Source organism: Amborella trichopoda, chromosome 7 (genome assembly GCF_054954075.1).
Source record: "Amborella trichopoda isolate Santa Cruz 75 chromosome 7, AtrichopodaSantaCruz75HAP2 v2.0, whole genome shotgun sequence".
Taxonomy (NCBI): Eukaryota; Viridiplantae; Streptophyta; class Magnoliopsida; order Amborellales; family Amborellaceae; genus Amborella; species Amborella trichopoda.
This window is the reverse complement of record NC_142342.1, coordinates 33,801,011-33,873,099: the sequence shown is the minus strand read 5'-3', so window position 1 is coordinate 33,873,099 and position 72,089 is coordinate 33,801,011. Positions and strand designations below refer to the sequence as shown.

Below are 72,089 nucleotides of genomic sequence, written 5' to 3'. Positions count from 1 at the left end.
GAGCCAGTTAACTAATTTTTAAAACATTGTTTCAAATTCATAATTGGAAAAATAAAAATGATATTGGATTTTTTTAACAAGTGTGGCACTATTCCATCCAATTCTAGCGCCGCCATGTCTAACCTAGTGCAAGAAAAACCGACCTGGAACGCCTAACTGGATATGGATCCGGAAGCAGATCAATCGGACTAATCGATAAATCGAACGGTTCAACTGTTCTAACCATACATCGCGGGCAGTCAAAAAAGTGTTAAAAAAAAAATATACAAATTTTTTAATAGAATATGAAAAATATATTTAAATCAAGGTGCGGTTTTTATAAGGTTGCAACCTTAAACAATCCAATTAAAGCGCACCTCCAAATTTTATCATAACATTAAATTTTGTTGTAAAAAATTATTAGGATTATCTTAAAACTTATTTTCATATCTAATTAGAAAATTTTAAATTCCAAAAATGGTTAAAATCAAGCAGATCTATAAGTATAGGAAAATCTTGAAAATAGAGGGTCTAGATAATATGTTGCAAGATGCAATATTTCTGATACTCAAAAACTTTTTATTTTTCATAGTCATACATCTTGTTGTTGAGATGATCAATTAGAGGGTTTTTTAACATTAAAATAACATTTCTAATAAATTGCATCTATGATTCGACATTTTAATGTTGCGACCTTATATAAATTTTTCTCTTTAAATAATGATTAAACAAAAACACATCCTAATAAAGTTGAAAATTAATGAAACAAATGGATTTTAAAGAATCCATTTGTGTCCGAAATTTTTCAAAAAAGATAGGAAAATGTAAAAATAAGTAATTAATAGCCAAAACAATTTCCCATTCCTATAATAATCATGAAAAACATTAAAAATGCATTACAGACAAAATCTCCTATTTTTTTAGATTTTATATTTTTTTTTCTTAAATTACCCGGCCGGTCACCAAGACCGACTGAAACCGGTGAGATCTAACTAGGTGGTTACTAATTAGACTGCCTTATTTTTAACTTCAATGGTTACCTTATGTTGTTCACACTTAAATCCATTTAAAAAAGTGTAAAGCATCCATCTTTAAGATGGAGCCCGCATGACTATATATGCAGTCCAAAAAGTGTAAAGCATCCATCTTTAAGATAGATTGATGTAGGAGTTCCATCTAAAAAACAATGGAAACTAACAGTCCAAATATTTTATTACTAGAATTATTATTTCTAATTTTAAAATTTTACTTATTTTTTCAAAATTCATGATCTCCATGTTAGAAATTACGTGTTCTTAAAAATTAAGTCCAAAAATCCATCTCAAATAGATTTATTAATAGACCCGCATTTCTAATATGCCGCGTAGAAACTGGATCCTTGCCATTAAATAAGCTATCGATGCCCCATGAATTAGATTTAGTCACTCTGCCACTGTTAATTAAATAATTACGAGGTTACATAAGGGAAGAGAGAGAAAGAGATTTGAAAGGCGACCACTTACGATTTATCATAATAATTAAGGAAGAACTTTCCGCGCACCCACATGAACAAAGAACAATCATAAATTCCTTGTCCTCAAATATTTGCCAAGTAGTAGGGTTTCAATTTTTAGTGAAATACCTCAAGCCATACTTAGGTTCTCACACGGTTTCTATAAATGTGGGCTCGGCAATAAATATAGTTTGATCTTAATTTTTTTTAAAAAAAAATCTTTAACATGAAAATCATAAATACAAAAATAAAATAAAAAATAAAAATAATAATTATATTAAAAACACATTTGAACCGTTAGTTACAATTATTGTTTTTAGATGGGCGACCTATTTGCATCGTTATGCCTTTGGACTGCATATTGTAGAAATGCATTTCTAGCCCCACGAAACAATTTCTCTAATTGAAAACATACACTACTATTCAAAAGACCCACCACAAATGAGAATGCAATTCGAAGAACTACAAGAAAGTCCATGAGATCCAACAAGAATTTTTTTTTTAAAAAAGGCTACCTATCACCTGCAATATAAGCATCTGGTTGGATTGCTTTTCCATGGTTACTGATAAAATCAGTGTTTTAAAAAACGCGAGTCGAACCGGACTCGGAAATAGTGAAAAGGGGACCGGATCGCCTAAAAAATCGAAAATCGTCCGGTTCTAGAGAGAACCGGATGATTCTGTACAGTGAATCGCCGATTTACTGTACGGAATCGGTGAGTCCGAACAATGAATCGGCGAGTCCCGTACGGATTTTTTTTTTTTTTTTTTTTTGTGTTTGTGTGTGTAATCCATGATAGATTTTTTTGTAATACTTGATCGATTTTTTTGTAATCCATAATTGAATTGTTTTTGTTTTTTTGTAATCCATGATCGAAATGTTTGTTTTCTTTTCTTGTAATCCATGATTGATTTTTTTGTTTTTTTTGTTTTTTTTTGTAACCCATGATAGAATTTTTTGTAATCCATGATCGAATGTTTTGTAATACATGATCGAAATGTTTGTTTTTTTTTTGTAATCCATGATCGAAATGTTTGTTTTTTTTTTTGTAATCCATGATTGAATTTTTTGTTTTTTGCTTTTTTTGTAACCCATGATAGAGTTTTTTGTAATCCATGATTGTATTTTTTGTAATCCATGATCGAACTGTTTTTTTCTTTTTTTGTAATCCACGATTGAATTTTTTGTTTTTTTTGTTTGGCTTTTTTTGTAATCCATGATCGAATTTTATGTAATCCATGATCGAATTTTATGTAATCCATAATTGAATTTTTTGAAAATTTGTGATTTTTTTTTTTTAATCCATGATCGAATTTTTTTTTGTAATCCATGATAGAATTTTTTGAAAATTTGTGATTTTTTTTTTAATCCATGATCGATTTTTTTGAAAATTTGTTTTTTTTTTTTTTTAATCCATATTATTCAAAGAGAAAATGAGAGAAATGATGATTTTGAGGCCACCATATCCCAACCATATTATTCACATATCGAGTCCCAACAGCAACAGTGTAGGGATGAGCACGAAATACTGTAAATTAAATGCTGAATGGCAATTCATGCAGGGAAAGAACATATCAATATTCGCATATTCATTCAAAAACATGAAAATTCTTAATGGAGTACCCTCATTTTTTATTAAATTCCTAAAAAACAATATTTATAATGAATTTTAATAATTTTTTCGAATTTTTTTTAAGCTTTATTCTGACCGATTCACCCGATTCTCGATCAGGATCGGTTTTTTGGAAGCCCGATCCGGGTCACCGATCCGTTTTTTAAACCATTGGATAAAACAAAGCATGAATATTATGAATCCTGAAGAAATCTTAACATTAAAAAAAAAAATTTGTTTTTGAAGGAAAAAAAAAATTGCGAGAATTTTCCCAAACTTATCTGCTTTTTATGAGAAATTTGATAAGCATTTCATTTTCCAAACCTTTGCCAAACTTCTCGAGTTATTTGCCAGTAATTTGGTGACCAAGTTAGATTCATAGAAAAATAAACAAACAATACCAATCAAGCAGAAATTAAAAAGAATTTGGCGAGTGACATTGAATCAAATTAAAAAGAAGAGCATATATATTTTAACACAGAAGCACACACCTTGATATATGCACATCATAAGGAAAATATGCAACACAAGATCCAGCAGCTATGAACCAATACAACCTCACTAGAAAGCTATATTTTGTGTATTCAGAAGAATACCGACTGCCTATCATCAATCAAACTGAGAGAAACAAAAGTAAGACCCCAAGGATTAGGGCCCATATAGACATGAGTGAAAGACCACGGCTAGTGATCATTTAGCCAATTGCTAGGCCTGCTGTGCCTGAGAAGGATTGTGCTGCTGATAGTTAAGAGGCCTCCTGAAGAGCATGATGTGGGGCTCTGGCCTATGGATTGCATAGTGTACCCATCCTCGTGATTGTTCCACCCCGATAGCCCTCCATTCATTCTGCAAGCAAAAGACACGTGAGCTTAAAAGGGAGACACTTCGAAGCTCTAAACAGGAAAATATGGACCATAAGGCCTGCAAAATTTCATAGAAAACATGTAAATTTTGAGTTCTAAACAGGAAATCTCAAACCTGAAAAATGTGGGGGCACTCTACACACTACCTAATTTTTAAAAGTTCTCAAACTAAAACCTAACGATCATTTAAGAACATGGTTCACTGTAGGTCTAATGGCATTGTCTTTTGGATGATGAGCTTTTAAACATTGAAAGATTTCATTGATTGTCAAAACCAAACCATGCAAACCTACCCCCTTTTTTTTATATATTTTGGTGATTTGTTTCAGATGGGTTTAGAAAATGTACCGAAATGCAAATGAAACAAGGCAGAGGTTACTGATATTTCCATTCCTAACAAATTTAATATGAATGAAAGTTAACTCGAATAGTTGAAGTCAAATGAATAGCTACACAGATATAACTCAACCATAACAAAATATCAAAACACAGAATGGACAAAAAAATAGTGGTGAACTATTCATCCATGCACACAAAATAACTCCAAAAACAGAATAATTCTGCCAATATGCATGATTTCAGAGATTTGTCGAATAGACTAGAGCACACTAATTAAAATGGAAAAAGCAAGTTTATTAAAAAACCTCTGAATTCAGATATCAAAACAACTAAAACATCAAGTTTATACAATATCAATTCACGAACACATGAACATCAAGACGAAATGAGAGGTTAAAAAAGGAAGTGATTTGACAAACGAAAAAGCATTGGCAGGAATGAAGAGAACACCGAGAAATTACAAAACAAAAAAAGTGCAACTGGAATTGTAAGCACCATCCCATTAGGGCTAAAATTTTGATTCTGCCAAAATGAGGTGCAACATGTAGCAAAATTTTTCAAATAAAAAACATATTATCTAATTCCAATTTATAAGTAAAAGGTCAAGTATGAATAACCAAAAGGGTGATTTAAATGAACATTTTGGATTCCAAGAAACAAACAGAAAAATGACCAAAGAGAAATGAAGCATTTCAATGGACTCCATAAAAGATTAAAAGCGACCCAATAATGAAAACTTGGTCATCTTTCATGAATTAATAAGATTGACGGAAAGCAAAAAGAAACAAAATAAATATTGACAAAGAGCACACCAAAATAATGCTGAAACTCCACACTAAGAAATTAAAATACCTAAGCACCACTATGGCTGGTACTTTCAGATAACTGTCATAGAATTCTGGATATTGTCTTTAAAACATCTTGAATCACTTCCCACTTTCTTCCAGTGTTTCAGCAGAGTGACTTACTCACCCAAAACTGTAATATCCCCTCCTTTTCCACATAGAAGTAAACGAAAAAACATATGAAAGGTTGTCACCTTTTAATTTTGGCATAATCATCACAAGCTCCTTGAATTATGAGTGATGACCCAAAGTCCAAGAGGAAAATAAATAGAACTTCAACATTATAGTCCGAGTCATTTGAATCTATTGATTTGCTTTGTAATAACTAATTATCAGTGCCTCTAGCTTCCCTTTCCAATTTTCGTTTCTAAAATACTGCTACACATCAATTGGTTTAAATATCACGAGCAAACATCAACTGAGAATAACAAATTGGGTATTGCAAATCCAGTTATCTAAAATCAAATTCTAGAAGTAAAAGGAAAAATATCACTTCCACAATTAATACGGATAAATCATATCATAAATCCCAACAATAAAACTGAGCAACTATGAAAGCTACAATCAACCATAGATAAAGAAAACATTCCAAAAACATTTCCAAATTATTTTGATAGTGACAGCCCAACCGTAAATTTATCTAGAAAAGAGGAGTTAGACTTAAGAAATAGAACAATTCCCAAATAAATATATGATAACAATTAATAATTGTTGGATACCCAACAATAGAAAGTATCAGCCAAAAAGATTAAAAAAAGACTCAAGGCAAATTGACCATTTTAAGAAGAATAAACGCACCCTGAAATTTAAAGGAATAATTCCAGAGATATCTCCCAAAGAAAAATGTAAATTATCAACAACGTACAGAGACATATGGAGAGCGAGGAAATAACGAAAAACATAGATGGAAACAAAGAGCATAAACCTGAAGGCCCTCTTCTGTTACAGATGGCCAGAGAACACTAAGAAAAGCTGGAGCATACCACACAATATTGAAGACCTCATAGAATTTTAAACTTCAATCGCTAAAGAAAATGCCTGAAGATGTGAGGCTCTGGTGTTCGCAAATGCATTGCCACAAGAAACCCTAAATCTTTCATATTTAAACATCAAAGCACCAAGAAACCCTAATTTTTCTTTGAGTGGAACAATCTCATGAAACTATAACCGAATTCTTGAATTTCCGTGATTAGTTTACCTCATTCAGAAGCCGATTCTTTGGAAGCAATTTCGCAACATCAGGTGGGAGGACAACGTGCCTGCAAAAACGAAGCCTCTTGAACATAACTCATAGAAGAAAATACATAATGAACAATGTCGATCAAGAGCGAGAGTGGGCGATGGAGATGGAGATGGAGATGGAGATGGAGAGTTAATAGAGAGAGAGAGAGAACCTGTATTCGTAGTTATCATCAAAATATTTCTCTGAATATTGGATCTGACCCATTTTCTTCTCAGTTTGACTCTAAGATCTGTAAAAGCAAAAAGAAAAATGAAGATTGGAGAACGAATTAAACAGAGAACTTTTGCTACAATATCTCAAATGATGAACAAGACAAAAAAAAAAAAAAAAAACAGCAGAAAAATAGACAAAGATCAAAACAAATTGGGGGCAGATAGAGAGAGACGAAGACTGAGTGAAAAACTACAAAAATGAGACACAAGGGGTAAAGAGAGAGACCTGAAAATCAAAGAGGGCCACAGTACCAGCACCAAAAAAGTGAAAGCAATTGAGATTTTGAAGGTAGAGAGAGAGAGAGAGCAAATGAGGTTTGTAGAGAGAGAGCACCAAAAAGTAATAGCAATGGAGATTTTATAGAGAGAGACAGAGTATTTGAGAAAGGGAAATAAAGGCAAGAGGGGAGGGGTAACGCCACTTCTTTCCGCGAGGCAATTTCAATTTTCAAATTCTATGCTTTGTTTATCTCTCTTCTCTTGCTCCTCTTTTGCATCCTACTCAGGGAAGGTTTAAAGTACCCTTCAATTAAAAAAAAAAAGACAAGGTGTGGTTGGTATAGAGCTTTGGCTCTAAACAATCAAATTAGAGGCAATCCTCAAATAGTGTTGAAAATTGTGGTTTCAATATTGAAAATTTTTATGATAGCTTTAAAATATGTTTTTATTTTTATTTATAAAATTTAATACTTAAAAAGTATTATAAATCGATATATCTATGAAAATCTAAAAAATTGACCGTCCAAAAATACATTATAAAATACACAATTTCCAAAATTTGAAATCCATTTTTTTCTCATGTGCATGATGTTGAGCTTATCAATTTGAAAATATTAGGTAGGATCTAATTTGATGGTTTAGAGCCTCGGCTCTATATAAACTTTTCTCGAAGATAAAAAAAGTTGTAAAGTTCCCTCGCCATAAAACCTGAGCCATATCAACAGCCATTTTAACTACCATATGTATATACATTAGATACCCATCAATATATATATATATATATATATATATATATATATATATATATATATATATATATATATATATATATATATATATGAGGTTATTGGTGTTCATATCTCTTGATTATGATAACATTTGGTATTTATTTGATGTATTTATCCACAAGTAACATATAAGGATAAATACGGATAGATACCACCTAAATATGCCATCTATCTTTAAAGATATATATTGATAAGGTTATTCGTGTTCATATTTTTTTATTATGAAAAGATTTGGTGTTTATGTGATGTATTTATCAACAAGTAACCGTTAAGGATAAATGCTATCAGGATAAATACCACCAAAATATGTTAAGTTTATTGTATTTAAAGTACCGTAATTTAAAATCCCATATAATATGGCTTAGGCTTAGGTTTTATATTATTTAAAATACCGTAATATTAATTCAAGTTATTACCCAACCTGTGATAAATTTCCCGTATATTTTAAGGGTGTGGTTTCCATAAGTTTACAATCTTAAACAATCCAATTAAGGGGCACCTCCAAATTTTATCATAACATGTAATTTTGGTGAAAAACAACTCTTAGGATTATCTCAAAATCTATTTTCATATCTAATTATAAAATTTTAAACTAAAAAAATGGTTAAAATCAAGCAGATCTATAAACATATGAAAATCTTGAAAATGGATGATCTAGAAATGTATTGCAAGATGTACTATTTTTGAGACTCTAAATCTTTTTTTCTTCATAGTCATACATCTCGATGTCGAGATGATCAATTATAGGGTTTTTTCAACATTAAAACCATATTTTCTGGTGGATTTTTTATGTGCATATGTAATTCTACATTTTAAAGTTGCAACCTTATATAAATTTTTTCCATACTTAAAATAGTCCAATATATTTCATGAGTTACAATTAAGTCTTATTTTTTTTAGAACGTAAAGTGTATTTAAATTTTATCTCTTATACATTGGATGAAGCTTGAATTTGGTATATTCATACTTCTTACTATTATATATCTATAATAAATATAAAAATTTATTTTAAGATAAAAAAAATTTATAAACTACCCCTATACTAAATTTCGGAGCTCCCTGCAAAAATGTCTTGGATTAGTTTTGCCGGGGATTGAAATTCTTAGTAGGGCTGGCAATGGGTTGATTTGCCCAACCTCACCTAGTCAGCCCGGCCCTAAGAAATTAAGGGCTAGGGCCAAAAAGTTTGGCCCAAGGAAAAGGTCGGGCTACCATGGCCCAAGGAAAGGGACGGGCTAGGCCTAGGCTCGATGTAAAATAGGGTAGGGCATTTCGGCTTGGCCCCACCAAACCAGGTGCAACAATCCTAAACTAAAAAAAAAAAGGAAACTTTTAATAAGTGATGGTCCATATGAGCATGATGATCCTTAGGGACCATCACTACTTTAAAAAGATTTTGGTTTAAGTTTTTGGCTACCTTGCGACGTCCTTTAGTGGACGTGGGCTTTAAACGTTCAGGTGTAATATATTGTTACACCTCATGTATGAGGTGTAACTTAACAAGATAAAATAATAAGGTGTCTTAAGAATTTAAATAGGAGAGGTGAGGACTCCCACCTTAGAAAATTTTTGAGATCTTTCTCTCTCTAGTCGAAACGCAGTGAGCTCTCTCTAGCCGAATTTTTATCGGAAGCTCCCTCTCAAATATTTTAGGTAAGTGATTTCATTATCTAGAAAAATAATCTGTTTTTTTTTAAAATGAAATGAAATACTTATTTCTACGTATTATCATGAATTTTAGGCGCGATAAATTTTATGTGCAAGCGACCTCATTATTTTGAAAAATAATATTTTTAATAAAATTATGATATTAGAAATTTTAAATGCTGTAAATTCTTAGAAATAAATTTATTTATTTATTTTTCTTGTCTATTGTTAGAAAATTTTAGAAATAATATTATTAGAAATAAATGTGATAGTTATGCTTTTACTAAAATTGTGAGATTTCTTTCTACTGTTTTTGAATATTTAGACATTGTAAAATTCATGTGCAAATGACTGCCTTATTATCTGAAAACTGATATTTTTGCATTTGATTATAGCATTGTCTGTGAAATGTTTATATACGAATATACATCCCATAAATTGTGATAATTCCGTATTCTTGAATTTTTATAAGAGTTTTTCTATACATATTAGATAGGAAATTATGCTAGAATGTCTTTATGAACTGCTACCTTTCTAAATTTGAGCCCAAAATATTTGACTGGTTATTTTTGAAATGTTATTGAAAGTGACTGTTATTAATGGTTTTAGTGAAATTCATATTAATAACTTCAGTAATATGTTGAGTACATGATATTGCTGCTTTCGAATGTTTAAGGAGATTTAGAAATACTTTAAGTATGCAAGTGGACTCATCCGGTTCGACGGTGAGGTATAAGTGGACCTATCCGGTACGGCGGTAGGGACTAAGTGGACTTATCCTGTACGCCGGTGAGGTATAAGTGGACCTGTAGGGATTAAGTAGACCTATCTGAGACCCCGATAGGGATTAAGTGGACCCATCAGAACGCTAATGGGGTATATAGGTGACTACTTGGGACGTCAGTAGGGTATTTTGTGAAATCCTTTGAACTATACACTGCTGTTAAAATGTTATATACATTTCAAATATTCGGATTATACTTAATTATGCATTTTTAAAAGTGAAACTGTTAATGCATTTCTGTTAATAGATATCTTTTTTGAAAATATTGATATCTTTCAACCATGATTATTTTTAGGATTATGATGATCAGTTACTGAGTAGCCAAACTCATCAAATTATGGTAAATATTTTTTTTCATGATAACTGCGGTTTCATTTTGAGTGCTCATTAGGATTAACTCAGGAAGATATTGTAGTTGTGCTTAAACTTTATTTTGTTACTTTGTAAGAATTCGCCACTGGAAATTTGTCCTATCAAGAGATGTATATATGTTTTGACTGTCACATCTCCGGAATATCAGTATTGTAAATTCTTGGGGCGTGACACCAGGACCTCATAGGGCCAGGGCTAGGCTTGCCCCAGGGCCTCTTTCCCCCTGTCAAAGCCACACCGGCCCTAGGCCAAGGCCTCTTTACCCTTGTTAGGGCCGGTCCTGTAGGGACTAGGGCTGGGCTTGGGCTTAGGGAAGGGCTGGACAAATACCACCTCTAAAATTCATTTCTAGGTTGCTACAAAATTTCATTGACTTTAAAATAAACTCAGGGTACGTTAGAACATAAAAACCATTTATTTTTAACACAAGGATGTCACAATCAAACTTGACCTTTAGATTTCAATCGACTGGTTATAAGCATATCATTAACTAGATTTAATAGTCCAAAAAAAATTCGAACTTTATGACACACCCCGAACCATCCAATTTAACACCTAGTGGCTAAGAGCACTTGTTTGTAAGAAAGATAAAATATCTCATCTTCTTATAACCAAAGTAAATGGTTTCATGGTATAAAGGGATTGTTACAAGGAGGTTACAAATACCTCAAGTCAACCAATTTCAATTTGGATATAGCTTGAGTGTTATCACAAAGTTCAAGAAATTTTTTTAAAAAATTTGAAGTTAGTCAATGACACACTCACAACCACCCAATTTGAACGCCAATAGATAAAAATGATTACGACCTCCTTATCCCAAAACGTAAATGATCTTTTTTTTATATTTACCCTTATATAACTATGCCATTAATGACATGAGTTTATAAACGGGTGGGAATCGGTAGTTGTTGGATCACCATCTTCCTATTTGACATCAAATCCCATGTCCCCACTCGCTCTCTTTCTCTAATGTAGGGAGGCTCTCCCTCTCCCGCTGTACATGAAGGGTTTTGATGCGTCCGCAACTCAAGTTCCGGTTTCTACGAGTCCTTGTAGAAATGAGGCGCCTCTTAAAATCTATTTTTGAGATGGATTTTTTGACTTAATTTTTAAAGATAAGTAATCACTAATATAGAGATCATGAATATGAATAAATAAATAAATAAATTTTTAAAAATTACAAATAATAATTCTATTAGGAAAACATGTGGATTATTAGTTTCAATTGTTTTTAGGTGGATTACCTATTTGCATCCATCTTTAAGATGGATGCTTAATACCTTTGGACCGCATATGAAGAAATGCGGTTCAATCTGCATGAAACAATTTTTCGTGTCTTGGTAGACTGCTTCCAAAATGTATGGTTATAGATTGATTTTGCATGGTTGATATTTCACAAGGTCATATCTAACGGCCATCAAGTAATTTTATATTTTATTTGTTATTTTTATTTAAATAAAATATTTATCTTAATTTTGGGAGTATAGGTTTATTTTTATAAAGTGAACTAAATAAAAATAATTAAATAATATTTTAATTAAAATAATCAAAATACCTCTAAATTTATTTTAATCAAAATATTTATTTTATTTAGTTATACTTATAAAAATAAAACGAAAACCAAATTTCAGATTAATATAATTTTAAATATTTAAAATAAAAAATAAAATTTATTTTTGGCCGCCCTTGAATGAGGCTGGTTCAATCTAGACAATTGAAAGGTGCTTGCGCACCTTTTAAGCATCCACAACTTGTGAACACAATACCACCTAGTGCCAATCTATTAACAACATAAGAAGATATTAATTTTTTCCCCCTTTTGTTATAATGACAAAAGATTTTAAATTTCTACCGGCGCATTTCAGATATTCACCGTATTGAGTACAAATCCATTTAGGAACTTTCTTATAACCCAAAATTTGAGGATATAACCTCCCCCTGCCAAGACACCAACTTCAAAATGTGTTTTTGAAATTTGACGGTGCTAAAAAATAATTTCATCATATTGAATAGAGCCCATCGGAAAAGAGCTCGGACTTAATTGGTTAGCACATAATGATTTGCAACGCTACATTCTAAACTCAATTCCTACCAAGGGTAGAAAAACACTCATTAGGTGATTTTAATATGAATTCGTAATTTCAAGAATCCTCTCAAGTAAATGTTTTGTCAAACCTAGTGAATACATAATGGAAAAAGTTTATATAGAGCCTAGGCTCTAAACAATCAAATTAGAGCCCACATTAAAAAAAAAAATCACTAGAAGGGGCTGTTTTGATGCTCAAATATCCTTAAAATGATTATTTCGACATCAATATGTGTGGACATGAGAAAAAAAATGAAATTTAAGTTTTGAAAATAGTGCATTGTAACATATTTTTGAACCGTCAATTTTCAAGTTTTCATAGATTTGATCGATTTACACTATTTTTTAAGCTTTATATTTTATAATTAAAGATTAACAAACATTTTAAAACTATCACAAAGATTTTTAGTATTGAAACTACGTTTCTCGACACTATTTGAAAGTGCGCTTTACTTTGATTGTTTAGAGCCTTGGCTCTAAAGAAAACGCACCCATTCACAATGCAGAAGAAAACGCACCCATTCACAATGCAGATCAGTAGGAGCATAGTACACTAGCTCTTTTGTGACGGTGGAGGGAAGAATATCAAGCTGGCTTTGGTTGCCAGAGTAACCAAATAATTTTGGATGGGGTTTTTATGGGTCAGCCAACTCATATGTACATTGTGCCCCCTCTCTAAAATTTACCTTAAAGATAGATTTTTGGCACAAAATTTCAGGGATTCATCCTCTAAGCCAAGCTGATTATAGATATGGAAAAAAGAAAATTTGAAACTTTAAAATGTGCTCCTTTTGGGTCTTATGTTAACGTGAAGAAATATATTTGTCAATGTAGAGTTAAAATGATGACTCCGGAGGATCGTTAAAAGCCCGGAGGAGTGTTCGATCAGATAGACTCGGTTGACTCGGCCCTGTCGGGATTTGAGGGTGACAGTCCTCCGAGGAAAATTTCGGATATCCGTACATGGGATTTGATATATCTAAGATTCAATATATATATATATATATATATATATATATATATATGTGGGGTATTTCGGTAATTTATACAATTTATCTGGAAGATATATATTGTTGTGATAGGTTTTTTTAGAGTTAAGGGAAAAACGGTGATTTCTTAGTAATAAGAGATAAGAAAGAGACCTGAGGAAAAGAGAGCTATTGTAAGCTTATTCTCCATTGCCAGTAAATAAGCTCTCATCTCCCGTGAACGTAAGCACGTTGCTGAACCACATATATCTTTGCGTTGTGGTTGACTTTTCGTTTCTACAACTTCCATCTTAAATATTGACGTTGAAGAATTCGCGGGGCTCTTGCACCCACTTACTCATAGAACACTTTTCCAATAGTTTTTCTTGCATGTGTCTAGAAGTAATTGATAAGGAACACTTTTCTTACCGATTTGCACTTAATGTAGAAGAGAGAGAGAGAACCCGTATTCGTGGGTACCATCAAAAAATTTCTATGAATATTGGATCTGATCCATTTTTTTCTTAGTTTGATTCTAAGATCTATAAAAGCAAAAAAGAAAAAGGAAGATAGGAGAATGAATTAAACATACGACTTTCACTATAATGTCTAGATTCTAGAATGATGAAGAAGATAAAAATGTAGAAAAATGAATAAAGATCAAAATAAATAGGAGCTAAACCGAGAGGAAGCCAAAAATAATTTAAGAACACAGACAACTGTGAGAGACAGTGAAAAACGATAACAAAGACACACAAGGGGTGGAGAGAGAGACCTAAAAATCAAAGAGGGAACCAAAAAGTGAGAGCAATGGAGGCTTCAAAGGGAGAGAGAGCACCAAAACCTTTGTCTCCAACAGTGAGAATGTCTATAATGCCCTTCCCCGCGGTTCGAAATTAATTTGAAACTTTCGGTCTCGGAACAGTTTCGGCCTTGAGACAAAAGCCTTCTTAATCAATGTTATCATATCGGACCCGTCACTAGACCAATGAGGATCTCAAAATTGGTCCGAACCTTGAATATATCTCCATTTTCCACACGGTGAAGGCATTTTCCAAGTTGAAGTGACAAGCCCCTTGATAATTTAGATGGTCCTAATTATTGACCGACTCTGGGATGTCTTAGTCTCTCCAAGTTTCGATGGGATTTCTAAATTGTCTGTGGATGAATGAGAAAGCATAGTCTCCACTTTCATTTGTTGAATACAATCTCTTTTACAAGAGATTCAAGCATCCATTTTCATTTATTTAATGCAATCGATATGTAACTCACAAGAGTTTCAAGCATCTTCTTTGAACTCACAGGAGATTCAAGCATCGTGCCTATATTGAATTGAAGAAAACTTTGAGGTGGCGATCCTATCTCTTTATCCATCACCAAATTTTGCTGTTGTTGCCCTGGTTGTTGCGTGCCTTTCGATGAAAGCGATCAGTCTAGAGGCACAGCTCACTGCCTTGATTTTTTTGACAGATGAATTATCTCTCTACCACTTTAAGAGAGAAATAGGTCGTGCTTCTTATGGAGCCTTTGAGCTTGTGGAATGCGAGTGTTCCCTTATGTGATTGGCAAGGACTCGCATGTAGCCGGCAAAAGAAGAGAGTTGTTGGATTGGAAGTGGTTGGGCTTCACTTTAACGGCACTGTCAGTCCTCACATTGGTAATCTCTCCTACCTCACCAATCTCAAGCTTAGTGGCAATTTTTTCTAGGGCAAAATCCCAAAGGAGATTGGTCGCTTGAGTCACTTAAAGACTCTTGATTTGAGTTTTAATGATATCAGTGGAGCCATCCCACCTGGAATTGAAGACCTTGTTAGCTTGAGATTGTTAAATTTTAAGTCCAACAGCTTTCCAGTAGGAATTGGACAACTTCAACAGTTAAGTTCATTGCAATTGTCGATAAACAAGTATTCTGGTGAACTGCCTACACGTTTAGGAAACTGTTCACAACTCCTTATGTTGGACCTGCATAGCAACTTATTGAAAGGAACGATTCCGATGTCGTTTAAGAATCTCAAGAGAGTCGAACTGCTAGATCTTTAAAGGAATCACCTAAGGGGGAAGATTCCAAACTATCTACAAGATCTTCCACATCTGATCGGCTTATATTTGGAATACGACAACTTAGAAGGAGAGGTTACACAGCATGGGATACTCAAGGATCCTAAATCAGTTTTACTTGGAGGCAACAACAAGCTCTATGGGGGTGCAAATTTTATGAAACTTCATGCTTGCCCCAACCAATTTTCTCAGAAAAGACATTCTGATAAAAGAATGGAAACAGTGATCCTTGCCATTGTGGTGCCTATCCTGGCTTTGCTATCATGTGCACGTTTAGTGTTGATCAGAAGAATGGAACTAAGAAGCCACCTCCCTCTCAGTGTGCCACCCATAAGGCAATACAAAAAAGTGTCATACGAAGAGCTCTATGTTGCAACCGATGGTTTTGACATAGATAATTTGATTGGCTTTGGCAGTTTTGGCTCGGTTTACATGGGACGCCTTAGTGATGGAACTATTGTTGCGATTAAGGTTCTCCATCTAAATCACCGTAGAGATTTCAAGAGTTTTGATGCAGAATGTAGAGCCCTTCGTAGTATCCGGCATCGGAATCTTGTTAAGTTAATCACTTGTTGCACAAGCCGTGATCTCAAAGGTGGTGACTTCAAAGCCTTGGTGTTTGAGTTTATGCCAAATGGTAGCTTGGATCAGTGGCTCCACCCAACAACTCATTTAGTTATGCTTAGTGAAATTCTAAACCGCAGTTTGAACCTAAGCCTCTTACAGAGGCTGAACATTGCGATCAATGTAGCCTCTGCAATGGATTATCTACACCATGATTGCCCGACGCCCGTTGTGCATTGTGATTTGAAACCTAGCAATATTCTTTTGGACAAAGACATGACCGCGCATGTTGGGGACTTCGGCTTAGCTCGAATCCTTTCTCCTCTAACTCCATTAGAGAATCAGAGTAGCACACTGGGACTCAAAGGGTCCATAGGATATATACCTCCAGGTAACAACTTTCCCACTCTTGATGTTAACCAGCTTCATCCATCCAATTTTATTTTGAAACAATTTTCTTGCTTTGAAATTGATTTATTTCATAACAATAGCGAATTTCAAGGTATTTACAACTGGTGCAGAGTATGGATTCGGTGTTAAAGCGTCTACAAGTGGAGACGTTTATAGTTTTGGAATTCTATTGTTGGAGATGTTCACCGGAAAGGGGCCCACCAGTGACATGTTCCCAAATGGATTGAGCCTTTATGAATTTGTGAGTAAAGCATATCCTGATCAATTGATGGAAATTGTTGACACAGGGTTGCTTGAGGACGGCAGGGGATTGGAATGGCAAAATCAGATGATGCCATATCTTGTGTCCATTATAGCTGTTGGGCTGTTATGTTCCGTGGGTTCACCAAAAGATCGGATGAACATGAGAGATGCCTTAAAACATTTGCAAGACATCAAGCACTCACTTGGAAAGTTATCTTTACAAAGAACAAGAGGGGCATTGTGTGACTTGCCATGTAACTTAAGCACTGTTCCTCTTGTCAGTCACTAGTCTTGTATGCTTGGGGGTTCTTCTTATCAATATTTTGGAAGAGTGGATTAGTTTAAGCAAATGATGAGTCCTTTCTTTTCTTTTCTTCTTCTTCTTCAATTATTATTATTATTTTTGTGGAACTTAAATATATTTCTATGTAACTCCACTCTTTGTGAAGTCATTCCTCATATGTAAAATTCAAGGGAATATTATTCTTAACTTCTTTATGGACATGACTGTGGACACATTGAAAGTAGTCAAAGTTCACACCTATGGATGTAATCAAACAAATTGGTCAACCTCGTGGATCTTGTATCTTGTGTAGGCGAATTGATTTCTTTTGTGGATTTTTGGTGGTTTATAGATTTTCCTTTGTTCTTTGTGCCTGCAATGTTCTTACGCACCACTTTTACATTGCCAAAAGATTTACCTCCTCCCATAGGAGACTACTATCCATTTTCTCCCTAGAGATTGGAATGTAATTTTTACAACCCATAGATAATCTCCATAAAGAACATAATTCCAAAAGAAACTCTCTAAGTGCTAGAAAAAAAACTTATGCCTCAAGATTAAATAGAAGACGTCCAATTTTTTAAGGGCCATATCTAAGTGTCACAAAACTTAAAGTTCAACAATTTTTCTTTTAAAAATAATTATCTAGCAGTTGTTATGTATTTCCCAAAAATTGGGACTAAGAAAATTCTCTGAAGTAAGTGTTCTGAACGAGGGAGGAGATGCACACTTTGTTCCTACAGGAACATAGTATATGTCATCTATATATTTATTACACTCCACAAATTGATGAGAAAGGTAGTTGTCGGTTTTTTTTATAAGGGTGAGGTTTGTATAAGGTGTCAATTGTATACTATTGAAGTAAGGTGTACCTCAAAACTATGTTGAAAATGCAGTTTCAGTGCTGCAAAACCTTGTAATGATATGAAAAATTATTATTTTTCCCAATTATGAAATTTAAATTTTCAGAAATAGTGATAGCATATCTATAAACACTTGAAAACGCGTGAAAAGCACGAGTCAAATAATGTGTTAGAAGTTGAATTATTTTTAGGACTAGAAATCCCCATTATTTCATGTCTATGAATATGAAGGTTGAGATAACCTAGTTGAGGGTTTCCCAACATAGGAACAACCTTCTCTAGTGGGTTTTCTAGATGTACCTTACTTGTACAGTGTAAGGTTGACACCTTATATAAACTTTTTATAATAGTTGAAAATCGACACAGAGAATAAAAAATAGGGTATAGTGTGCAAATAGTAGATTGCCCCCTTTCATATATGTCCACAAAGTCCACATATGGAACGCTAGACAAAATTTGGTGAAGTTATTTTTCACTTGCTCATCAAATCAAGTGGAAAACGCGGGTCGAATGGAAAATGAGGCCTTCTTGGAAAGAGTTGGAAGAGAATATGATCAAAAGAGTGTCTGATAAACTCACTTGTGAAAAGGGTTGCCAATGGTCCGGGCCAGGTTAGGAATTTGGGCCATCTCGGGCTGATTTTGGGCTTTGGGCAACAAAAAAGACCCTCCCCCCTCTCTCTAACATTAGGGGTGAGAACGGGTTGGATCGCGGCTGGATCCGAATCCTGGTGCAAATCGAATACTGGATATTTGGATTTAGATCCTTACATCGATCCAGATTATATATATACGATTAAAAAAGGGCAAGCTTTCTATGCTTCCCATGCAGCAAAAAAACTTATATACTTTCCCTTATCCAACCATCCATTCTGAATGGAAGGCTAAGATTGCCCCAATCACAATGTCATGTCTCTACACTATTTTATTTTTAATTTTTTTTTATAAAGTATTTTGACTCCAAATTTGGACGTCCAATCCTCTATTAAACTCCCACTAGCAAAAAATATTAAAAAATATTTTCAATAAAATAAAATAAACAAAATACCCTTGAAAGTTTCAAGGGGTATTTTGGTCATTATATTTTATAAAAAAATTAGTTAAATATTTTTCATAGGTGAACCCCAATGAAAAGATGGCACGTACCAAATGCCATATTCATACAATCTGTATAAAAAAAAACTAAAAATACAATACTTTGAGACATTGGATCTAAAATCAAACAATGAGTGGCTCTCTTGATCTAAATTGGAAGCGTAGATGGTAGGAGAAGCATAGATCTTCTATGCTATAAGGGAAGTATAGAAACTTTTTACATTAATATATATATATATATATATATATATATATATATATATATATATATATATAAAATAAAAATTTACTATTTAAAAAAGAGTAATGATTCTACAGGACACCCCCTCATCCATATGTGTAGGACCTTAAAGGATCATCATTAAATTTGATACGGATCTTTAAAAAAGTTATCACATGAGTGTGAAACTTGATTTTTTTAGAGATCCGCGCCAAATTTAATGGCGATCCTTTGGGGTCCTTCACATATGGGTGGAGGAGGCTCCCATAGGATCATTTCTCATTAAAAAAAAGAGTAATGATCTTATGAGACCCTCCCACACCTAAGTGTGTAGGACTCCAAAGGATCGCCATTAAATTTGACACGTATATCTAGAATATCAACTTGACTTTTTTAGAGATATGTGCCAAATTTAATAGTGATCTTTTGAAATCATATACACATGGGTGTGAGAGGATCCCATAATGTCATTTCCCTTAAAAAATTGGATTGGATTTGGATCTGGATGCGAATCGGAACCACCTATACCCAGATCAAATTCAAAATTTAATTCAGATCTAATTTTTAGATATGGATCAAAATTTCATATCCAAATTTTGGGTCCAAACCAAAATCTGAATAAGGTCCGAAATCCGAGTTTAGGATGGGTAAATTCTCACCCCTATCTAACATTTCCCCCTTAAATCTCCTCTTCTCTCTCTTCCTCATCCCTTGACCCACCTCCATTTGTATAACAATCTTCGCTACACAACTCCTGAACGTTTTCTCTCTCTTCACACACTCCATTTACGTACCCTCCAATTCATCATCAACTGCTAATCTCTGAAACTCCACTGATCATCTCGATGTTGAGATGATCAATTAGAGGGTTTTCCAATATCCAAACAACCTTTTATGATGGATTTTTGAAGTACATCTTTAATTCTACATTTTAATGTTGCAATCTTACATAAATTTTTGGGATTGTCGGTATACAATGAGATTATTTACCTTTAATACAAGGTGGTCACAATTCTTTATAACCATTTGATATGAAATTTGATAGCTTGGATGTGTCCCAACGTTCGAGAAAATTTCTTTTAAAGTTTGAGCTTGGTCAATAGAATAATTGCAGTCACCCAATTTCACATCTAATGGTCAAGATTAATGTGATTACTTTGTATCAAAGGCAAATGGTTTCATTCTATATTTTCCCTAAGCTTTTTTATTTGGAAAAAGAAATAGATTAAAGTTTTTGAATATGAGTTTTTAGAGAGAGAAAGAAAATGGGGTTTTAGAGAGAAAAAAAGAGAAAGGGTGGTGGGTTGAGAAAACATATTTAAGAGAGAGAAAGAATGGGGTTTTAGAGAGAGGGGGGCCGTTGGGGTGATGAAATGAGGTGGATTAGTGGCCACTTATGCTCACCCTTCTTCCTAATATTTTTTATTTTCCAATGTCTTTTAAGGGTTTTAAAGTTTTTAAAATATTATAGCATAATGTTTTTGGGCTTACTACAAACAAAAAAAGTTTGAGAATAAAGATCTTAAAACAAAACAAAAAGAGCTTCTAATTGGGCTGGGCTGGGGCTTTCATTTGGGCCGAGCCCAAACGTCTTTCCTGGCTAGGCCAAAATAGTTTCAAGCTTTTTTTTGGCTTGTAGACGTGTTGGTTATGGCCAGCTAGAAAAAGCATGAAACAAGACTATTTATATTTAATACAAAGACGTCACAATTAATCTTAATGTTCGATGTAAAATGAGACGGCTAGTACACTTGGAACCGACAAATCCTTATTGTCAGATTGGATTTGTACCTATTGGTTAGAGGTGCTTGTGACCTCTATATACTACAAGGAAAATAGTTTTTTCCTCTATATGTATACTACATTTGTTAGAGATTTAGTCAATCACCAACGTATAGATATAATAAAAAAAGAACTTTTAAGAGACCGTCGATTTTTAAGATTTTTAAATGTTTACAGATTCACTCAATTTAGAATTTTAAATTTTAAATTTCATAATTAAAACTAATGTTCGTGGGGTTTTTAATACGGAAACTACATCTCCTGTCAAAATCTACAAGTACGCCCAACTTGTATAAGAGAAGGAGGGTACCATTTGCCTATCTCACCCACTTTCTTCTTAGGTTCTTAGGTTGAGTAGGTTACATTTTAGAATTACTCCTAGCTCAGTGTTTTATACAACGTACTTTTGTGGGACCATCAAATCTCTTAATTTTAATTTTCTAAGTTGTAAATAGCTGAAATTTTATAAGGAAATGATGATTTTGAAAGAGGACCACTTGAAAATAAATCTGGCACACTCTCCTTGAATCCATACTTTTACAAATATAATAGAGAAAGCAATATACTTGTGGTCACAGGATCATAGTGTAGTCCTTAGAAATTTACTAGGCTAGAATTAGCCCATGCAAAACTAACGAACTTTGTGTGGGGAGAGAAATACAGGGCTTTCCCAGCCTCAACCCCACGCATGCCGGCCTTCCATCAACTCTCTCTCTCTCTTTCTCTCTCTCTTAAAGGCCCAAATTCTTCCTTTTCTCTCCCGTCCTCTCTTTTTCTCTCTACTCTCTTTCTTTCTTCTCTCTCCCTTCACCTGTTCCTACTGAGGAGAAAGCAACAATGGTGAGTTCTTGGGATTCCAACATCCTTCTTTCCATTTATTTTCTTATTGTTTCTTTATTTGATTAATTGGGAGATAATATTTTTTAGTTTATTGACAAAGGTTTCAAGTCTTTTCAATTGAGAGAGAAAAATCCTATAAATTCATTGCAGCCATAAAAGAATATGGATATCATCAAAGCTATATCCCATTCTAATGGTGATTCTGTGAGATCTAAAGAGTGAAACAAGTTATAGAACACCTCACAACATCAAATTAAGAACAAGAAAACAACATAGATTCATTGTCATGATGAGGTGATCTTAATTATACATGATTTCTAATTTTGTTTTCTTGATAGGCGAATTCTGCGTCGGGCATGGCGGTAAATGACGATTGTCAGCAGAGGTTTTTGGAATTGAAGGCAAAGAGGAGCTATAGGTTCATAGTGTTCAAGATCGAGGAGAAGATACAACAGGTGACAGTGGAGAAGATCGGTATGCCAAACGATACCTATGATGACTTCGCTGCGTCCCTCCCTCCAAATGAATGTCGATATGCGGTTTTCGATTTCGACTTTGTCACAGATGAGAATTGCCAAAAGAGCAAGATCTTCTTCATTGCTTGGTATGCAACTGTTAGATCTCTCATAAAAAAAAAAAAAAAAGATTTCCTCTCTCACGAATGGATATCTTAACAAAAAAAAAAAAAAGGGAATGGAAAATTATAAAAACCCCCCTTGACTCAACTTTCTCTACAACTTCTCCCCAACCAACTTTTTTATTGCAACTTTTACTCTAAAACAAACTTTTATAAATATCACCCAAGTAAAAAAGTCATAGTTCTTTGGACCAAAATTCCCTCCCCTTCGTCGTTGAATGTCGTCGGTTTGACACTTGTAAATGCGGTCCGGCAGATTGTTGTTGTGATCTGGTAGTTTTGTTGATCCAACCCTATGAGGCCTCGGTCTGGCATAAGTTGCATGCGGTTTGGCAGATTGTTGTTGCGGTCTGGCAATTAATGTGGTATGGGTTCCGGTCCTCCAAACTATGACTTTTTTTTACTTGAAGGGAGGGGGGGGGGGGGGGGGGGGGGGGGGCTTTGCCATAAAAGCTTTTTTTGGGGGTAAAAGTTGTGATAAAAATGTTGTTTGGGGGGGAGGTTCTAAAGAAAGCTGAGTCAAAGGGGGATTTTTGTAATTTTATAAGAAAATCCTCTCTCATGCATATATAGGAGAGATTTATGGTGCTCTCTCTTAGGGAGGCTTTTGTGACCATCATTTTGAGAGATGATCTACTACCATTCATTGTTTTTTGATCAAGGGTGTTCATGATTCCAACATCACAGGAATGGAGCTTGGGTTTTAGTCGTTAGTAGCCTATAGTTAACAATGCTATATCTCAAGTTCGATTCCTGTTACAAAATTACCCAAAAAATGATTGCAACTCTACATTCCAAATTCAAAGTGAGTGCAAACCTTACCAAAAGAGTAAGTTGAGAATGTAAAGTTGTCTTGAATCGAGACCCTATTTGGATCAGGATAGTCGAGTGAACCCAAATTTGACAAAAAGCGTTAGGTATCCTAAAAGTTGTGAAAGTGAGAGACTCGTATAGGTAAATTTTTGGGTTTTTTCTTTTCTCTATATTAGGTTGTCTTGAAAAGAGAGAAAAAAACAAAAAAAAAAGAGAGAGAAAAAAAAAGAAAAAAAAATAAAAGAAGCGAGGAAAGCCTTGGGTGTAGAGAGATAGAATTGTAGATAGAGGGGCTTTATGTGATATTGAGTTTATCACTATTTGTCTCAGATAAAAGTCATCTTATAATTTTTTTTTTCTATTGATTAGTTAAAAAGTGTAGATCGGCTTTGCCTGTGGATGTAGTCACACAATAGTAACGAACCACATAAAATCATGTTGTTGTTTTCTTTTTTCTTTACTGCTTTGTTTTTCTTGATTATTGTTTGTTTATGGCTAGTTGAGTTTTATCATTCTTTACTTTGTCAAAAATCAACCCATTAGGTCTTTGAGCTTCCACCCACGACAAGGGGTATCAAAGCCCAGTTTGGGGTTGTCATGATGACAATAAAGATTTTGCATGCAAAGTTCAAGAAGGAAAAATTAATAGCAAAATCATCTTTGGAACTTTATAAATCAATGTTCAAGATTTAGCATTGCATCAAGGACGACACAAAGCTTTGTAAGGAAAGACAAAATAACCAGAGACCCTATGGGATGAGGAACTAAGAAAACTTAGATATGAGAGCTATGAGCACTATTTGATTGCCTTTATAAAGTGATGTGATGTAAAACATTGTCGATGAGGATATGGCAACAAGCCTTTGGTTATAGCTTGAGAGCCTGTACATCACGAAGTCCCTCACAAATTTATTGTATTCAGAGCAAGAGCTGTACACCCTATGGAAAAATGAAGGTAAGGATGTCCAAGAGCACTTGAATCAATTTAATAAATTTTTTAATCAATTATTGAATATTAGTATTGAGATGGATGATGAGAATAAGCATAATTTGTTGTCCTCAATCTCTCATTCATATGAGCATCATATCACGACACTACTTTATGGAAAAACTCTAATAAAGATGGAGGGTGAGACTTCAACTCTTATCTCGAATAATTTGCGGAAGAGATTAGGTAACGTTCAACCATATGTATAAGGTTTTCTGGCTAGTGTGGTTGATAGAAAGCGAGAGGACATGAAATTGAGAGTAGGTCCAAATCGAAATCCAAATTCAGAAAATGATACTGTATCATGTTATTAACGTAAGAAAAAGAGGCATATCAAGATGGATGGTCAAAAGCTCATAAAGAAGGAAAATAGAGCCTTTATGTGGCTAATATTGCTGATAAAAGTTCGAAAAGTGGAACAAATAATATATTATCAATCTTGATAAATTATGATTATTCTAAAGACTTGTGGGTTCTTGATTTGAGATGTTTTTATCATATGTGCCTTCATTAGGATTGGTTTATCACATAAAAGAGACTTGATGTTGCATCTGCTTTGATATAGAATGATGCAGCTTATAAAAGTGTCACTTTTTATACAATTATTATTAAGATGTATGGTGGAGTCGTGAGAATGCTGATTAATGTAAGATACTTTCCCAATCTGAAAAATAATCTTATCTCATTGGATGCCTTGGACTCCCATAGCTACAAATTTGTTGGAGAAGGTAGACTCTTAAAATTTCTAAGCCATACTCAGGTTGTGAGGAAAGGCAAAAATATTATATTGAATTTATTTGACTTGCTTGAGAGTGTTATTATAGATAGGGCAGCAGTTTCCATATTTGATGGTGGTGATCCCAAGTTGACTCAATTGTGACATATACGGTAGGGCCACATAAGTGAGAGAGCTATGGAAGAATTAAGCAAATACCAATTGACCAATGGCTTAAAGAAGTGTAAGTTGGGCTTCTATGAACAATGTGTCTATAGCAAGTAGTGTAGAGTACTAGCTCACATATAGGTGGCCCTCATTAGTGGTCTCAAGAGAAGGATCACTTTACTTTATTTTCTTCATAGATGATTTATCAGAGAATATGAGGATTTACACATTAAAGGAGAAAGTATATGTAGCTAACACATTCAAACTTTGGAAAGCTAAGGTCAAGAGATAGACTGGAAAGAATGTCAAGTGCTTGAGGACTAACAATAGTGAAAGGTATTATTCAATGGAATTTGTGAATTTTTTTAACATTAAAAGATTTAGTTATCACTATACCACTTAAAGACACCGTAGTAGTAGAATAGAGTTGCTAAGCGCATGAACTGGAGACTTCTAGAGAAGGCCCAAAAAATGCTATGTAATGCTAGAGGCAGTCAATATGGCATGCTACTTCATTAACAAGTCACCTTCTACCACAATAGAGTGCAAGACACCTTAAGAAGTATGGTTTAGTAAACCTATTGACTATTATTATTTAAGAATTTTTTGTTGTCTTGCTTATGTTCGTGTGAAAGATGATAAGTGGAGTCTAAAATCAAAGAAATGTGTTTTCTTTGGTTATGTGGATGGAATTAAGGCTTTAGTTGTAGTGCCCAGATTCTAAGTCTCCTAAGTTTATTATTAGTTATGATGTTAAATTTGACGAGTCTTCCATGTTGAAGTCTATTAAGAAGAGTTTGGAAAAAGAAAATTGCAGTAATAGTGATAAATTTAAGGTGACGTACCCAGCTCTAGAAAATAATCCAAAAAGTGTTCAGAAAATCTTAATGAAATAATAAAAGAGAATGTTGATCATGAGAAGGTTACACCAAATAAGGAAGAACCTTATGATGGAATTGGTAAAACATCTAAGAAGCTAGTGGTGCAGCATGATTTTGAGGGCATTGGTGATATATGCTTGGCTACCATAAGCTAAAAGTGATCCAGTTTTAAGAAGCTAAACAAGATGTTGAGAGTAGCAGGTGGAGTGATGCTATAAATGGAAAATGAACTATCTTTAGTAGAATCGTAATTGGAATCTTGTGAACCTAAAGATAATAGAGTCAGTGGATATAAATGAGTTTATAAAAAATGAGTCTAGTGGGGATCGATTTAATGCTTGATTGGTTGTAAAAGGCTATATCAGATGGAAGACGTTGAATATAATAAGATCTTGTCTCTGGTGAAACATACTTCTATTCAGGTACTATTAGCCATGTTTTCATTATTTGATATGGAGTTAGAGCATCTTGATGTTAAAAATATATTATTGTATGGAGAGCTAGAAGATAGATTTATGTGATTCAACATGAAGGTTTGTTGCTTTATGTAGACGTATGCTTATTGATGCGAATATTATTTTAGAAATTAGTAAATTGAAGACTCAACTTGCTAGAGAATTTTAGATGAAAGATTTAGGTTTGCTTAAGAAAATTTTGGGTACGGACATATGTAGAGATAGAAAGTTTGGCAAATTGTGGTTATCACAAAAGGATTACATTGAGAAGTTCCTCACCAATTTCAGGATGGAGAATTCAAAGCTTGTGGGTACTCCTCTTGCTGTACAATCTAGATTGTTGGCAACATTATCTCCAAGTATAGATGCCAAAAAGGTAAACATGTCTCATGTTTCCTATTCCAATGCAGTTGGAAGCTTCATGTATATAGTAGTTTGTAACTGTTTAGATATTTTTTTATGCTACTGGTGTTGTTAGCAAGTATATAACCAATACAAGAGAGGAGTATTAACATGTGGTGGGTATATTATATGTGGGTATGGTTTTTTGCAACAACAGTAAGTTCTGTGACAAGGTTATTGATTATGTTGATGCTGATTATGTTCGTGATTTGGACTCTAGAAGATCTATTACAGGTTATATGTTTATACTTGTAGGAACTCTCGTTAGAGGTCGATGTAACAAACCAGGATTGCTTTGTGTACAACTGAAGAAAAATACGTAAATGTTACCAAGTGCAGTGAAATAAAACATTTAGCTTAGACAGCTTGTAAGTGATTTGAGCTTACAACAAGTATGACTATTATCTATTGTGATAATCAGAGCGCAATAAATTTGGCAAAGAACCAAGTATATCATACAAAGACAAAGCATGTTGATGTCAAGTATCATTTTACCCATAAGAAAATAGACAAGGTTGATATTTTGTTGTAAAAGATCAACACTAAGAATAATGTTGTGGATATGTTGACAAAGTCAGTTCCGTAATAGAAGTTCAAGAGGTGGTTAAACTTGATTATTATATTGGTCAGCGAGTGACCATCAGGGCAAATGTGGAGAAGGTGGCTGATGAAAATTATTTTGGAATTCAAGCCAAGGTGAAGATTTATTAAGTTGTCTTGAATCCCAAGTAGTTATGGGATTGTTTTCCTTTCACAAGTCTTCTAATTATAAGGGCATTTCCTATTAACCATGAATTACTATTAACCGACTTACAAATGTGTAGGAGTTTATGCTGGTGAGGTCCTATGTGAATCCAAATTCAATAGATAATGCTTAGAATCCTAAATATTAAGAAAGTGAGAGACCGATCTAGGTATTTTTTTCTCTATATTGGGTTGGTGTTTAGTGAGAGAAAGGCAGAAATGGGATGGAAATATTGGGTATAGAGAGAGACTTAATAAGAGATTGAGTTTTCCTAAAGTTCTCCCTAATTAGAGTTATAATTTTCTTTCTATCAATTAGTGAAAAACCATTAATCATCTTTACCTCTGGATGTTATCAAATCTATGATGAACGACATAAAAATCCTATTGTTTTTTTTTTTTTGCATTATTTCATTCCCTCTTTTCTTTTTTTGCTAATCCTTTGTTGGATTTGGTGATAGCCAAATCACTATACCCATATTTTCTATTAAAAAGAAAAGGAAAATTTTTGAGAAGCAAGAAAATGATATCTATATAAAATAGTAAACAAAGGCATAATGCTCATCACAGTGAGTGTCAACCCTTTGGAAGGGATCTCCAAGATAGAGATGGGTCTTGAAAAGAGAGAGATATAGCTTCAAGAGAGAGGCGGTATTCCCATGAGATTTTGGGATAGTTAAATTTTCGCTTCTAAAGAGAGAAAATCTCTTGGTTGTTCTCAAGGAACTCTTTCTAATAGCGGTATATCTATGGGAAAGATGTTGAATGGCGGTGTTGCCTAGTCTGGAGAGAGGGTTTAGAAAGGTAGATCGGTGATGGTCTTTTACCGATGTTTAGAGAGATGTATTATATCTTGTTAACTGATATTATAGTCTTCATTGTAATGATAGATTTCTACTTGCCGAGGACGTGAAATGTAACCCTATAAGGTGAACTATGTAAATCATGTGTTGTTGTAGTGTACTTTTCATGTTTGCTTTATTTCTTGCACTAGATTTATAGTTGTATTCATCTACTTCACAATTAGCCAATTGTGTACACGATCTTGGGTGGGATCCCGATATTTGGGATTCCTGGTTCTATAAGCAAGGGGTTTTCGAGAACCCTACAATTGGTATTAGAGCATAAGTGTGTACAGGGTTAAGCTTTATATGAAGAAAAATATGAGGAAAGATAGATGGGTACATGGTTTGAGGTCGAAAAATATGGAGGCAAGTGAGAAGAAATAAAAAAATCTAGGGAAAATTGTTGAAAACCCCTTAAAATATACTTTCTAGACACTCTACCCCCACCCTAACCTTTCCTCACTTATTTTTCTCAAAAACTATCTTTTCTAACTAATACCTCCCAACCTAAAAAAATTAGAAATAAAGACAAAATTATCCCCTCGTTTTAACTTATACGTTAAAAAGGGCGTTTGCGTAGGCAGTCTGGTGATTGCATAGGCAGTCTGGCATTTGCGTAGGCAGTCCAAGATTTTGTGATCGTCGATCCGGCGTTTGCGTAAGTAGGTCAACATTTTTTGGGTGCAGTCCGGCGTTTTGCGCACCGTAATAAAATCAATCCGGCATTTTGATGCAGTTGTCCGGCAGTGTTTGTGCGTAGTCCGATGATATGTTTACTGTAATGTGGGTAATCCGGCGATTTGAAGTAGTGCTCTGGCAATTTACTTGCTGAAATGGGGTCAGTCCGACGTTTGCAATGTGCGGTCCGACATGTGTTTCTTGAATGATGTTAAGTCTGGTATTTCATAGCTTCGTTCTCGCATTATGGTCGATCTATCCGGCACTGGGAGGATGTAGTTTGACATTATCTTACTCGTGGTCGGGCATTACAGTACTTCGCTCCTAAGATTTTACTACTGAAGATGTAAGTTCGGCATTTCATGGTCTCGGTCCGGCATTTTAGATACATGAGTAGGGTGGTCTGGCATTAGTAGTTTACGGTCCGGTGTATCACTGTCTAAATAAGCAATCTGGTATTGTAGAAATGCAGTCAGGCAAATAACAACCGTGGTCTGACGAAAGTATTATTGGGGTCTGTCCAAATGATTTTTTCGTATGGTGAAGGTACGCGAAGGTCTATTATATCACTTTTTGAGTTGGGGGGGGGGGGGTATTAGTTAGAAAAGATAGATCGTGTGGAATAATTTAATAAAAATAAATTAGAAATGGAAACATAATCATGAGAGAAAAATAGAGAGACAAATCTTAACACAAATTTAACATGGTTCACGATGTCGGGCTATGTCCACGAGCAAGCCGGCAAGTAATTCCACTATCAAAAAATAAATTTACAAAGGGTAATACAATGTTATCTCAATGGAGAAAACTGGTGAAATTCATCGCAATGGTACCTTGAAATCACCCAAAGATCATGATTTACTTCGTGTTTCACTTCAAATGATCCAAGGATATGAGCAATACCATCTCATATAATTTTTCTACTAAAAAATTGAACAAGAAATCATTCTTCACCTACTTTCATTTTTTCACATAGCCAAAAAGTGCTTTAATCCCTTTTTAGAGAGAGAGAAAGTAAAATCAAGAAGAATTAATTGAGTGCTAAAAAAATGCCTTTTTTTTAGTTTATACATAAGTCACTTTTTGTAGTGACAACAAACAACCCAATAAAATGGAAAAGACAAATTCCATCCAAGGTGATTTTCTATCGCCATTTAACATCTTTATTTGCGGTTGATTGTGTTTTTTCGCTCTTTATCTTACAGAAAATCAATCTGTCGGGTTCTAGAGCTTTCGCACATTAGAGAAACTAGTAATCTTAAATATAGTGTCTTAATATAAAGGAATAAAGAGATATCAAAATTTGAAAAGACACACCATTTGTCGGGCTAAAACTCATCCCATCGGGAGTACATTTGGTTTGCCCAAAGGAGCGTTGAAATAATACACACCCTCCCTGGAAAACAATTTTGAAAAAGAATCCAAACTTTTCTTGACTTGAGATAAAATGACATAAAAACATGGCCGTTCCTTTTAAACAAGAAGAAAAGGGGTTGTATGGGTTTGTAACAACCTTAAATTTTATAGATTACCTCGTCATAAAAAGATGAATAATTTAAATGAATAAATTAAAGAGCAAGATATATGCGCACATGAAACGGATGGCCTACACTAATCCAGTTCAAAAAACTTTTCTGGATAGTTTATGGTTGATTTGATATCTAGTGTTTAGCCCAATGGACACATGGGTGGTATGAAAGAGAACATAGGTCAGAGGTATAAGCCCTAATTTTTTGGCACTCAAATTAAACCAAGTTTGGTATGCAGTGGTGCATTTGATATTAGAAGTTCAGATGGTAATGCTTGGCCTTCAAATATAAACCAAAATGAGTGACCCTTTTCACGTGAGCATTCACTGTGGTCCGGATGATGAAATTGATGGAGAAAGAGTGGGACCTATGACTTGAAACATGTCATGATGTACTTCCTATCTTTCTTTATCACCATATGTCCTGCTGATTAGACGGTGATGATGCTTATAACTATTACTTTTCAATCATAGATCATTGTATACTTCACTTTAGTGAGGATCTCGACTACTACTACTATCCCACTTTATAGGAAAAAGTTTTTATAAGGTTGACACCTTAAAATGTAACCAAGATGCATTTTGATGTTGGAAAATCAATCTAAGTTGATCATCTCGACATCGAAATGTATAAATATGGAGAAAAAAAGAGATTTTAAGTCCTAAAAATAGTACATCGTGCAACACATTATCTTAACCGTATATTTTCGAGAGTTTTATGCATTTATAGTTATGTTCGACTTAAACCATTTTTTGAATTTAAAATTCTATAATTAGAGATAAAAATAGATCCTTGCACCAACCTAAGAATTTTAAATATCCAAATTATATATCATGCCAAAGTTTGGATGTGCATGTTAATTTAATTGTTTAAAATTGCAACCTTATGCAAACTACACCCTTGTTTCTATCAATACATCTCTCTCACACACAGTAGAACAATTTCTATGAAAAATATGTATTTTGCAGGTCTCCAGACACTTCAAAGGTGAGGAGTAAGATGCTATATGCGAGCTCTAAGGATAGATTCAAGAGAGAGCTGGATGGCTTTCAAGTGGAATTGCAAGCAACAGATCCAAGTGAGCTAAGCATGGACATTATTAAAGGCCGTGCTCTTTAAATTCACCACCATTTCCTTCTCTCTCTTTATTTATATTCATTTTTGGGCCTTTCAATGTTGATATTTTACTATTTTGAGCAATGGATGGACACCTAAAAATATTCTTCTTCTCGTATTTTGTGTCGTTAACTCTAATGGGAGTCTTATCTTAATTTTGTACAGTGTGAAAGGATGTGTCCTTAGGCCTGTTTGGTTCTTTGGATTCAGATTTCAAAGGGTCACTTTTCTTGGAAAAGGCCGGCCAATCGTATAACATTTAAGTTGGAATTGAGATTTCGTAGGATTCTTGAATGCTCATTTTAAGCCTAAAGTTTGGAAATCTCAATTCCACCAAATTAGGTAGAATTGACAATTCATGGAAACGACCCATTTTAGAGAGATAAACTACTTCAAAATTTTTGACATCTCAAAACTTTTAGAGAGAGAAACTATATCAAATTTTAAGTTTGAGAGAGAGAGAGAGAGTATATCAAAATTTTAGAGATTAAGAACCATATCAAAATTTAGATAGAGAAACTACCTGGAAATTTTTAGAAAGAGAAACTATCTCAAAATTTTAGAGAGAGCAACTATTTCAAATTTTAAGTTTTTGAAAGAGAATATATTAAAATTGTTGAAAAAAAAATCATATCAAATTTTAGAGAAACTATCCCAAAAATTTGAGAGAGAGAGAAAGGATTTGCATTTCCAGGAAAAAGATATTCCAAACAATCCAAATAGTGAATTTGCATTTCTTGGTTTCCACCAAATGCAATCCAAACAACATACATCATATTCCAAGAAATACCAATTCCAAAAAATACCAATTTCAAGATACACTTTTCCACAGGATTGAAAAATCTAGGGAACCAAACAAACCATTAGTAGCAAAATAGACGTGCTAAGAATATGTTGTTTCAATCATTTCAAAGTTATCAATCCAATATAGAATTTCATGCTAATAAAATCTTACTTAACTCCATTGAAGAATTTAGCTTTTAAGTTTGTCTTGCATGGTTGAGTTTGAAGAATTTCGCAAACACTTTGACCCAATGATTTAAAAATCGGCGAGTCGAATCGGACCCCGGTTCGACTCGGGATTCGGCACAGTTCGTGCCGACTGTGCCGATTCCAGCACAAAATCGAGAACCGCTGGTTCCCACCCGGTTCTGTTCATTTTCCTCCCGGATCTAGTGGTTTCCACCCGGTTCTATCCGGTTCCCTCCCTGTTCTAGCGGTTCCCACTCGATTCTAGCTTCGTACACACGTGTGATACGCACCACTCCCACACGTGTGTACGTGTGATACGAGCGGTACACACTCCCACACGTGCGACACATACTCCCACACGTGCCATACGCACATACATGTATGCACCGGTTCTAACTGGTTCAGGCTTCAAAAACACTTTTACATGTGTGTACGTGTCACACGTGCGACACACACCACTCCCACATGTGCTACACGTGTGGCACACACATGCACAAGTGCACGGATGGCCAAGTGTTTTTACACTTGTGTTTATTTTTCAATTACATAGTTATTTATATAGCATATTTGAATACTCATCCTTCGATGTGAAATAATTTCCAAACATCATTAAATGAAAACATAATGTAAATATATTCTATTAATAAGCAATCTTAAAAACATATGCTAAGGAGGCATGATGGTTATCACTAACGTTATTTGCTTTGACTCCTCAAGTTTGAATCCCCCCTTGGGTCATATAATAGTTTATCCCCTCTTGAGCTAATTTTTGTTCCCCATTGGGCATATAATAAATTAAAGTGTTATTTCCAAAATTTGTACGTATTTTATTAATTTTTACATTGATATCCAAATCTTTTATTTTATTTATTAATTTTTACATTATAAATTATGCAATGTACTATTTTTCTTACAGTTGTCAATAATATATTTTAAATTAGATAATACTATAAAATATTTTTAATTTGTTATTATTTATCTAATAAAATAATTATAAAATATAAACTAATAATTATAATTTCAGTATATAATATTATACTTAGTATTATAGTTAGTTAGGTTGTAATAATTTGAGTTTTTTTAACGGATTAGGGTTTTTCGCCCCGAACGACATTTTAATGGCCATTCTTTCATTGATTTAGTCTACTCTTTATTATAGTCCATGTATAATTATATATTTTATCCATGATAATTCTACAATATTTCTTTTATGTGATGCAAATTTAATACTTAAGTTTATAATGGGAAAGAGCATCTCAATATTCACAAATTGATCAAAAAAATGAAAGTTAATAATGTAGTACCTTCATTTCTTATTGGATTCCTAAAAAACAACATTTATAATGAATTTTAATAATTTTTTCGGATTTTTTTGAAGCTTTAATCCGATCGATTCAGCCAATTCTCGATCCAGATCGCCGATTCGTCGATCGGGATCGGTTATTGAGGTGCCCGATCAGGGTCACCTATCCGCTTTTTAAACCATTGCTTTGACCTAATTTGGGCTTTGTTGAGTTACCTTCTTTCATGGAACATTCTTTTAATATACTTAACATTCATTGATCACCATTATTCTTGATTTTTAATATAAGATTTTTTTTAGCAAGGACATTTTCTACTCATAAATGAGGGGTAGCATATATATTTCTATAAAAATAATAATATTTATTAGTTGTTAGAAAACCATTAATATTTCATATAAGTGTTGTCAATAATGTTATATCCCATATCAGTGGTGTCCTTTCCCACTATAGTTAAAAAATACTATTATTGGTATCCCAGATCAATGATGTCCTTTCCCACTAGCGTTAATTTTATTGATCAATTACCTAAAATACCCCTGAACAAAAAGTTGTTATAGTAAAAAGTAAGGTATAGAGTGTAAAAACAATGTTGAGGATATTAAGCTTTTTATATAAGGTTGCAACCTTAAAATGTAAAATTACGTATGCATCTTAAAAATCCATCAAAAAATATTGTTTTAATGTTGAAAAACCCTCTAATTGATCATCTCGACATCGAGATGCAAGGATATAACCAAAAAAAAATTTTGAGTCCAAGAAATAGTGTATCTTGAAAAACATTATCTAGATTATTCATATTCAAGATTTTTATATATTTATGGATCTACTTGATTTTATCCATTTTTGAAGTTTCAAATTTTATAATTAGAGATAAAAATATATTTTAAGATAATCCTTAGAATTTTTTACACCAAAATTATATATTATGATCAAATTTGGAGGTGCACCTTAATTGGATTGTTTACGGTTGCAACCTTGTAGAAACCACACCCTTAAGCTAATACTCAATGAGAAAAAGTACCCTAATAAAACCTTTTGGCCTAAACTCATGTTGTATGCATGGTGAAGCAAGAAAAAGAAAAAGTATATCCAATTCTCCAATGTACTTTTCTTGCAACTCATTTTGGCAAGAGGAGGTATCCAGTTCTTTTTAGCCGTGTTACTAAGCTATGTAATTTGATCCATCTCAACCGTTTATTCAAATCTAATGAGAATTATATAACTATTATTCGTTGAGGAAGTATAGAAAGCTTGCCTTTTACAATGTCTTTGCTATGAATATGCTCAGATGATCCGAATCAAAATCGGTGACTCCAGCAAATTTCTTACCCAGTCAAACCCAATTCAACTTTCGATCATTCCTCCCGGCCCCCCCTCCCCTCCCCTCCCCTCTCTCTCTCTCTCCTTTTGTTTGTGGTACAAACCACCATAATCTATTTTGGGTTGTTGAGCACTAAAAGTGCCCATATCCTCTTCATTGCGTGTAAAGCAAATCTTGTACCAAGGAGCACTGTGATAGCCTTTGAATCATTTTATTGCTTTTGTCCCAAGTCTCATAAAAGCATCTGTATTTACTAATTCTAATAATCATAAAACCACTTTTTGTGGATGACATTTAACTTCTAGAAGCAAACATTTTTTCCCACATCAAATTGAAAATCATGAAAACATGAACTTTTTAAGGACTATTGTTGTATATAATCAACCAATCAATAGTGTGTTTTTCTATTTGAGGGCTTCACATGCTTGAATAAGAGATCCCTACTTTTGTACCTACAAAAAGAAAAGATTATTTAGGGTTTGTCACTGTCCCGACCCCATAGTCTATGGAAAATTTAATGCTCCCAAAATGTAATAAATGGGACTAATTTATAAGTTATATTGAGGTTTTTTTCTCTTGTGCCCTAAGATGTGTTAAAAATCACTGTCTCATGCTAGTATGTTTGTATGAGCCCATTATGCCCTTTGTGTCTATGATGATTATGATGCTTTGGTCTAGATGAACTGCCCCCTTGCTGTGGGGGAACAAGCCACTCTTTCCCATCAATGTAAGATATGTCCATGAATGGAGCTGCTTCAGTTGGGGACAGCTCTCTTGAGTAAGAGGCTCTCAGTGTTCGATTCGATCCTGGACCCATGCATTCGAATTCCCCATAAAACACAGTCCTGCAAAATAATCAGGGCCATGTTTTGGTCAATAATGAGGATCAAGATTAGTTTGGTTCACTGCTATGAGATGTTTCCAAACTGGTGATTTCACCTCTATGTAAGGGTGGCGACAGGCCGGGCCAGCCCAGACCAAACACAAATGAAAGACAAATTCTAAGAAAAAAAAAGAAAAAGGGGGAAGGGGAGCGGGCCAGGCCAAACTTGGTTGGCCCTGGCCCTAGCTCCGCCCTCAGGCCACAGTTTCTGGCCCAGGCCAGGCCACAGTTTCTGGCCCAGGCCTTACTTTTTTAGGGCCAGGCCACCTGGCCTACCCCTATGTATCATCTGATCATGAAATTCTGCATCAATACTAGTCAACGGCGTGGGTGATAAATCTTTTCTAAGAAATTTTTTTTAAGCTTAGCGAGAAAAAAATGGTTTAATAATTTCGAAAAGACATAGGATACCCGCTGTGGTTTCATTTCCAAATTGATTGAATCAGTTGCTAGTTGATCATGCATGTTTAGGTAGTTTAGCTCAGGTTATATGAGATTGGAGCCTCCAAGTTTCCAACCCTTGACCTCCCTCATGTGTTTTGCAATAGTCGCAGTATTAGCACTTCAAATTATACAAGATTCCATCCATGTGCAGTTTGTCAATACTGTCGTTAGATGTGGTGATGTCTTCTTTATCTGCTCTCTCTTTCATGCTTTAATGTAATTCAATTAACTTTGTCACTAAGATACCATTGAATCTGTGTTGGTGACTAACTTTTCTTTCAATGTTTTGTGCAAGCTATCAGCCCATATTAATCACTTGATGGTCAGATTATGTGCTTTCATATATTCGGATCGCCTATCCCAATAAACTTATTCCCAATGCCCATATGAAACACAGGTAATTCACCTAGTCAGACCAATGAATTCGACTATTTCTTGTGGGAGGTCCTAAGTAATCAAAATTATTTACGACGAACGAAGGTAGTGCAAGTGCATTCCATCATAGTAATTTTACGCACTAGGTTGTGAGTTTCAGTACTGTGATCATATCAGAAAGGGACATTTATGAACATCTTAAATTACACAACTCTGATCTTTTTTGGACTAAATGTTCTCTTAGGTGTACGGCCTTTATATGGTTAAGGTCAGGTTAATGATCTTTCTTAGTAATTGTTTATTTTCACTTGGTCACTAGTTTACCAATAGAGATGTAACTAAACTTATCACAGTTATATTGAAGGAGTTTGTAAAAGAGAGTTGCACACTTACTGATCTCTCGCAGGGTCGTTCCAGTTGTTCCATCCGTCAGATGAGATGCTTGCAGACATATATGTCCTAGAGAAGACCACTGAAGAGTAAGGGCCCCATGCTCTCCCTAGCCACACCCTCCCTGATCCTTTTATGCTACAATTTACAAAAGAGAAGCCAGAATTTTCATTTACCGACTGCCTTCCATGAGCTGTGATCGCCCCTGTGATCATCTGCAGACCGCTTGGTACCTCTTTGGCTATTGAGTTTAATGTGCATTCCTATAAAATAGCAACCATCTCTTTAGACCATCTATAGGACATCCTTATAAATGTTTTCATTTTGTTTTATTGAATGAGTCAAACCATAATATTCTTTCGCTGATCTGTTTAAGCTTGATTTATGGGATCAAGTGCACTAGTGGATGTTCTATTAAACCCTACCTAAGAATTTATTGTACATATAAATGGCACTGATCACAAATGTTGAGATAGTTGTGAGATATTTTAAAGGAGAAAGGATTACTGTTATACCTCCTTTGCCAACTATGGTTTGAGATACTCAAGGTTAAGTTTCCTTAGTTTTATGTAAAGATTTAGTATATGCATAAGTCCTACAAGTGTTTCCAAGAATATAGAATATAGAAAAAAAAATTGCAGAAAATCTAGCAGATAAAATTAAATCTCCATAATTGGTATGAATGACAGAGGAGAGAAGTGATAGCCAAAACACTTAAGAGACCATTTTTTTTTTTGCTATATTGAATGATTACAATCATAAACTAGGCATGACAAAAAATCCAAAAATCTGATGGTGCAGTCTTATCAGCAATAATGCATCCTATTCGATCAAAACTATAAAAGGAAGTTTTAAGTCCAAAGTAACAATAATATTTGGCTAAAGCAGCAGAAAATGCCTTGGTTAGCATGATCCTTTGCCATTAAATATTGCAAGTTCAAATCCGCAATGAATAATATTACTTTCTTTATTTTAAACATACAATGGCAAAGTTTAGCTTTTAGATTTCCTTCTTGGAATATATTTGCCCTCAGGACATTTCCATTTTTTCTAACATAACATATACACTTATTGAAGGCTATGAAACAGGGATAAATGTGTCTGTGCTGACCACACGTTGACAATTGGTGAACACAGATATCCGTGTTGACCCTTCTAGAAATGCATACATCAGTTCTATGGAGTGTCTAGTGGTGTTTCCTTTTTTGGGCACATTTGTTTTTTAGAATTTGGCACTTGTTTGTCTAGAAATACCATTCTTAAATGAATAATATTTTATTTTACAAATATTAAAATAATTTAGAATATAAAAGTAACTTAGAATAAAAATAAAATTTTTTATTTTCTATTGAAGGTGCAAGTGGTGTTATCACATGAGTTTGGATGAATACATTAGGATCCTATTCAATAGCTACACAATAAGGATGGTGCATTTTGAATTACTAATTTCTATGACACAATCTTGCGGACAATAAGAAATTTTGATTAATAAAATCTAATTCACATTCTTTGGACTATTAATTAATTTAATTTTTTTGGTGATGCTTTACTATTATTACGACATATGAATTATTGTAAATGTAAATGTAGATGTGAACTACACCCAAATTTCAATATATCTATGTATAAGCACATGTATATACGTAGATACTCATATATTGTACGGACGTTTCGTGTCTATATGTCATTTTTTTGGAGTTCATATTTTTGATACCTGTATCCATGTCATAGATACACAAGCGTGTGCAATTCTATGTAACATAGGTACAATGTTTAATTAAAGTTGATTTTCAAAGTAATGCTTTTAGTACTAAAACAAGGAAATATTCATATAAGGTCTTAAATTATACTAGTGAAGTAAGGTGCACCTAAAAAATCCTTTAGAAGAGACTTTCAGGGTTAGAAAACCCTCCAATTGATCATATCAATCTTGAGAGGTATGAATATGAAGAAAAAAAATTCAAGTCCAAAAAATACTACAACTTGTAGCGAATTATCTTGACCATATATTTTCAAGATTTCCAAATGTTTATAAATAAACTATGATCCATTCTATTTTTACAACTTTAAATTTTACAACTGAGGATGAAAATAGATTTTCAATCCCTGTAAGATTTTAGGAAATATATCTCTAGGCAAAATTAGAGATGCGCCTTATTTCTACAGGGAGCACCTTTTATAAACCTGGCCCCTAAAACAATTATGTTGATATTTCTGAAAATGTTGGCAAAAGAGTTGTGACTATTGACATGGGAATTTACATAAATAAAATGGTATTACTATGTTTCCAAATAATATATATGTTTCATACACGCATCGATACACGGTCCATGTATCTAGATGCATGACATGAAAAGTTATAAGGCACAAAATAATGATACTGCATGTTCAAATAATAAACACCTTCATGCATTTGTCAATACCCTACGTCGGTGCATCTAATTGTAATACATATATGGATCAACTGTCAGCTCAATATCAGTAGCTCAACATCAGTGTCGACACATGTCAAAATATTAGGGCAAAGAAAATATAGAGTACTCATATAACCATGCTTGTCCACATAATTTGAATCGTTAACAACAGGATGATGACTTGACCTCCTAACTAAACAGTAAGGGGGAAGGGGAAAATTTTATGTTAAGGAAAAGTTTATGTAGATTTTGCAACTTTATATTATAAAAATAAGATACACCTCAAAAATCCAATAGAAAATAAGGTAGATAGAAATGAGGTCGACCTCGAGATGTATAGATATAAAAAAAAATAAAAAAATTCAAGTTTTAAAAATTGGGTATCTTATGAAAAATTATCTAGAGTGCCTATTTTCAAACATTTATAGACAATTTTTGAAATTTTAAACTTTAGAATTAGAGTTGAACATAGTAAGGAAAATTGTTTCATGCTCGCTGGACTGCATTTCTACATATATGGTCCAGAAAGTGTAAAGCATCCATTTTAAAGATGGGTGCAAGTAGGTGTTCCATCTAAAACCAATGGAAGCTAACGGTCCAAATGTTTTCTTACTAAAATTATTATTTTTATTTTTTAAAATTTATTTATTTATTCATATTCGTGATCTCCATGTTAGAGAATATATGTCCTTAAAAATTAAGTCTTAAAATCCATCTCAGAAATAAATTTATTAAGAGGCATGCATTTCTACATATGCGGGTTTGGCCGCATAGAAACAAGGTCCGTAATTAAAAGTGAGAGGCCCGCATTTCTACAAATACGAGTTTGGCCTCATAAAAACGGGGTGCGTAATTAAAAGTGGTAAAGTCAGTGGGGATTTAGGCCCCTACCTTTTAGTGAGACTGGAATCAGAGACCTCATCATGGGGCTCAACAATGCTACCGTGAAGGCCCCAAGCCATTTTCAATTATTGTAAGATTTTAACACTAGAACTACATCTTAGTGCAAAATTTAAAGGCCCACTTTGCTTGTATAGTATAAAGTGCGCCCTTGATACAAACCTCAACCTTATTTCATAGGGATTGTATACTACGAGACCATTTATTTTTTATACAATGAGGCCACACTTGGTACTAGCCATTGGATATCAAATTAGATGGATTGAGTGTGTCACAAAATTCGAAATGTTCTTTAAGGTAAAGCTAAGCCAAATTTTTAGGAAAAGGGCAGAGGTCATGGTGTTAGCACCCCACACCCTAATCACCACACTGTGGTTTCCATTTCCGCCACTAACACCATCCCACTAATAACTTAACTCCTAATCTACTTGAAAAAATAGGTAGGGGCTTGTTTCCCCCCCCTGAATTATCCAAAAGAAAAACAAAAAGAAAAGAAATTCAGATACGAACCTCGTAAAGTGATTTGGCATTGCCGAAAATGAAGTCAATAGAGCCTTGGATGAAACATTCTTTGAAATAATGGCGTCCACGGTCATCATGAAGGGTGTCCTGAGCACCATAAAACCCACAACCATAGAAAGCTGCTCTATCTCCTGCCACCCTCACTGCCACTGCTTGTCCTCCAACATCCCCTGGAGATGCCGCTGGGGCTGTATTCTTCTCCATTTTAAATCACCAGTTTTCCAAAAAAAAAAAAAAAAAAAAAGAAAAGAAAAAGAAAAAATAAAAGAAAAAGAAGAAGAAGAAGAAAAAGAAGTAGAAATAAATATGAGTGTCAGACATTTCCTTATTTTTGGAAGCGTGTATACTATGCTCGGGAGCATACTATCCATTTGCTCCCTCAAGTAAAAAACTTGGTAGAATTTTTTTAATTTGAAATTTTGGAGTCCATTCAACTATAACTAAATGGTTATTTTTAAAGGAAGTGAAAAATGGAATTTGAGTTCTTGAAGATCTAGATCATTTGTTATAAAAATTGGATAGTTACAGTGCAATCTTGGGAAGCCCTTCTTTACGGGTACAGAGAGTGAGATTAAAAAAAAAAGAAAAAAGATTTCATTGAGATTGGTTGTTTGGTTTTAAAATCCTCACCCTCATGATTAAAAATAATAACATGCGTAATGAACTTATGTGCTTAAGCCTCTCCAACACACACTAAGGGCATGCTTGTTTGTTTGAGAGAATTTCCCCATGTTTATTACATGGGCCCGTTCACACAAAAAGAAAGGCATTTCTATTCATTTTAGAGGCAAAGAGGCATCATACTAATTAAGTATGACAGGCCTTTTCCATGGGGCGGAAAGCTTTCTCCGGGAATGAACTCTCTCGAGAGTGCTTTACGCTGAAATAAGCACACCCTAAAGAAACGATTCTCACAAAAGGAATCCTTTTCTCTATAGAAATGAAAATATCACGAAAGCTGCCACTTTCATTGTGTAGCATGGAAGGGGCAGGTTCGAAGAGACAATATCAAGCGATGTTTTTTAGGAATGTGGAAACCGTGGCTTCCAAATGGCGACTTCCACTCCCACGTAACAAACGTGGGACTGGAAGCCAGTGCTCCTGAAAACAAACAAGCTATACTAATAACAAAAGAGACAAAGCAGGAGTATGGTTGTACCTGGAAGCTGATGTTGTAAGCAATAAAATTTGGGGCGAAGATGGAGACAGTGGCGCTGTAGACTGTCCCATGCGTGGAATTGGCAGTGTCATTCCATGCAATACACGTGCTAACACACCCTACTCCTTGAAATGTAACATTCACTTTGCTTTCGTTCACGACCACCTTCTCTCTGAGGTTCCCATTTCACCAAACAAATAAAAAAAAAGCCTCAATAATTAGAACTATTAATAAAAAACTAAGACTATCAATGTAACGTTAGGAATTACTTTCAATTGTAATCCCCTAATTGTAGAGGTTGAAAGTCAAAACAAGAGTTATGATCCCTTGATGTAGGGATTGGAAGTAAAAACAAGAATTAGGATCCATTGATTATAGAGATTAGTTGATAGAAAATATTTGAATTATAATCCTTTTATTGTAGGGCTTAAAAGTAAAATGCAATAAATTCAATTTGAATCAATGGTTGACCCAGTAATTCTAAATATATACTCTAGCCCTTATCCAAAAAATCAGAATCAGGCCTTGAATCGGTGGGTGTCTGATTCCGAATTGTGTGGTCTTGTGTCCCAAAAATTGAAATCGGGCCCTAAATCACAAGGTGTCTCATTCTGATTATCCATGGGTGTGAATCGAGCAATTTCTGAGTCAGATGGGCCTTTGGGTATATGAAAACTTTGGACCATTGTAAAATTGCTCAAAATGAAATCGCCCACTTCACAATTTCAATTCAACTCAAGCAATTCAGAATCATATCGACGACTCATTATATTTTGAAGGTGTTAATAAGGGATGTCAGCAGTAGAAATGGATACCATGATATGATAACTGGGTGTGGGGATGCTACCACCACGACTCCTGCCCCTTTCATAAGAGACTCATTTTACTATATTAATTTCAGGTTTGATGGAGCATTAAATGATTTTGGAACTCATATATTACAATATAATTTGGAAATTGAGGTTGATCAAAAGAGAAAAGCTACCTTTATGTAATTTAGGTTGCGGCTATTTTATGCGTCAAAAGGATAGCGTAATCCAATTAATTTGCCCCGTGCTTTTACTGGGATGTCATATTTTGACCCATAGACCATATATAATGTATGGTCATGAGTGTTTATTAGAATCAAATCTTTTGATGGACACTTGAGTAAGAGAGTACCTAGCACCATAGGTACGATGATCGGATTGGACAGACCGATCCAATAGGTTAGAATGCTGACTAGTGTCTCGGCCAATAAATGTAGTGTTTGGTCTATTTTATTCAGTCGAATCAATCAATTTTGATTCATTAGACGGGCTAAATAAAGTTATACAACTTTTTTGATAATATATTTTATATTTTAAATTATTAATATTAATTTTTTGTTTTAAAAATCTGATCAAAACTAGATCGACTAACTTTTCACCTAGTTGGAGTGGTTTTAATTATACCAAAACCTTCGCTAGTCCGTGTTCTTTTTCGGTTCTAATAGCGCACTTCCTAGCACTTGGGTCATGTGATTTTCTAAAAGGTCCACTCTCTTTCCAACAGCTTTAAGATCATCCACTTATTGCCTCCATCGTGATGATGCATGACAGTTGATTTCATCTTGTCATATGGATCATAATCCTTTTCCCATGTATCTATCCATGGAAGTTCCACAACACACACATAGAGAGCGAGAGAGAGAGAGAGAGAGAGACCTGTAGACACCGGGAGCGATCAATATGATGCTCCTCGTCAAGGAGTTGTCCGGAACGGCATCCACAGCTTTCTGCACAGAAGTGAAATTGCCACAACCATTGAGATCAACAGCTAATACCATTGATGCATTCGCATCAGACATGAACCTCGGTGGCCATTTCATTTCATCGCAAAGATTCTTTTTTCTCTTCCTGTGATGGTGGCCTCTGATAACTCTCATGGCTTCTTCAAACATAGAGGAGAAGTCCACCCCAAAAATGTGGCTGCCCAAGGATAAGAGATTTCCATTAGCTCTTAAATATCTCCAACCAGTAGTATTCTCAAAGGGGGAGGAAGAAGAAGAGAGAGAAGGGTTGGTGAGGAGAATGGAGATGAGAGCTATAGAGACTGAAAAGAACCAAAAGAAAAGGGTTCTTGTGCACTTGGTGGTGGTATCCATTAGAGGGTGAGTTTATTAGGATGAGGGGATGGTGCTTTGTTCATGATTCAAACTAAGGAGAATATGGGGGTGGCTATTTATAGGATGAATTAGTGCGCTTTTGTTTGTGGAGAAAGGGATGTCCTCCTTTTAGAGAGAGAGAGAGAGAGAGATGTCCTTTCCGAGAGGGGAGGGGAGGGGAAGGGGGGGTGATGATGAGTGATGGAGGGAGGGGGGGTGGCGTGGTGGGGATGTGAGAAGGCGTAGTTCATGCGTTAACCAACTGGGATTGTGTGGTCGGCGATGAAGGTTTCGTATGACTTTTACCATCATTCATTATTGTTGATGATGATATCATGATGAATGTTAGAGATTTCATGGGGGTGCATTCTTATGGGTGGCAATGGGATGGGTGGCCCCGCTCTAGAAATCTAGGTTGTGACCACTGTACGAAAAAATCGAATAGGAACGTTTAATCGGATAACCGGTAAATCGACCCTTTCAACCGGCCTAACTGGACAAAGTTTCTTGTGGTTAAAAAAGTGATAAAAAATATAAAAAAAAATCAGATAAAATACAAAAAAGTACATTTAAAGAATGATTAAACAAAAGCACATCCAAATAAAATTGAAAATTAATTTTAAAAACTAGGATTTAAAGAATCAATTTGTACCGAGAGGTATTTTAAAAATTTTTAGAAAACAAAGATGGGAAAATGTAAAAATAAATATTAATGGCCAAATTTTTTTCATTTTTTGCCAAAATGATAAATTTTTTTTTGAAAAATACAGTCCAAAAAATATACCTTATTTTTTGGGATTTTATGTAAATTTATTTTAAAAAATGACCGGTTCACCAAAACCGGCCAAAACCGAAACCAGCCAGTGGCCGATTCCGATCTAACCGCGCGGTTAGATTTTGAACCGCCCGATTTTTCCTACACTGGTTGTGACTTGGATTTTGGGCCCGGTAGCTACGTCAAACCCCACTTATTTTGTTTGGAGTGATTTACTTACGGACTCTAAAATTTTTTCTAAAATACAAAATGCTCCATTTCTATATTCAAATCACAAAGAAGATTGGTCAACCCGTTTTTTTTGTATTTTTTTCAAGATAACCCCTCGGTCTAAGGATGGAATCATTGGTTCGAATTTTAATTTTGTTAGTAGGGTAGTGCAGTGCCTACTAACGAAAAAACTAAAAAAAATTTAAAATTTGGTCCGAGGAGGTCCTCTAACCCAAGAGAAATATTAAAAATAAAAAATAAAAAAAAATAAAAGGGGGTGGACCGACTTTTTTTATAGTTTCCACATTTAAATGAAGTATTTCGTATTTGAAGAAAAATATTAAGGTCCGTACATAAATCAGTTTTTGGTGTTGGTAAAGTTTCTTTTGTTTACTTCCAACTTCGCAAGCCTAATCAAGAGAGGCCAGGATGGGCTAGGCCTCAGGCCCATTTGGCTCAACTAGGCCTCTATGGCCTGGAAGGTCTGGGCCCGGCTCCACACTCGCCCATTCCCCACCCACTTGGTGCCACCCTAATTCTTGCTCGTGGAAAAATATAATAGTATTTCCTATGAAGTCATTATAATTTAAGTATGAAATAGTATATAAAGAGACCATTTACCGTTGGTACAAAGAAGTCACAATTTATCTTGACCATTGGACGTGAAATTGGGTGGCTACATTTCTTTCATTGACCAAGCTCAAAGTTCAAAAGAAATTTTGTCAAACTTTGTAACACATCAAAGTATCAAATCTCACAATTACTTATAGCCCTCCGATGTGAAATCCGATGGTATAAATGTATCACAAAGTTCGAGAAAATTTCTACTGAACTTTGAGCTCTGTCAATGTAATAAATGTAAGCCGTCAATTTCACATTCAAGATTAATTGTGACCACCTTGTACCAAACGGCAATGGTCTCATTATATATTTTTCCATAAAAAATAAGGAAAAAGTTTGTATAGAGCCGAGGCTCTAAACGATCAAATTAGAGCCCACTGCAAATTTTTAGTAGAAGAGGTGTTTTCATGCCCAAATATCTTTAATTTGATCATCTTGACATCATAGACATGAGGAAAAAAAAAAAAAATAGATTTCAAGTTTTGAAAGTAGTACATCTTGTAACGCACCTTATATAATTTTTACACGCAACTTGCATACTCCCTTCTTGCAATGTTTAAAGCTCTGTTTCTCGGTTTCTTGACAAGATGTGAATAAAATAAATATTATTTTATTTTCTTTCTCATACTAATTATAATAATATTAGAAGAACAATTATTACACTTTTGGATAAAATATAAAGAAATAAATATTATTTCATTTTATTTCTAATATTAATTATACTTTAATTTTCTCTCTCATATTTATTATACTCACTCTCGTGCTTGCCTTTTCATGAAAGAGCACACCGGAGTAAATATCATCGTCAATGAAATAAATTTAAAGATTTTTACACAAAACATGTTTTTCTAATAGTGTCGAAACTTGTTGTCTTCTTGTTCTTCTTTTTTTTGAAAAATATTCCAACTTTTATTAAAAACTACAAAAAGAAAATTACATCATTAGAGATAGCAAACGAAGGTAAAGAAGCATCACCCTTAGCCAAAGCATTAGTCACATTATTCGCTTCATGGTAAACATGGGAAAATGAGATTGATAGAGAAGCTACTAGATCCATAATTGGCAACCATAACGACCGAAGTTCCCAGGGAACTCTCTGCTCCTTATTACACCATCTAATTACATTCAAAGAATCCACTTTAATCCAACAGCTATTACGAAGATTTCTATCAATGAAAATCTTCAACCCACTCAACAAAGCACTAAACTCAACAAAGTTAGCGGTTTTATTACCTATCGGACCCGTTAAATAAATATTTCCAAAATAGTCACGCAGCATGCCACCAATCCCAGCTAAACCAGGGTTATTGAAAGAGCTTCCATCGAAATTGTGCTTAAAACTTCCAACATAAGGCACGATCCAAATATATCTCGGTATACTGCTAGCAAAACCAAGAAAGAAGAGATTATTGAGATTAACCATGACATCTACCTTAGAGATACACCATTCATCTTTTGTCACTGATAGCCACGACCAAATGGAAAGTTTTATGATATGAATTATTATATCAAAAGACATAAAATTCCCATCAAAGGTACTTCTATTTCTTTCCTTCCGAACCTCCCAAAGGATGACGCTTTTAGATATCTTCCAAATAACCTACTCGTCTTAGGCATATGAGGTAGAGCAAATTGCGAAACTATCCCCTCCACAGATTGAGGAAGCACCAAATTTATCCCTAAAACGCCAAATAGACAGTGCCAAATTATCACAGTAAGTAAATGGGCTATGGATAAATAGGTTGTAGACACCCCCTCGAAATTTAGACTAAGGGAACTCTTAAAAACCTCGATTCTGGTCTTAAAGGACCACACAAACCCTAGTAGATCATAAGCAACATAGACCTAATTTAATTAACTCAAAACTACCCAAATCCTATGCCAACTTGAAGTAGAGCCCAAGAGTTTTCTAACGGTTTAAGAATCGCCTGAATCGGACCTACAGATAAAAAATATATAATAAATAGCAATTTCGTCCCTTTGAGACCAACTGTCGAGCCACGGGCTGAGCTGTAACGGGCTCGGCAGGCCTGATGATGCATACATGACATTTATGATGCAATTAATAGATTTTATGATGCAGTAAATATGTTTTTTTTAATTAGATAAGGCTAAAACTTCAAGATGAATCTAAAAAAAATCGAAAAATTCCAAAACAATTAGGAAAACTCACTAATGAAGTTCTATAAATACCCCATTCATAACCCAAAAGAAAGGGACCATAAACTAGAAAAAAATCCCTTAGAAATTCTCGAAATTAAAAAAATAGCCTAAAAATACCAAAAATAGGAAAAACCCTTAGAAAAAATCCCAAAAAATTAGAGAAATTCTCCTCCAATCCCAAAAAAACTTAGATAGACCTTACCTAAAATTCTCAGTTTTTTCATTTGCCTTAGGAACCCTAGATCTAGGTCAAAAGCACATTAGATCTACCAATTCCAGCAAGCACAAGCATCCAAAAAAAGAGATGGTAGCATAAATTGAAAGAGCGGCCTGATCCAAGCTCGAAACTCGGGTTTCGGGTCCCTAGAGATTAGTATATCTTTATTTGCTTATTTTAGTTTGTTTTTCTTTATTTAATTATCTGTTTTATTTTATTTTTTCTGGAAATTAATTCATCATTAGATTTAATTAAATTTAGAAGCGTTTTTTGTACAAATACCGATTTGGAGCTGACACTACTAGCGGACTCAGAAAAGACCAGATCTGTATAAATCTGAGATTTTTCTAAGCCTATAATTCAAGCGACCCTATTTTCTCTACCTTTTCAAAAAGTAACTCAGTTTTTGTTAAGATTTGAGCAGATCAGAGCGTAAACAGTTTGGTGCATACCGTGGGGCACCTTGAGCTTCGGATTCGTATTTTAGACTTAAAAAGCATCTTTTTTTTCTCATATTTATTTTTCCAGCAAAAATAAAAATAAAAAGAAGAAAAACAAGATAGGTTTGAAAATAATTTTTTTTTATAAGATTCGATCTTTCTTTCTAGATCTTATGTTTTCTCTCTTGATAATAAATTTAGGATCTTTTTCTCTTAATCTTTATGATCTTTTGGATCTTTTAGATCATGTTCTTTTATATTTATATTTTAGATCAATCGTTGTTATTATTATTATTATTATTATTATTATTATTATTATTATTATTATTATTATTATTATTATTATTATTATTATTATTATTATTATTATTATTTAGATCGTCTTTTATATCCATCTTGATCGTCTTTAGCTTAAGATCATTTTTATCTTTAGATCATCTTTCAGGTCAATCTTTTATATCATCTTTAGTTCAATATGTAGATCATCTTTATCTATTTTAGATAATCTTCTTTTAGATCTCATCTTGATATCTTTAGATCATCTTTTTAGATAATCTTTTAGATCATCTTTATCATCTAGAACATCTTTAGATTCATCTTGATATCATCTTTATCATATTTTTCATATCCTCTTTTATTCATACTTATCATCTTTAGATCATATTTTATCTTCTTTAGATCATACTTATCTTATTTATGTACAGCTTTATGTTTTTAGAATACATCTTTTAGAAACATCTTTATCTCTTTCCAAAAGAAAAAAAAAAAGAAAATAATTTTTACCTCTTTTGAAAATATTTTTTAAAAAAAAAGAAAGAAAAAAAAGATAGATCTAGGCTTTCTATGCTTCATCTATTTAGATTAGAAATATCTCTTTCTTTTTTCCTTATCTTTTGTTTATAAACCTTATCTGCATAACTTAAATTTTTTTTTGAATTTATCTTCTTTAGAAGCATCCTTTATTCTCTCTAAAAAAAGAAAAAATATTTTTCTTTTAGAAGCATCTTTGTCTTGTTTTTTTTAGACAACTAAAAAAAAAAAAGATTTAAAAAGTAATAGAAGATTTATGTTGCATGTGCTATGATCCATGAAACACATGAAGTGTCTAAGAAATTGAAAATTTGTTATAGTCATAATGGTTTCGGTTCGTGCACAGCCTGCAATATGTTATTGGCTCAGGAGTACTGCCCCTACTCTAGCCTTGGAAAAATAGGCAAGGTGTTGCTAAGGCAATTACTCATTCCTTGTATGCTTAGAGTAGACACTGATGATCGAAGAGGGTTGGGTTGCACACTTTCTAAACTTCAATGTAAACTCAAATCTTCTCAGCATCCAGGTTTTATTCGTTGACGAGTTCAAGGTCTTGACCACCGAAATACCAAATATCTTCCAAAATCGAAGATCATAATTAAAATTCCTCTAGAAGAAGAGCTATTAGAACGACAATTTTCCCGACTTACACTTTGAACCTATATTGTGGCTACCACCTCTTTGGCTCCCAGGCAAACTAGCCAATTAATGAAAATTGGAGCATTACTTACTTATCTATTGAATCCATCAAGGGGATACAACGACACTTTCAAGTCCCTATGCAAAAAACAGGTATCCTGCTCAAAGCCTCTCTGACACCATTACCTTTCTGATTGTTGAAAATGCAGTCAAAACCCTTGACAAACCCAGTGAAAGCTTAAACGAAGTCAAGAAAGAAAATGAAAATGAAACAAATGAGGATTCACCTGCCGATGAAAATTTTGAGGTAGATGAAGAACTTCCCACTGAGGAACTCATATTCAAAGCTGAGTAGTTTAAAACAAGATTCGACGGTAGTCCTACTGCTATTATCAAGGAGACCTTAGACATTAATCTAGGAATTGAGAAAGATCTAAAGATCACAAGAACTAGAAGCTCTCTGTCATCAGAAGAACAAGGCAAGATGATCTCCCTCTTAAAAGAATACATTGACATATTTGCCTGGTCCTATGAAGATATGCTTGGCTTATCTCGAATTGGTACAACACCATCTTGTATTCTATGAAAGGGTAAGAGCCATCAAACAGAAACTATGTCGACAAAAGCCTCACTTGGAACTGAAGATAAAAGAAGAAATTGACATACTTTTAACGGCAAAGCTCATCTTACTCGTGGACTATCCAGATTGGTTAGCCAATATCGTAGTAATACCTAACAAATATGGGGGAATAAGAGTTTGTATTGACTATAGGGACCTGAACAAAGTATGTCCTAAAGATGACTTTCCTCTTCCAAATATATATGCCCTAGCTGACAACACTACTGGACACCAGATGCTATCTTTCATGGACGGTTTCTCTGGCTACAATCAGATCCTCATGATGAAAGAAGACCAAAAAAAGATTTCATTCATCACACAATGGGGGACATATTACTATAGAGTCATGCCTTTCGGTTTAAAAAATGCTGGGGCAACCTACCAGAGGGTCATGACTGCTATCTTTTATGACTTGATGCATGACATTATGAAAGACTGTGGATGACATCCTCATCAAATCCAAAATTCGGGATGCCCACCTTCCCAATTTGAAAAGAGTATTTGACCGACTTCGAGAGCACCAATTAAAGCTGAATCCTGAGAAGTGCGCCTTCGGTGGTGAGTCTGGCAGGCTACTTGGCTTCATTGTGAGCCAAAGAGGAATAGAAGTGGACCTAATGAAAATTAAGGCTATCTTAGAAATGTCACCTCCAAAGAATATTCGAGAAATTCGTGGGTTGCAAGGTAGAATCCAGGCTATCCGGATATTTATATCCCAATTAGCTGAGAAATATAGTTAATTCAATCATCTGTTAAAGAAGGACACCCCGTTTATCTGGGATGAGACATGTCCAAAAGCTTTTGACCGTATAAGGGAGTACCTTTCTAACCCACCTATCTTGAGTCCACCTAATCCCAACAAACCTCTATTCTTTGACCTTACTGTGACAGATAAGACAATGAGGGCGATGTTAGGGCAATATAATGACCAAGGAAATGAGAAGACCATCTACTACATCAGTAAGACAATGGTCGACTATGAAGTATGATACTCGGATGTGGAAAAACATTGTCTAACCTTAATGTGGACAACTCAAAAATTGAGACATTATGTACTTTTTCATACCATCAAGCTGATATCCAAGATGGATCCACTCAAGTACCTGCTAGAAAGGCATGTTTTAAATGGACGATTAGCCAAATAGAGAATGCTCTTAAGTGAATTTGACATCGAATATGTGACTCAGAAATCAGTCAAAGGGCAAGCAATTGCCGATTATTTAGCCGAAAATTCCTTACCTGACTGCGTCCCCATCAAAACAGATCTCCTTGATGAGGACTTCTTTGTCATTGAGAATCCCACTTGGGAGTTATACTTTGACAGGGCTAGGAATGAATACAACACTAGTGTCGGAGTCATCCTATGCTCTCCAGAGAAAAAAATGTTTCCAACCGCTATAAGGCTCAATTTTCCCTACACACGCAACATTGCAGAATATGAAGCCCTAATAGTCGATCTCGAGAACGCCTATGAACTCCAATTGAACAATTACGGGTCATTAGTGATTCTTTACTTGTAATAAATCAAGTTAACGAAGAATGTAAGGTTAAAGACAAAAAGCTCAAGCTCTACCAGGAATCAATTGCAAAGTTGTCAAAATGCTTCAAAAGAGTAACCTTTCAATATGTGACTCAAGAAAACAACCGGTTCACCGATACCTTGGCTACTCTCGCATCAATGGTGAACATTCCTCCCCAAATGAGTATGCAACCATTCTACATTAGATACAAGAGTGATCATTCTCCTCCCAAGATGGAGTCGGAAGGGGAAGATCAAGAATCAGAGAGGGAAGAAGAAGTGTTCACCCTCGGGGCTAACCAGATAGTCAAAGCTAAGTTCTGGTATCATGATGTATCAATCTTATTCAAAGATGGAACGTATCCCGAAGGAGTCTCAAAGAGAGACAGGGACGCCTTAAGAAAATTCTCAATCAACTTCTTGATCAAAGACAACATTCTCTAGAAGAAGTCCTTTGAAGGAATCCTCCTAAGGTATATTGACCAACCATAAGTCGACACGATGCTCAAAGAATGGCACAACGAAGGAGGACACACAGGGGCAACACTCCTAGCTCAAAAAGTCGAAAGACAATAATCCTACTGGACTATTATGACCGAAGACTGTTGGAAATATGTGAATAGATGTCCTAAGTGTCAAGTTTATGGTGATCTCATACACACTCCTTCCATGCCACTCATTTCAAGACCTCATGTCTAGCCATTTTCCATGTGGGTCTTGGACATAATCGGAATGATAACACCAAAAGCTTCAAATGGATACAGGTTTATCCTCACTACTACTGAATGTTTCACAAAGTGGGCCGATGCTGCTTCATTCACCAAAATAGAAGGACAACATGTTACCAGATTATTACAAACAACATCATCGATAGATTTGGAGTCCCCAAAATGGTCATCACTGATAATGAGACTAACTTAAAAAGTGAAAAGGTAGCAAAGATATGTAAAAGATTTGGAATCAAGCATAAATTCTCTTCGCCCTATTTCCCCCAAGGCAATGGTCAAGCAGAAGTGACCAATAAAGCCATCCTAAAGATCATTAATCGAACCATAGAAAGTGGCAAGGATTGCCATGAGAAATTACAAGCTGCACTCTGGGCTTATAGAAGCACTGAGAAAACAGTCTCAGGGATGACTCCTTATTCATTAGTCTATGGCATGGAGGCTGTACTTCCAATCGAAGTGGAAATACCCTCTCTTAGGGTACTTGCTCATAAATAATCAGACTACAAGCAATAGGCTGAAGCCCGACTAGCCACTCTCGAAACCCTGGATGAGAGGCGACTACGAGCAGCTGACAAAATGATATTCTATCATCATGTAATTGAGGGAGCATATCGAAAGAAGGTGATAGTTCGAGAATTCAAAATTGGGGATCTAGTTCTAAAGAGAATCTTCCATTCGACGGTGGATCCTCACCCATTAGAAAAGTTCAAGCCTAATTGGGAAGGACCATATGTCATAACCCAAACCCATTCAGGCAATTCCTACAAACTCAAGAATCTTGAAGGACAAGAACTGAATGAACATATCAATGATATGTACCTCAAGAAATACTACTCCTGAAAAAAAAAAAAAAAGGGAGAAAATGAACTTAGCCGACCCAGCAAGAGATTGAAGGACTAGGATGTTGAGAGTGACTCCAAGTCTGAAGATCAAAGCTTGAGTGAAGCAATCCAAGGCGGAAAGATTATATAAGAATTTGACAACCTTTGTGAAAGAAGTATCATACACCAACTAGGGGCAAGGAAAATCTAAGGATAACCAAGACTGGAACCTCCTCGCTTTTTTTTTTAAGGGCGAAGTGCCACAAGAAGGAAAAAAACGTCACCAACTCTTCTCCTCCTCCTCTGTTTCCATCTTCTTCAAAAGAAAAGGAAAAAAAAAAAAATCTGCTGAGATGAAAATCGAAAAGAATCTCGAGCATTGGAAAAAGGCCACTGGGCTGAACACTAGAAAGGAACCCTAGCAGCAGAGAGAGAGAAAAAAAAAAAAAACCACCGTGCTGAAAATCCAAAAGGAACCCCGAGCTTTGGAAAAAAGGCTACCAAGCTGAACACCAGAAAGGGACCCCGACACGATAGAAAAATAGAACTTCTTTATCTTTTCGTCTCTTCTAAAAAATCTCCAGAAATTCTTCTCTTTCCAAGTCAGAATGGCGTCAGAAAGCAAAAGAAGGCATCAGTCCAAGTAAAACTTGAAGAGCTCGACTATCTAAACTTCAAAAGAATGATAGGGAATGAACAAAATTGGAAGTCCAGTGATATTTTGAGCACTCAGAGGCAGATCTCATATTATCCAAGACACCGGTTTGCTCGAAAAAAACAAGAAAAGTCTTCCTAGAATTGTGACATAAGAACCAAGATTGGAAGATGAGGAAGTACTTAGTGATTCCTCTTCATGAAAGTCCCAAGTAGAGGCTCGACAAGCTCATGAAAAAAAAAAAAGGAGAACAAGAAGAAGAACAAGAAGAAGAAGAAGAAGAAGAGAGAGCTCCATGGTAGCATAAGCCTAAACTTCTTACCAAAAACTTGTTTTTCAAAATTTCTCATCCATCTTAAAATTTTTCCTAAGTGTTGTGAGTTTTCAAAAACCTTAATTTCTTTGGTTAAAAACATAGCCCAAAACTCTGTTTCTGTTTCAAAATTCAATCTATCTTTAAAACTTTCTAAATGTTTTTAAAAAACGAAGGAGTTTCATGGAGGCTTGGATATGATGCGTCCGCCGTCACTAAATCCTAGATTGCCATGCTTGCAGACCCTTAGGAAAATAGAGACCAACCCATAGGTAACCATACCAAACACCCTGAATCTGTGGACCCCAAGAATCAAAATCGAAGGTGAACAAGAAGTTCAATTAGCCAGAAATTCATCATCCCATCATTTTTTCTAAATCAAAATCCCATTCGATTGGAGAATCAGACCCCAAGAAAAAGGTCTAAAGTCCCAGGTAGCATTGGAGTAACTACAACAACGAGTGTCACCAGCTCAAAGATAGTACGGCTCTTGTTAACTATCACTTCAGATCCCGATTGTCGGAGACTTCTCAACTGCATTGACTCAAAGATAGCAGTGCCAGTTCGATGTCTTACTGATCGAAAGCATCCATCGACGTACCGCCTACCCAAAAGGTATTGGTCATTCAAAAGAATGATCTCTCCAAAAATATTTTCCTTCCCACTATGTCTCAGGTGTCTACTATTATGACATTTACCTAGGGCTCTAGGTGAATGTCAAAGAGGGGCAACTGTAGACACCCCCTCGAAATTCTGGCTCAGGGAATCCCTAAAAACCTTGATTCCTAAAGGACCATACAAATCCTAGTAGACTATAGACAACATAAACCCAATTTAATTAACTCAAAACTACCCAAATCTATCCTAACTTTAAGTAGAGTCCACGAGCTTTCCAAGGTCGAAGAATCATCTGAATCGGACCTACGGATAAAAATATATAACAAATGATAATTTAGTTCCTGCGAAACCCAACTGTCGAGCTGCTGGCCAGGCTGTTACGGGCCTGTCAGGCCCAGTCGCAGCCTGATGATGCAGCACGTCATTTATGACATAGGTAATATGTTTTATGATGCAGTAAATACATTTTCTTTAATTAGATAAGACTAAAAGTTCAAGATAAATTCAAAAAAATATGAAACAACTCCAAACAAATCAGGAAAAATCACCAATGGAGTTCTATAAATACCCCTTCTATCACCCAAAATAAGGGACCAGAAACTACAAAGAAATCTCTTAGATATTCTCGAAATTAAAAAAATCGCTCAGAAATACCAAAAATAGGAAAAACCCTTAGAAAATTTCTAAAAAATAAGAAAAAATTTCAAAAAATCTCAAAAAATTAATGAGAATCTCATAAGTCATATTCAACCTCCAGAGATACCAAAACCCCTAAGAAACTAAGAAAATTCTCCTCCAATCCCAAAAAAACCTAGGTAGACCATACCTAAAATTCTCAGTTTTTCCTTTTGCCTTAAGAACCCTAGATCTAGGTCAAAAGCACATTAGATCTACAAATTCTAGTAAGCAAAGGCATCCAAAAAAGGAGATGATGGAGTAAATCAGAAAAGCGGCCTGATCCAAGCCCAAAACTCTGGGTTTCAGGTCCTTAGAGGTAAATATATATTTCTTTGCTTAATTTAGTATGTTTTTCTTCATTTAATTAACTGTTTCATTTTATTTTTTCTGGAAATTAATTCTTTATTAGATTTAATTAAATTTAGAAGCATTTTTTGTCGAAATACAAATTTGGAGCTGGCGTTACCATTGAATTCTGAAAAAGACCGGATCTGTATAGATATAGGATTTTTTTGAGCCTATAATTCAAGCGAACCCACTTTCTCTACCTTTTTAAAAAATAACTCAGTTTTTTTTAAGATTTGAGTAGATCTTTTCGCAGAGATTGGTGCAGATCTGAGCGTAAACATAGGTGCACACCAGTTTCACCATCAGATTTGCAAAACAAGCACACATTTGGCACAAATTTTCCCCTTTTGATCAAGTTGTTAATAGTGAAAACTTTATTCAGAGCAACCAACCAAATAAAAACTTGAACTTTGTGAGGGATCGGCCACTTCCAAATTTGAGCAATATGAGGACACGACCATCTCCAATGATCGTGAAAGTAAAGATTATAACACGATTTGACGGAAAAGACACCATCACTTTCAATCTCCTATATTATCTCGTCCACAGCATTCTGCGAAGTATAGGCCTTATCCAACAACTCTATCAATGCACACCATTGGGAAAATAATACATTATTCAAACAGCTATAAGGCAGAAAAATATTCCACGAAATAAGTTGACCCCTTCTTTCTACAGCCTCACTGACTTTTAAATTAGGCTTAGTAACAATCCCAAATAACTCTTGGAAAACAGACTTTAACGGGTATTCCCCAATCCATTTATGGTGTCAAAAGGAAATTTGACTTTTAAAACCTAAGTTCCATCTAAAGTAATCCAAACTCATTGGCTTATAATTAAAGATTGCCCTCCATAATTGAGAAGCATCCTTGCCTCTTCCACCCCCAAGCCATACATCATATCTATCTATCCCATACTTGGATAATAAGCCTTGATATCAAACGTGATACTGTAAATGGAAACTGCGCCACCACCATTTACACATCAGAGCTTGGTTAACCATTCTAATATTTTGAATACCCAAACCACCGTCCCTCTTTGAGGTGCATACTCTATCCCATCTTAGTAAATGAAATTTCCTCATCTCACTACTGGAACCCTAAAGAAAGTCCTGCATCCTTTTTTCATTTTTTTTTTGCGATCAAAGCGGGCATATTAATCAATGACATCTGATAAACCGAAAGGTTACCCAAACAAGATCTCAACAAAGTCACCCTCCCACCCAACAACAGATACTTATACTTTCAAAGATCTAGTTTGAATTGGACTCTTTCAAGCACTTTATCCCAAACTGTAATGGAAAGCTTTTAGTTAGAAATAGGTAAACCGAGATAGGTGATAGGGAAAGAACCAACTTTATACCCCATCACGCTTGCCAAATTCACTACCATGTCCTCTAAGAAGTTAATACCAACCATGGAAGATTTGTGAAAATTAACTTTAAAGCCAAACGTGACCTCACAAACTTTTAAGAATCTAACAATGTTCTTAACTTGAAGAGAGTTAGCATCAAAGAAGATTAAAGTATCATTGCGTATTGCAAAACAGAGATAATAATACCAAAGTCAGAAATTTTAAAATCCGCAAAATGGCTCAATCTGCCCACCCTACTTAATATCAAACTGAAGCATTCAGCGTAGATAGTGAATAAGAAGGGAGAAAGAGGGTCCCCTTGTCGAAGTCCTCTAAAAGCATTAAAAAGTCAATGGGACTCTCCTTAAATAACACCAAAAAATGAGTAGATGAGAGACACCCAAAAATCTAGTTCCTCCATCTATTGCCAAACACCATAATCTTTAAAATTTCTAACAGCGTTCCCCATTCTAAGTGGTCATAGGCTTTTTCCACATCCAGCTTAAGCAAAATACCAGGCTTTTTACTCAAGACTCTATAATGAATACATTCTTGTGCAACAAACACACTATCAGTAATTTGATGATCCTGGATAAAACTGTGTACTAAAGATGAGGAGAGGAATGACAACTTTCAATCTTTCTGACAAAACTTTTGCAATAATTTTATAAAGGCTGATGAATAAACTAATCTGTCTAATATCTGATAGGTTAGAAATTATTGATTTCTTGGGAATCAATGCCAGAAAAGTAGAGTTCACCCCCTTAAAAATATGCCCCCTAATCATGAAACTTCTAACAAACTCCAACAATTCACCTTTAACCAAATTCCAAAATTTATGGAAGAAAGCTAAAACGAAACCATCAGATCCTAGCGCCTTGTCCCCTCGTATTGCAAACACTGCCTTATACAACTTCTCAATAGTGACCTCTCTCTCCAAAAGATTCTTCATCTCCACCGACAGCACTTTGAAAAGAACTCGGTTTAAAAGAGTAAACTTAACTTCTTTCGTAAAATCCCTTTTGAAGTGATTAATAATTGCACCCTCCATTACATAATCATTCTCTGAATCGATATCAGGAATGGTCAATCCAAAGAGATCATTTTATCTTCTTCTTGCTCTGGCAATATCATGAAAGAATTTAGTATTAAGGTCCCCTTCTTTCAACTACTTTGATCTAGATCTTTGCTTCTAATAAATTTCCTCTAATCTACGCTACTCCTCCAATTCTTTAAGTTTCAAACAACGATCCAAAACTGATTGCTCAGTTAACACACCAGCTAATTGGGTATTATGATCTAATAATTCAATATTTGATAAAACCCCATCGATTTTGGCCTTAATATCAAAATTATTATCTTTCTTCTATGCAATAAGTTTATATTTGATATTCAACAATTTGTTATGCAATTGGAAGTCCAAAGTACCCTCCTCAACAGTATTTTCCCAAGCCACTCTAGTCATCTCCACAACATCTTTTTCCTCCAACCAGCTCACATCTAATCTGAAGGGTTTCAGCCCACCTTTGTATTCAGCAAGATAGGGAGATGATCAGAAGATAGTCTGGGCAGAGGCTTGACAGTGGCTAAGGGAAGTTCTTCCAACCACTTCATCAATATCACAAACCTATCTAACTTGGACATAGATAGATTAACAATACTATTATTAGACCAAGTAAACTTAGATCCAATAATAGGGAGATCTATAAAAGAATTACTCTCAATGAACATAAAAGAATTACTTTCAATGAGCCTATTAAACATCCTCATTGATGTATTAATAGAAGTTCCTGCTAAACATTCATCTGGCTATTGAATATGGTTAAAGTCCCCTCTAACCACCACAAGATAAGTAACTGACTGAATAATAGAGTTCAGATCATTAAGAAAAGCTTATTTAAGAGCAAGCACAGTGGGCTCATAAACATTAAAGAAGCCCCAAGTAAAGCTCAATTTCGGACCAAGAGTGCCCAAAAGCAAAAAACTATCCCTTAGAATAATATCAAAATTTTGGAGAACCAAAGGATATTAAAGTACCCATAACCCACCAGATACACCACAAGCATCAATCCAACAAAAACCAACAGAACCATAGCCCGAAACCTCCCGAGCCTCAGACACATTAGGACTAGGGAGTTTTGTTTCTTGTAAAAGTAAAATAATCGATTTATACTTAGATACCAGCAATAGAATATCCATTTTCCTACTGGGGTGATTTAAACCCCTTACATTTCAAAGTAAAAAGTTTATTTAAAAAACAGGAGGACGGCTAGAGGAGGAACCTAGTCCATCAGGACTAATATCAAAATACAGCTCGTCCAGCATCAGTGCTTCATTTAGCTCGTCATCTTTGGATGATGATGTCGAAGAGAAATCCACATCCACTACCATCGAGTCACACAAGGCAACAACAACAACAATAAACAAACCTTCTTTAGGGATGCCATGGTCTTGAAGTCTTGCTGATGAATGAACACCCTTCATAGCAGCCTTGTTCTTCTTGACAGTCGTAGAAGCTTTGGCAAGGGCCTAAGAGGCAGAAGCAAGATCCATGGCAGCGCTTTTACCATTTTTTCGGACTCTCACCTTCTCTTTATCAACAGGCATTGTAGCTCTTCTACAGTCCTTAAACCCTCCGTCACCACGCTCAGAGGAACATCATCCATCTGTTTTTCCACTAAAGGAGAATAATTCATAAGCGTCTCCTCGATCACAGATGCCCTAACAAGACACAACTCTGAAATAAGTAATGGAGGAACGTCCTCCTGAGGTAAGACATCCACGAGCAAAGCCACAGAGGACTCAGAGAGAACCAAGTCCATAACAAAACCAGCTTCCTCCAAATCAACACTAACAAAGGATTCATCAGTTAGGAGCAAAGGGTTCACAGGAGCTTCATTTGGTTCTACGACCATTAAAGTAAGAGGGCCGATCAACAAAGGGTCAAACCGAGTCCTAGTTTTCTTAGCCAGACCGTTGGCTCTGCCAAAATAAAAGGAAAAGGATACATCTTCAGCTTCAAAAAAACAGCCAACAACAAACCCGACAACTTCTTATAGATATACGACAGCAAGAGCTTATTCTAAGCAAGAAGGCACAACAGAGAAACGAGGATCAAAAGAGAAAATAGAAGTTTCCTTTTCAATTCCACTTCTTTCCAAAGGATGGAAAGAGAAAAAGAATTTTATATTTGAAGAAGACTGACCCCAAGGATATCATGCGCCACGTTTGTAATGCAATCTTTGTCAAAAATCTTGGCATTATGACAAACCTTCTTGAGACTTAACCCCACTGTCATATCATCAGAATCTGATCCAAACCTTCGCACAAAGGATGCTACACTTGACATACTACCAACTTCCAAAGAGACTCCGGTCTGTGGGTCGTACAATGGGCACTTACGCGTTTTCCCCTTGATTTGCGCCTTTTTCATCTCCTCACCATTACTTATACCCACCAAAAAAACAATCTGATGACTTCTAAAAAATTTCGAGAACCTCGCTGATGATTCCGAAAACCTGCCAACCGGAATCCATCTTTTAATGATTTTGGGAGTTTCAAAATTTTGAAATTTGAATTATTAATTGTTACTCATAGAATTACTCCAAGAAAACTTACGGATGGATTTCTCCAAAAAAGCACCTTCGACCATTATCTTCATATTTTCCGGTCGTACATTCTGCACTGTCTTCTTAATCTCCACTGTAGAATCCTTAGCAAAAAGTTGCGATGATCTTGAAGCAACATCATTTGTAACTAAGATCTCAAAGAAATCCTCATTAATGCATTTATTTAATGGATATTCCCCCAAATTGGCAAACCATAACATTTTCCAACCTTAACACGCACAAATTGACAGAAAGGACTAAAAAAGGAGCCCCAATCCAAATCCTGATAGACCCCAACCGCCCTGCCACCTTTTTAATAATAGCCAAATTCTAGGCAGACAAAGGAAGACCCCACAGTTTCAACCAAATTGACTCTATTTGTAAAAAGGATGGGCACCCTTTGACTCTATAGAATCTATGAGAAAGGGAGACCCCATAGTTTCAACCAAATTGACTCTATTTGTAAAAAGGATGCATGATCTGAAGGCTTCCAATAATATATAAAAAGTAGGCATCCTCTGACTTTATAGAATCTAACGTAGTTTTCAAACAACTTTGTTGGTACCAATAGTCTTAACATCAGGATGATGAGACAAATTCCACCCCCTTTGGGTCTAGTCAGATAAGTCAAAAAAATCAACAATAGGAGGTGAGAAAAAACCTGGCACAAAAAATTTTGATTTGATATCTAGATGCTCCCAGGCTACTTGATTCACCACAACCAAAAGAAAGCTTGAATCCACTATCCCGTCAATCTTACCACCTAAAGCACCTACCTCCTTTCCAACCAGAGCTTTCCTCCATTCCATCACATCTCTCCCCTCCTTTTCCCTCTCTTCAGCCAAAGGACTTCCTTGAGAGGATTTTCCAAAAAGGAAACAAAAAGCGTTCTTGAATAAAAATAAAAAAAAGACTAGAATTATAAATTGATTGAATTTATTTCATATTTCTATTTGGATGTATTTTAGATTAATGTGACCACTTTATATATATCACCTAAAATTTTAAGTAATTTGGATATGTAGAAAAAAACAAAAATTCAAACACGACCGGACATCCGTGATCGTCAGATTGGCCCTGATTCAATCTGGGTCGTTGGGCTCATATATTCATATGAGCTAGTGGCCCTATATATATATATATATATATATATATATATATATATATATATATATATATATATATATATATATATATATATATATATATATATATATATATATATGAAAAACACTACACAGCGCCTATCGGCAAAAATGAATAGTGATTTCGCCCATGCTCAACACCGTCCAAAATTCTATCGCATGATCATAGTTGTCCGATAGTGTTTTCTTTTTAATTGTTTTTCATAAATTTGATTGATTTGAAAATTGGAGCGCACGTTCATCAAAAATAGGAGAATCTAATAAAAAAATAAAAAAAATAATTCAAAAAATATAAATTGATTAAAATACCCCTGAAAAATTATAGGGGTATTTTGGTCAATTTATATTTTATGGATTATTGTTTTCATATTTTTATTAGGTGCGCCTCACTAAGATGTACACATACTCCAAATTTCAGATTATTTTAATTTATATGAAAAATAAAACGAAAATTGAAATACTATCAAACTCTTGTGAACCCATGGGCTCATGGAACAGTGTAAGCCCAGCGGCCCAGATTGAATCTAGACCGATCCAATAATCACAGTTGTATTTCGTAATTGAATTTTACGTTTTTTTCAATATATCCAAGTTACTTGAAATTTGTAGCGTCTATTCCTCAAGAATAGTAGAATCTAATCAAAATATAAAAAATTAATTCATATAAATTAAATTGACCAAAATACCTCTGAAAATTTTCAGGGTAATTTGGTCAATTTATTTTACATGAATTTTTTTTGTAATATTTTTATTAAGTGCGGCTTGATGAGAAGAATTTATTATCCAAATTTCATAATATTTAGATTTATATAAAAAATATTAAAATTATATTACCGATATACATCTTTGACCATCTAATTGGCCATAGTTCAATCTGGGCTATTGGGCTTATACTATTCCATCAGCTAGTGGGGTCACCCTAGCATCTTCCCAATGCCTATAGGTAAAAATTTATGAAGGTATTTTGATCAATTTATATTTTGTGAATTATTTTTTTTCATATTTTTGTTATGTGCGCCATACTAAGATGTACGCATGCTCCAAATTTCAGGTCATTCGGATTAGTAAAACAAAATGAAAATTGAAACACTACCGAACAACTGTGACTGTGCGATGAAGTTTGGATGGTGATGAGGGTAGGTGAAATCACTTATCATTTTCGCCTATAGGTGTTTTGTAGTATATATATATATATATATATATAGCAGTAATTTCATGCAACGGTTGTATCATAGTATAATGCAATGACACTTCTAGAAAACCATGTTTGTGATATTTGTATGATAAAAATTTTGCACACAAACTCTCTTCATCTCAATAATCAATCTTTTAAAAAAAAAAGTTCAATTTGAACCCTAGATATAGTTAAAATGAGTTCCCTCCAAAAACGAATCTAGACCATCCATTTGGTGAATTTCAAGATCTTAGCCTTTATAAACTCAAAATCATTTTTTTCTTTTTTAATACTATTCATATGATGATAATAAAGCTATCTAAACAAATTGGAAATGATAATATCATTCTAAGGCCTAGATCTAAGAATATTACCAAAATGAACGGCCTATATCAATTGGGAGAAAAAAATATTTTTTAAGTAATGCTTTCTAATATTTCTTTTTTTTTTATTGTTCATTAGAATGAAAAGATTCTATATTTCAAATTTTGGATCAAACAAATAGCCATAACATGGTTTTTGAAAGTTGTTGCATCATATTACTATATAACAGTTGCACGAAATCATTGATTATATATATATCTATATATATATATATATATGAAAAACATATGGTGCGCAGCCTAGTGTAGATAAGCTAAATGTACCAACGGCTCGGATTGAATCTGGGCAGATCTGACGATCATGGGTGCTCGGTAGTATCTAGTAGTGTTTGAATTTTATGTTTTTTTCTATAAATTCAAATCACTTGAAAGTTTAGATATGTGTCCTTAAAATATAGGTGAATCTATGAAAAATATTAAAAAAATATTTTACGTGAAAAACATTGACCAAAATACCCCTACAAAGATTCAAGGGTAATTTGATCAATTTTTTCATGTAAAATATTTTTTTTAATATTTTTTATAGATTCGCCTATTTTTGAAGAACACGTACCTAAAATTTTAAGTGATTTGGTTTTTTTAGAAAAAAAATTCAAATTCAAATTCTACGGGGCATCTGTGATCGTTAGATCGGTCTCGATTCAATCTGGGTCGTTGGCGCATTTAGCTTATCTACATTAGGCTGCTCACTTTATCTTTTTCCATATATATATATATATAGTAGATTCTGTCAGCCCCCAGGCTGACTGCTACAGTGTCAGCCAATGGCCCAGATTCAATCTGGGTAGATCTGACGATTACAATCTCATTTCGTATTTGAATTTTTATTGTTTTTTTACAAATCCAAATTACTTGAAATTTTAGACGTTCATTCTTCTCATCTAGTCACACTTAATAAATATATAAATAATAATAATTCACAAAATATATATTGACAAAAATATCCCCGAATTGTTTCGAAGGTATTTTGGTTCATTTATATTTTATGAATTATTTTTTTATATATTTTTATTAAATTTTTCTATTTTTGAAGAATAGACGCTCCAAATTTCAAATGATTTGGATTTGTAACAAAAAAATGAAAATTCAAACACAAAATGAGGTCGTGACCGTCAGATCGACCCAGATTCAATCTAGATCATTGGCTGATACTATAGCTATCAGCCTGTGGGCTGACAAGATCTTTTCTCCTATATATATCAAGAAATTTAAACTTCATAACCCTTTAAATTATAAAGGTTAAATATAGAGAGAGTTGTGAATGGTGGTTTTACTAATTTTATAGTCTATTTTTTTAAAAAAAGTTACTTTTTGTGATATCTTCATCATTAAGTGAGGGCAATTTTGTAAATTTTACTAAATAACAAGGGGTACTTTTGCTATCTCCATAAGGGGTAAAGTTGAACTTTTTACTAAAAGAACGAGCACTCTACAAATAAAATTCGAGGACACTTAACTTCCAAACTGCCATTGTATATTTCTAAATTTTAAATTTGCCCCTGCTTAATAGTTATGTTACCTATTAAAATGATTTTTTAAACAAAAAATAATGATCTTTTTTATAATTACACCCATCACCCTTTTTAAATTTAATCTTTGTATTTTGAGGGGTTGTTAACTCTAGACAAACATATATATATATATATATATATATATATATATATATATATATATATATATATATATATATATATATATATATATATATATATATATATATATATATATATATATATATATATATATATATATATATATAGTGAATAGAAGAGATTAGCACACTAGTTCATGTGAACATATAAGCCCAACGGCCCAGATTTCATCTGGGTCGATCTGACGATCACGGATGTCTGATAGAGCATAAATTTTTTATTTTATTTTTATACAAATCCAAATCACTTGAAATTTTAGGTGTGTGTTCTTCTCATAATGGCACACCTAATAAAAATATAAAAAATTTATTCTAGCAAAGTAAAATGACCAAAATACCTCCTGAAACATTTCAATGGTATTTTGGTCAATTTATTTCATGTAAAATATTTTTTTGATATTTTTTCAAAGATTCATATATATTTTATAAACACGCGCCTAAAATTTCAAGTGATTTGGATATGTAAAAAAAAAAACTAAAACTCAAATACTATCTGACATCTATGATCTTCAGATCGGTCCAAATTTAATCAGGAACGTTGGGCTCATATGTTCAGATGAGGGAAAGATGAGATTAGCCCACTAGTTCATATGAATAAATGAGCCCAACGGCGCAGATTGAATTTAGGCCGATCTGACGATCACGTATGTCCGGTATTTCTTGAATTTTATTATTTTTTCTACGCATCTAAATTACTTAAAAATTTAGATGTGTTTTCTTCTCATCAAGGCGCACCTAATAAAAAATATATATATATATATCCGTAAAAGTAAAATAACTAAAATCCCCCCAAAATATTTTGGGGGTATTTTAGTCAATTTTTTTCATGTACAATATGTTTTTGATATTTTTCAAAGATTCATCTATTTTTTATAAACACATGCTTTATAAATTCACCATAAATTTGAATAGAAATCTAAAATAAATTCAATCAATTAGCTTTCTCATTCTCTTTCCTCTCTCTTGTGCGTACACTCTCTTAAATTTAGTTATCCTATCAAATAGACTCCTATAATCTCTCATTCTCTCCAAAAATCTATCATTCTCTCTCTTGCACGTACTCTCTCTCCTTTTCAAAATCTCTCTTAAAATCTCTCATTCTCTCTCTCTTCCAGGTACTCTATGTCCTTCTAAAAATTTCTCCTAAAATCTCTCATTATCTCTCTCTTGTGTATACTCTTTCAAATAAATCCTACTAAATTCTTGATTCTTTAAAATCTTGTATTAATAGATTCTCTCTTTCTCTTCTCTCCTAAAATGTATCATTATCTCCATACTCTCTCTTTCTCAAATTAAGATACGAAACAATCTCTCTCTATCACTCTCTAATTAAGATATGGAACAAGAAAATAATGTAGAGAAGTCTCTATTGTACGAACCCATATTCTTTCTCTCTTTTTAATTTAGTTATCCTAAAACAAGGTCTTATTATATCTCTCTCTTTAACTCTTGCTTAATAATATAGTATAGATAGATAATTAAGATTAGGAAAAGTTTATATAAGGTTGTAACCTTAAAATGTAAAATTACAGATGCACCTCAAAAATCCATCTGAAAAGGTTGTTCTAATGTTGAAAAACACTCTAATTGATAAGCTCGACATCGAGATGTATGAAAAAAAAAAAAAAGATTATGAGTTTCAGAAATAGTGATCTTATAACACATTATCTAGACCGTCCATTTTCAAGATTTTCATATATTTAAAGATCTACTTGATTTTAACCATTTTTGGAGTTTAAAATTTTATAATTTGATATAAATATAGCTTTTTAGATAATCTTACAAATGTTTTACAACAAAATTACATGTAATGATAAAATTTAGAGGTGCGCCAAAATTGTTTAAGATCGCAACTCACCCTTTAAGTTGATGGTAGCTTCTACGTTATCTTGAAATATTAAAATTAGGATAACCCATAATCAACCAAAAAAGTGTGGGGACTTTTCTTCCTTTAATGGTTGTGGGTGGTTTGCAATTTCGGTGGTTTCCTTTGTTAAACCCCTAAATTGGTTTTCTCTCTAATTCAGTTGGTGTTTGGTGGTTTTACCATGTTGGGTTTCTTGATTTCTCCTTAGTTTAAAGTAGTTTCTCTCTCAACATTAATGTTCTCCATTTTTGGGCTTTCTTGGCATCTCCTCTGGTTTTTGTAGTGGGGTTTTTTTGTTGTAGGGTTTTATTGTTTTATAATTATTTGGGGTTTCTTACTTGTGTCTTGTACAGAATTCTGATTTAATTCTTTCTTCTTGAAATTGGACCAGAATCTTTTTGCTAGAATCGCCTGGTCCTAATTTTCTTGGGCTAATTCTTGCTTCTTGAAATTGGACCAAATTCAAGTGTTACAGATTCTAGCAAAATGAAATATGATTGTAAAGGTCTAATTCTTGGTTCTTGAAATTGGAGAGAGAGATCTTTTAAGAGTTGCACCTAGTCCTAATTTTTTTGGGCTTTACTCATCTTGGATTTCTTTCCAATTATTATTCTTAGCTTTTTTTTTCATCTTATTTTTCTGGCCAACTCCCTTTTTTTTATATCTACTTTCTCTGATATTTACTGTTGTTTTTCATCAACTCAGGCTCCTAGAGCTCAAAATCCAAGCATCAGTTGTGAACCAACCACTAGGAGAGACTCAAGATAACGGGGAAGGTATTTTATTTTCTGCTCTCATTTTCTCTCTCTCTCTCTCTCTCTCTCTCTCTCTCTCTCTCGACTCTGAAGTGATGCACTAATAATTTTTGCGAGCTTCCTCTTTTATTGTCAGTTAAATGGATAGTTATTTCTCTCTGTTGTTTTTGTGTCTGTTTAATAATTGTAAAAAAAATTTATTAGTATTAAAATTTATTCATCTTGTTCTATCTTAGATTTTATTCTTTTTCTTTTATGTTTATCTTTTTGTTTGTTTTGTTTATCTTTTATGTTTATTATGTTTTTATGTTTATTATGTTTTATTATTATGTTTTATCATTATTATGTTTTATTATTATTTTTTATGTTTTATTATGTTTATTATTATGTTTATTATGTTTTTTTATGTTTATTATGTTCATTATGTTTATTATTTCTTTTTATGTTTATTATGTTTATCTTTTATGTTTATCTATTATTGTCTTTTATGTTTATCTATTATTATCTTTTATGTCTATCTGTTATGTTTATTATCTTTTATGTTTATCTTTTATGTCTATCTATTATGTCTATTATGTTTATCTTTTTGGGATTCTTGAAGTAGGTAAGAAAACAAGTTTTTTTTATGGTTGGCGAGAGATGAAAACATGAACGAGAAGTTTGTGGTTGAAAACATGAAAAAGAAGTTTGTTGTTGAACCAGGGCTAGAGAGGATGACTAATGTGCAGTTCAGGGATGAAGATATGAACGAGAAGTTTGTAGTTGAACATGGGCTGGAGAGGATGAATAATGTGCAGCTAAGGGATGAAAACATGAACAAGAAGTTTGTGGTTGAGCATGGGCTAGAGAGTATAAATAATGTGCAGTTGAGGGATGAAAACATAAATAAGAAGCTCACGGTGAGCAACTTTCACCTCTCTCCATCTCTAGCTTTCTATTGAATGTTATTTTACAAACTTGTGTGCCATGTTATTATGGTCCTATTTATTGAAGTTTCATTATTTTACTTTTAAATGTTATTTTCCAAATTTATGGTTTTTTTTGGGCAAATGAATTGTTTTATCTTCACATTCCATGACGACTTCATGGATTTTCTATTGGGATATCATTATTATTCCACCGAAGTGATTGCTACTCACTTTTTTTCATCATGAATTATGATAATAATACATGTACAAACTTTATTTGTAACAAGTTATTACTCTTAGTCATCATCAGGTTTTTATTTTCAAAAAGTACAATTTACTTTTGGTATAAGGATTCGCAACCACTGTTGCCCCGTTTTCTTTCTCCTGCTTCGCAAATAATAAATAACATATTGTATACTTGATGGACGGTATTAAGGTAGACTACACTGACATGCACCATCCATTTCCATGATGGATGGTGAGATACACCATAGATGGGTGATGTCGACGAAAGGAAATTATGCCTAATCGCCACAGTCTATCATCATGAACAACAGTGCATGAAATCTTGGTGTAAAGTGTCGTCATCTATCACCATTTCTCATTATTATAATTCCTTAGAATAAAACTTGGTTTTGCAGAGATTTAATAACTCCTTTATCTAATAGCTTAAAATCGTCCTACAATTTTGTTTGATGGTTGTTGCCCATATATGCTTTTCCACCTTAGTTTCATTTATGATGAACTATGTGTTTCTTGCTTGTCTCTCTACTTCAATCTTAAAAGTAACTTCCTGAGTTACAACAACAAATGACATGATTATGACTCTGTCTATAAGTTATCTATAGCAAGAGGTATCTAAATTGTTTATTTTTTAATGATCATGACATCAAATTCTGTGACAATGCTTATTCAGATAGTTTCAGCTCTATGTTGTGTACTCATGCAGCATTCCGATTAGAGATTGTCTACAAAGAGACCATTTACCTTTTGTCCAAAGATTCACAATCATTATTGTCTTTAAGATTTCAAAATGGGTGGTTGTAAGAGTGTCATTGATTAGACAAAAATTTCAAAAAATATTCTTGAACTTTGTGACTCACCCTAAGCCATCTAATTTGACATCTAATAAGTGAGAATAGTTGTGACCTCCTTATACAAAAGATAAATAGTCTCTTTATAGATAATCCCTTCAAATTATAAACGTGAGCACATTTTCCTTACATGAATATATTTAGTAGTTCGCAGTGTTTAGTATATCTATGCATCTCTAGAGAGAAGATTAATGCACCTTTTAGCTATACTTTGTGTCCTACTCAGTTATTGTTATTTGCACATTTTCTCACACTAATACTTACTGTAACATATGCATGCATCTGTTGAGAGAAGACTATGACACATTTTTTATGGCTCTATAAGCTTATTCAATACTATAGTTCAATGCTCTCAGATCAAATGTGGTGATGAAATTTTTTTTAAAAAAATCTTTTTATCTAAAATCTATTTGTATTTTAAGAATTTCCCTTGCAATTCGAAAGGAAAGAATTCTTCTTGCCTTCTCTGCTAATTTTTTATGTTGAACAATTGTAGTGGACAGCTTGATCCAAAACATTAAACAACGAGTGCCATTATCTTTGCAACTTCAGTAAAACATTGAATTTGAATTTGAATTTGGACGGACAAATTAGATGTCAAGGGCTGCCTTGTGCATGCCTATACAAATACCATTTTTGGTAAGAGGTTGTCCTGAAAGAGAACATGTTTTTTACAGATAAAAATAATAAATTGTTCGTGAGGAAGAATGAAGCCCTTATTTGTTGCCTTTTTTTTTTGGCCTAATATGTTGACTGATAAAGATTATATGGTTTCCTTGTGTTTGTTTGAATGTAATGGTGATTGACGAGTCATGTATGGATTGGGAGAGTTACAAAAATGTCAATGATCTTGTCTATGTCTCCATTTTCTTTTGAATTCAAATGCCTCCTCAATTTTTAATACTCTCTCTATCTTACACACACAGACATATACTTATATGGATATGTGGAATTGAGCATACCCTCTCTTACATATATATACTATGATTGAATCTATGAAATTGAACACATGGGATAACTAGTGAAATGATTGAATTTGAGCCATATCCTTTATGAGCCGATCTCACGAGGCTACAACATCGAGAACCGATATCTCAACTTCACATCCCATCCCCGATTTGAATTTGTTGCCAACAGTGGAAGAGAAAGAATTCAATTGAGATGACTCTATAGTCCTTGCATAATTTTTAGGAGATCACATTTCATTTATAAGCCAATCTCATAAGACGATAACATTAAGAATCGAGATTTTAGCATGACATGTAATACCCGATTTGAATTTGTTACCAATAGTGGAAGAGGAGGATGAATTTAGTTGAGATAATAACTCTATCATCATGGTCATCATGATCATTTTAGCATTTTTCCAATTAATTGGGATTGACTACA

General features: G+C 34.2%; 4 protein-coding genes and 1 long non-coding RNA gene across 12 annotated transcripts; 3 read left to right on the top strand and 2 right to left on the bottom strand.

Moving 5' to 3' along the window:
* Positions 1-3,554: 3,554 nt before the first annotated feature.
* Positions 3,555-7,165, bottom strand: LOC18432927 (cyclin-dependent kinases regulatory subunit 1). The gene is made up of 4 exons (XM_006843026.4): positions 6,813-7,165; positions 6,526-6,603; positions 6,330-6,390; positions 3,555-3,930 (listed from the first exon to the last, which is right to left on the bottom strand). The coding sequence occupies exons 2-4, from the start codon at positions 6,576-6,578 to the stop codon at positions 3,790-3,792; spliced, it is 255 nt and encodes an 84-aa protein (XP_006843089.1). The 5' UTR covers positions 6,579-6,603; positions 6,813-7,165; the 3' UTR covers positions 3,555-3,789.
* Positions 7,166-14,601: 7,436 nt separating this feature from the next.
* On the top strand, positions 14,602-17,228 carry LOC18432926 (putative receptor-like protein kinase At3g47110). 2 transcript variants are annotated; one of them, XM_011624582.3, is made up of 2 exons: positions 14,602-16,463; positions 16,594-17,228. In XM_011624582.3, the coding sequence occupies exons 1-2, from the start codon at positions 15,665-15,667 to the stop codon at positions 17,013-17,015; spliced, it is 1,221 nt and encodes a 406-aa protein (XP_011622884.1). In that variant the 5' UTR covers positions 14,602-15,664; the 3' UTR covers positions 17,016-17,228. The 2 variants fall into 2 exon arrangements, with proteins under 2 accessions (XP_011622884.1, XP_020522124.1); XM_020666465.2 differs by having other exon boundaries at positions 14,682-16,463; positions 16,771-17,228.
* A 4,423-nt stretch (positions 17,229-21,651) lies between these two features.
* On the top strand, positions 21,652-31,893 carry LOC18432925 (actin-depolymerizing factor). Of its 3 annotated transcripts, none has more exons than XM_088872144.1 (4): positions 21,652-21,808; positions 22,147-22,412; positions 26,754-26,841; positions 31,632-31,893. In XM_088872144.1, the coding sequence occupies exons 1-4, from the start codon at positions 21,806-21,808 to the stop codon at positions 31,659-31,661; spliced, it is 387 nt and encodes a 128-aa protein (XP_088728270.1). In that variant the 5' UTR covers positions 21,652-21,805; the 3' UTR covers positions 31,662-31,893. The 3 variants fall into 3 exon arrangements, with proteins under 3 accessions (XP_088728270.1, XP_088728269.1, XP_006843087.1); XM_088872143.1 differs by lacking the exon at positions 31,632-31,893 and adding an exon at positions 27,123-27,391; XM_006843024.4 differs by lacking the exon at positions 26,754-26,841 and having other exon boundaries at positions 21,653-21,808.
* A 3,692-nt stretch (positions 31,894-35,585) lies between these two features.
* Positions 35,586-44,761, bottom strand: LOC18432924 (putative pectinesterase 14). 4 transcript variants are annotated; one of them, XM_088872141.1, is made up of 6 exons: positions 44,149-44,662; positions 42,464-42,635; positions 41,293-41,499; positions 37,645-37,731; positions 37,472-37,537; positions 35,586-36,221 (listed from the first exon to the last, which is right to left on the bottom strand). In XM_088872141.1, the coding sequence occupies exons 1-5, from the start codon at positions 44,586-44,588 to the stop codon at positions 37,508-37,510; spliced, it is 936 nt and encodes a 311-aa protein (XP_088728267.1). In that variant the 5' UTR covers positions 44,589-44,662; the 3' UTR covers positions 35,586-36,221; positions 37,472-37,507. The 4 variants fall into 4 exon arrangements, 3 of the variants coding, with proteins under 3 accessions (XP_088728267.1, XP_006843086.2, XP_088728268.1); XR_016059374.1 differs by having other exon boundaries at positions 35,609-36,221; positions 41,293-41,492; positions 44,149-44,666; XM_006843023.4 differs by having other exon boundaries at positions 37,472-37,731; positions 44,149-44,761.
* On the top strand, positions 36,999-37,984 carry LOC148781358 (uncharacterized). Of its 2 annotated transcripts, none has more exons than XR_016059376.1 (2): positions 36,999-37,100; positions 37,496-37,984. It is a non-coding gene; the product is annotated as an uncharacterized LOC148781358 (long non-coding RNA). The 2 variants fall into 2 exon arrangements; XR_016059375.1 differs by having other exon boundaries at positions 37,485-37,984.
* Positions 44,762-72,089: the final 27,328 nt, after the last annotated feature.

Bases quoted from the DNA above. Each gene is read 5' to 3' on its own strand.
- LOC18432924 (XM_006843023.4), bottom strand. From the start codon at position 44,588: ATGGATACCACCACCAAGTGCACAAGAACCCTTTTCTTTTGGTTCTTT. The intron at 42,636-44,148 runs GTCTCTCTCTCT...TGGGAACCTCAG, and splicing joins ATCGCTCCCGGTGTCTACAG to AGAGAAGGTGGTCGTGAACG. The intron at 37,732-41,292 runs GTTCGTATCTGA...GCTATTTTATAG, and splicing joins ATGCCAAATCACTTTACGAG to GAATGCACATTAAACTCAAT.
- LOC18432925 (XM_006843024.4), top strand. The intron at 22,413-31,631 runs GTATGCAACTGT...TGTATTTTGCAG, and splicing joins AAGATCTTCTTCATTGCTTG to GTCTCCAGACACTTCAAAGG.
- LOC18432927 (XM_006843026.4), bottom strand. From the start codon at position 6,578: ATGGGTCAGATCCAATATTCAGAGAAATATTTTGATGATAACTACGAA. The intron at 6,391-6,525 runs GTTCTCTCTCTC...TCGTTTTTGCAG, and splicing joins GATGATAACTACGAATACAG to GCACGTTGTCCTCCCACCTG. The intron at 3,931-6,329 runs GTAAACTAATCA...TTTTGCTTGCAG, and splicing joins AGAATCGGCTTCTGAATGAG to AATGAATGGAGGGCTATCGG.
- LOC18432926 (XM_011624582.3), top strand. From the start codon at position 15,665: ATGAAACTTCATGCTTGCCCCAACCAATTTTCTCAGAAAAGACATTCT. The intron at 16,464-16,593 runs GTAACAACTTTC...CAACTGGTGCAG, and splicing joins CATAGGATATATACCTCCAG to AGTATGGATTCGGTGTTAAA.